General features: G+C 38.1%; 1 protein-coding gene, 1 non-coding gene and 2 pseudogenes across 4 annotated transcripts; 3 read left to right on the top strand and 1 right to left on the bottom strand.

The window, feature by feature from the left end:
* Positions 2824–11328, bottom strand: LOC642249 (ankyrin repeat domain 57 pseudogene; annotated as a pseudogene).
* LOC124905334 (U6 spliceosomal RNA) lies at positions 16890–16995 on the top strand. The gene has a single exon (XR_007068554.1). It is a non-coding gene; the product is annotated as a U6 spliceosomal RNA (small nuclear RNA).
* A 6801-nt stretch (positions 16996–23796) lies between these two features.
* LOC102723382 (ankyrin repeat domain-containing protein 20B-like) lies at positions 23797–46115 on the top strand. Of its 3 annotated transcripts, XM_011546266.3 has the most exons (6): positions 23797–24697; positions 27382–27451; positions 31412–31496; positions 40423–40493; positions 44531–44694; positions 46077–46115. In XM_011546266.3, exons 1-6 carry the CDS (start codon positions 24603–24605, stop codon positions 46090–46092), a joined length of 501 nt encoding a protein of 166 aa, XP_011544568.1. In that variant the 5' UTR covers positions 23797–24602; the 3' UTR covers positions 46093–46115. The 3 variants fall into 3 exon arrangements, 1 of the variants encoding a protein (XP_011544568.1); XR_002958861.2 differs by lacking the exons at positions 40423–40493; positions 44531–44694; positions 46077–46115 and adding exons at positions 26607–26678; positions 28309–28340 and having other exon boundaries at positions 31412–31422; XR_002958860.2 differs by lacking the exons at positions 31412–31496; positions 40423–40493; positions 44531–44694; positions 46077–46115 and adding exons at positions 26607–26678; positions 28309–28444.
* Positions 46116–47884: 1769 nt separating this feature from the next.
* Positions 47885–51937, top strand: LOC102723462 (putative ankyrin repeat domain-containing protein 20A12; annotated as a pseudogene).
* The last annotated feature ends 8424 nt before the right edge of the window (positions 51938–60361 follow it).

The raw sequence follows: 60361 nt of genomic DNA, 5'->3' as shown, positions 1-60361 counted from the left end.
ACACAAGCACATCATGACAAAGAATGCTAGAAGTAGCTGTCCTCAGAAGTAATAATTGAACATTTAAAATATTATTTTCTCAGAAAAGTTAAAGCTTTTAGTGTAAAAAGCATGGTAAATAACATTTTAACTTAATAGTTAACTATATAGCAAATTATAGATTTCAAGCAATTAGTTACCCACATTTCACCAGAACCTTCAGTGAAAGTGTCTACTCTCAACATTGACCAGAATCTTCCTTTTCTGAAATGTCTACTCTTTAGAGTTGCTTTAGCTTTACATATCTGTAAAACCTAAGATTACTCAATGAGAAGTTACAGTTTATTCTGTACTAGATACACATAATATATATAGATTTAGAACAAATGGATGTTTTTCAACTTCAAAAAAAGTATTTTAATTTACATAATGTTAGATTGTTTTTCACCCATGTGTATACATAACAGTGTTTCCCTAATTCACAGGATCCACTTCCATAATTCTAAAGCAAAAATAGAGGCACGCAAACGGATAATAATTCATAGTTTTATGCCTTTTTTAACCTATCTTTAAAGAAATTCAGTTGCCATTTAGACAAAGATGTGATGAACCTGTAACAGATTTCTATGACTTGGAAAATTAAAGGTCTAAAAATCCTAAATGTTGTAGCTCTGGGCAGTTTGCAATCTGTGCATGGGTTCACTCACCCTATAGTCCGTGAACTCCCTTATCCTGCAAGCTGTAGGTACTTTCAGCAAATATGAGACTCAATAAGACTAACGAAGGGCTTTTTTAAATTAGTTCCCCTCACATTTGATTCTAATCTTGCAATGAACAGATTTAATGTACTAGTGAGTTAAATTTTAAAGTAATTATAAAGGCATTTACTCTATCATAAATGAATGAAATGTAAGAATCACACTTAAGTCTTTCATTTTAATGAATGGTATCTTTCATTTATATACAAAGGAATTCATTTGCCAGCAGCATTTAAATATAGAAATAGTCTCATCTTTTCTCTAGTGCCTTTTATAAAGCAGTGCCATTTCTAACTAGGTGTATTTGTTTCCCAGCTATTCAGTAACTACACTATAGGTATCTAATAGATTCAAGAAAAGATTGGAAAATTGAGAAGATTTAGCATTTTAAACATTTGAAAAATGTTGCTACAAAGCATAGATTATGAATGCATTAGTAAAATAAATTGACACCTTATGTGAGAATCATTAAGTTGGTTTAATTATATCGCAGAAGTATGGGCTCACTAATATTTATAACAATAATGTACCTTAACACTGGACCTCCTTGACAGCGGTGTTAGAGATGGTTAGGTAGAACCTATATTACGGAAGTCAGTGTTGCCCATTTCTTTAGTTCAGTGATTAAAATTGAAATTGCTTTTACAAGACAATTGAACTGCTGCTTACAATATAAATAGAATACCAACAGGATTCCTGTTGTATTCACATTATTCTCTAATTGGTACTTTTGCATTTCCACTCTGACCTGACCTTCAGTAGTTCCTTTATTTTTATTTTCAAGCATTTTTGTGAGTATATAATAGGCATATATATTATGGGGTGCATGAGATGTTTTGATACAGGCATGAAACATGAACTAATCACATCACGGAGAGTGGGTATCCAACCCTTTAAGCATGTATCCTTTGTGTTACAATCCAGTTAGATTCTTTTAGTTATTTTTAAATGTACAATTATTGATTAGAGTCCCCCTGTTGTGCTATCAAATAGTATGTCTTATTCATTCCTTCTGCCTATTTTTGTACCCATTACCCGTGCCCTGTCTCCCTCCCCAGCCCCCTAGTACTTACTATGTCCATGAGTTCAATTGTTTTGATTTTTAGATCCCACAAATAAGTGAGAACATTCAATGTCTGTCTTTCCGTGCTTGGTTTATTTCCCTTAACATAATGATATCCAGTTCCTTCCATGTTGTTGCAAATGACTGAATCTCATTCTTTTTTAGGGCTGAATAATACTCCACTGTGTGTATCTACCACATTTTCTTTAATACATTAATCTGTTGATGGACACTTAGGTTGCTTCCAAATCTTAGCTATTGTCAACAGTGGTGCAACAAACATGGGAGTGCAGATAATTTCTTCGATATACTCATTTCTTATTTTGGGGGTATATATCCAACAGTGGGATTGCTGGATCGTGTGGTACCTCCATTTTCAATGTTTAGAGGAACCTTCAAACTGTTCTCCACCGTGGCTGTACCAGTAGTACCTTAAAATGCAAATGCAATTGGTAAAAGAACAAGGCAGCATGTAGTGCTTGCACTTACAAATACTACCAGTTTTGTAAAAATTTGCATTTTTTCTGTCCTTGAAAGAGTAACCACTTAATAAAACAGATAATTAAAAGCGCAATATTCCTTCCTTTGCATGGTATGCAGGAATGGTGAAAGCAAAGAAACAGTCATCCCTTCTCTTCCCCCCACTTCTGGTCTCCCGAAATAGGAACGCCAGGTCAGATAGGTGGAGGAGGGAAATGGGGCACAGATCAAGGTATGATGAACCTCTTAAATAGAAATCTGGCCAGGCTCAGTGGCTCACGCCTGTAATCTCAGCACTTTGGGAGGTCGAGGTGGGCGGATCACGAGGTCAGGAATAGAGACCATCCTGGAGAACACGGTGAAGCCCCGTCTCTACTAAAAATACAAAAAAAATAGCCGTGTGTGGTGGCGGACACCTGTAGTCCCAGCTACTGGGAGGCTGGGGCTGGAGAATGGCATAAACCCGAGGGGCGGAGCTTGCAGTGAGCGGAGATGGCGCCACTGCATTCCAGCCTGGGCGACAGAGCGAGACTCCTTCCCCCCACCGCCAAAAATAAAAAATAAAATAAAATAAACACTTTCCCCAGAATGCTAGCCTGATGGGAACTCCACCCCATCCATTCCAACCTAGTAAGGATAGTTTAGTTGTCTTTTCTGGTCTCACTTCCTTACATCTAGTGTTCTTTTTTTGTTTCTGTTATTAAATTTCAGAAGACAAACCTTAGCATTTTCTAAAAGAAATTATTTTTTACCTAAATACATTGGACTTTGGTCTTAATTTGAAGGAATCGGATAAGTGGCCTTTAAGAGAGCGTTCCTACTCCTTCTCTTCCAGTGGCTGCTCTGAGTCCCTGAAAGAGGGTGTGATGTGAACCATCTGGGTTGTGAAGTGGATTTTGTTGAGCCTGTGTTTTTTAAGTCCATTAGTCCTGCCCGAGGCTGTGCGCCCTGGAATCCTTGGCTTCACCTCTGGACCACCTTCAGCCAAGTCGTGATGGTGGAGAGGGTCCCCCCATCTTCCAGGACGTGTGAGAGTTTGTAGGTGGTGAGATGGAGGAGGCACCTTTTAAATCTTCCAGTACCCACCCCCGCTGCTGGCGGTGCTCTCCCCTTCGTCCTTGTCCAGGACTCCCACCAGGGTCTCGATCTCTTCTGTGATGCTCTGACTCACATACTGGGAGGCCCTTTTCCCAATGTAGTCCCTGATGTCCACATCGGCGTCCTAGGTCCCCACTAGCAGCTTCACCATCTCCAAGGTACATGGCTGCCAAGTGCAGGGCGGTGTAGCCCTGGCCTTGCAGTTCCCAGGCAGCAGAGGCTCGTTGGGGAAGTTGACCAGCATGGCCAGAAGCTCCAGCCTGCGGTGCTAGGCGCCTGAGCAGGCAGGTGAGGCTGTGATGAAGCCCAGAGTGGCCAGAAGGCCGGCTGGCACGGGGGCAACCCCCTAAGCTGTCCACTCTCCATCGGAGGCTGAGAGAAGCCAGCCGTGCTCCCTGGTCCAGCTCACCCAGCCCCGCAGCTCTCCTCCTCCGCGGACGGGAAAGCCAGCGCTGCGCCACCACAGTCACTCGCCTCTGCGGTGTCCTCGGAGGAGAAGCTCCCAGGCTGCTGCCTCCAGGACACAGGTTCCTCTTCAGGGGCGGGGCGCTGCCCCTTCCCAAGTGGCTCAAGTTCTGGCGGAATGGCCTCGGGGCGGTAGCTCCCCAGGAGCTGCCCCTGTCCGCCTCCTGGCAACCGTGGGGCGGGGGCTCCAGGTCCTCGCTGGTCCCAGGTCCCGCGTCTGGGGTAGGGGCTGGTGGTGCCGGCGAGCTCTTCCTGTGTCCCCGCCGCTCAGGGCGGCCCGTGCAGGAGCTGGGCTCCCCCTCGCCCAGCTCGGCCCTGCCTGTGGAGCACCTCGGGGACCGCTGTTTCAGGAAGGGAATGGTGAATGCTGCGCTCCGCTTTCACGTGGACGCGGGACAGGTCCCAGGGGCGCGGCCTCAGGCGGAGGCCCCGCCAGAACCTCTTCCTGAGACGCAGGTACTGGGCGCCATCGGCGGGTTTGGGTTGGTGCAGTGGCCACAGCGTTCACCCGGAGATACATTTAAACAGTTTTATTCTCCTGTTTTTTTTTTTTTCATTCCAGAAACCATTACTACTATGCAACAAAGTAAAAATATCTAGTTTAAAGAATAATTTGATACGGTCAGGTGGGGATGAGTGCACACGTGTGTGTACACACACACGCAGGCTCTTAATGGGATATTTTGGCGGAGCAGAGGGATAAGGCTTTTATTTCGTTGGTGTGTTGAGTTAGAATCGCCCTTCTCACAATTAAATAATTTAAATCAGGAGTTTTGTTAAAGCTAATTTGTAGAACTAGACAACATCTTTTCTCCATATGTTTATACACATATACACATCTCTAATATTTGCATTTATTACTTCATCTAAAAGATCTTGGAAAAAGGGTCCTAAGTCTTTGGCTAGTTAAGGTAAAAATCTACATTTTAAAGTAATAAAAACATTTGCTATGGACAGAGACATGCAGACACTGTGGATGAAGCTGATTGATGTTCCATTGAAGGAAATGACATGGAGTTTTCTAAGGGAAAGCCCAGCATGCTGCAAGGAGAGGGGAGGTCCCGGGAGGGAAATGGAGTCAGCATTAGGATCTAAGTGTCACAGGGGAGTGTGTTCCCAAAAAAGACTGTGACTGTTTCTGTGTCCATCCTGAACTGGTTACCATGAGTGTGTGTGTGTGTGTGTGTGTGTGTGTGTGTGTGTGAATTAAAAGAGGAGTTACATGCTGGGGCATTCCTGGTATCTCAACTGGCATCTTAGCTGCTGGTGATGATGGCTATACAATTTCCTCAGTATTCAATGGTGCGTATTTTGAGTTAACAATCCACCCATTGGCTGAGGCAGGTGGATCATCTGAGGTGAAGAGTTCGACACCAGCTTGGCCAATGTGTGAAACTTTGTCTCTACTAAAAATACAAAAATTAGCCAGGCATGGTTGCAGCACCTGTAATCCCAGCTACTCGGGAGGCCGAGACAGGAGAATTTCTTGAGTCCAGGAGACAGAAGTTGCAGTGAGCTGAGATGGGCCACTGCACTCCAGCTTGGGCAGCAGAGTGAGACTTGGTCTCAAAAAAAAAAAAAAGTTATTGTGACATGCTGTACACATTCACAAATTCAGTGTCTCCCAGAAGTCTGAGATTCTTTTTTTTTTGAGATGGAATTTCACACTTGTTGCCCAGGCTGGAGTGCAATGGTGTGATGTCATCTAACTGCAACCCCTGCTTCGTGGGTTCAAGCGATTCTCCTGTCTCAGCCCAAGTAGCTCCTGCCTCCCAAGTAGCTGGGATTACAGGCATCTGCCACCATGCCCATCTACTTTTTTTATTTTTAGTAGAGTTGGGGTTTCTCCACGTTGGTCAGGCTGGTCTCGAACTCCTGACCTCAGGTGATCCACCCACCTCGGCCTCTCGAAGTGGTGGCCATGAGCCACCATGCGCAGCCAGAAAGTTTTAAGGCTATGATTATTAGACCATCATACACACACAAAGTACTTAAAAAGTTTCAGGAACGCTGTCCCTCATTGGCCTGGTATGACAAAGATAAAAAGAAGTCGGTCGTGAAAATTTCTGAATGTGGTTTAGGACAAGGAACCCCAGTAAGATTCAGAGACAACCTAGAAAATTGAAAGAAAATTTTACTACCCAAATCACCCTTCTATAAAACATAATAGAAGATGTCAAATATGAAAATAAAACTGTCCTCTGGGCCCTCAATTTTCTGTGTTATGGGGAAGGCAGACAGCTACTCAGCAGTTATATCCTATAAGAATGGATAACACTAAAACAACTGACAGCATCAAGTATTGGTTAGAAAGTGGAACTGATTGTCTCAAACATTTTCATTGTAGTTTAAGATGGCACAACCACTTAGGAAAATGTCTCCCCATTTCATACAATGCCAAATATATACTTATTTTATAACCCAGAAAATCCACTCTTAAACTCAAGAAATGTGAAAATATTATTACAGAAAAACGTGTATATCTGATTTGTTCGTAGCAGGTTTATTCATGATAGCCTCAAATCCGAAACTGCTTTTGTGTCTATCAATAGTGGAGTGGATTATAAACAAAACAAGCAAAGGCCTCAAACCTGTGGTATAGTCATAAAATTGAGTATTACAAAATAAAATTAATGAATAATCAATAGGAGCAAAATGATAAGTGTCACAAGCATGTTTAGTGAATGAACATAAAATTATATAATTTATAGTTTCACTTATGTAAATGGTGAAAACAGACAAAACTATCCTTTTGTGGAAAGAATCAAAACCATGGAAGCCTCTGTGTTCAAATACTCACTGGAAATGGGCATGAGAAAACGTGTTTCTGCCAGATCTTCTATATGCCTGATGTACATTCACTGGATGTATTTTGCATATACTATTTTTGCAAATAAAACTGAGATAGACGCAAAATAACTCAAGAGAAAATAGCTAGAAATATGTAGAGTTGGGATAGAAGCCTTGGAAGCTCCCCCCTACCTTGCTCACCTGGCACAGGCCAAGGAAGCCCTGGGACAATGCTGTGAGCGATCTGAGGGCCTTCCAGGGGAGCCCCGCCAGCCCATGCTGGTGCCCGAGCTGAGCTGCCCGCCGCCATCTGAATATGTTGCAAAGACAGTGCTGGCCTGGCAACCGGTGACGCTCCATGCCCCACCCCGACCCCCACTTCTACCCAAGTAGCGGCAACCCCAGAGACAGATGCCTGGGCAGCAGCGGCTAAGTCTGGCAATTGGCCAGGCGGCCAAAGGACAGGAACTGGCCGTTCACCCCATCCCAGTTTCCATGGAGCACTCAACCACCATGGCCCCTGAGCAGACCCTCAGGTTTGCCTGCAAACCTGACGTCATCCAGGGGAGCTCCACCTTCCCGCGCCAGCGCCTCAGCTGCTGCAGAAAGCTGCAAAACTGCAAGTTGCACACAGGCAGAGATGACGGAGCAACCCCTGACCCTCCGTGCCACTCACCCTACCCGCACACACACCTGCCACGTGGACCCTGAGGCCGGTGCCTGGGCGCCCAAGTCAGGCAGTCCGCACAGCAGTGGCACCAGGGTGAAAACCTGCTGCTCAATACCATCCCGGTTACCACAAAGAGCCAGCCCCGGCGGCCCCTGAGTTCTTGGAGGAGGCCAAGTCACAGCAACCCCTCAAGTGGGCGGGTGATGCACTTGACCCTGAGGACATCAGGTACCAGGCCCGCCAGCTCACGCCGGCATGGGAGCCGCAGCTGCAGTCTAGACGTGGTGCACCAGCAGTAAGTGACTGGACACCCCAGACCAGGCCCGCCCCCCAGTAGCGTGGATCCTGAGGCCAGACCCCCAGGGCGGCAGAATCAGGAGACGGGCCCCGCCAGCAGCCGCTCAGTTTCATCCGTGTGGATACAGAGTGTCCAGCACCAGGGCCCAGGATCCAGAGAGATGCCCAAGAGGAGCGGAACTTGAGGCCAGGTGGGCTGTGCGCTCTGCGACCCTGAAGCCATCCAAGGGAAGCTCCGCCATCCCACGCCAGTGCCAGATCTGCAGCTGCAAACCGCGCGTGGGGCACTGGCAGCAGTGAGGGCTGGTGGGGGAAGGAGCAGCCCCTGACTCTGCTTCCATGCCTCTCCAGCTACCTGACACTAGCCACACAGACTCCAGGGCCAGAGCCTCAGCTTGAAGCCGGGCCATCCGCAAAGCCACCCAGGTGGACGCGGAGTGCCCTTGCCAGCACCCTATCTCCCTTCCGAGGAGGAGCGGGGCGGGCTGCAAGGCCAGACAGGCCCTCCTTCTCAGGCCGGGCTGGTGGCGCTCCTGTGATCCTGGGGCCGCCCGGGCGATCCCAAGAGGACCTGCGAGCCCATCGGCGCCCGCCCAGAGCTGCAGCCCCAGCTGCCGGCGCGCACCGCCAGGGAGCGGCTTCCGGGAGCCGGGCAGCAACCGCCGTGCAGGCGCGCACCCAACGGCTTTGCGAGGCTCATTCGTTCTGAGAGGTCGGAGGCTGCGAGTGTCGCTGCTGAAGGCTGTGGTGGACCGGGCTGGATCGCGGACTTTTATTTAAAAATATTGAACTCCCCAAATGTATTTATCCATTCTTTCATTCCATTTATTCATCAAACATAACCTGAGTACCTGTTATGTAGCAGACATATTCTGCTATCTCTCAGGACCCTTCTGTCCTTAAAAACTTCATGTTTACCTGCCCTGCCTGCGCAAGCTAAGAGATTTAAAATAGGAATATTGGGACTTAATCTTCTTGAAACTTTGTCTCCCAACTTTCAAACAAAAGCATTTCTGAAGTTAGAAAATAGTACAAGATAACCTTTAACTGCCATTCAAAAGTTTATCAGTCTTAAATACTAATATTAATCATTGGAAAATCTTATTTGCATATATTCTGTAAGCATAAATATTGAATAAAATGAGCCATATGTATTCATTTGAATCATGAGTTTCCTTTGTCTTCAATTTGTTTGAAAATCAAGGAATTAATGTGTTTAAAAAATTCATTATTATTATTTCAGTGTTCTATCCCCATAGTACCTTTAAGAACTAAAATGTATTTACATGCCAGTTATATGCCTAGAAGTGCCCTAGACCTGCTGACTACACCATATTCTACTTAATGTAAGGTCTCATGGATTGTGAGATGCCCCGCTATTTTATATATCGATAAGATAATTTTTAAGATGCTACCAATTATAGTTATAGTAATATAAGTGACATTCCAATGTCAGAAGTGTTAAAATGTGATCTACTCTTTAAGCCATCCTGCAAAGTAGGTATAATTGTGTCTTTTACCTAATTAAATTGTTTTTGTTAAGTAGTAGTAATAGTAACAATTATAATATCTGGCTGGGTGCAGTGGCTCACACATGTAATACCAGAACTTTGGGAGGCTGAGGTGAGAGGATTGCTTGGTGCCAGGAGTTTGAGACCATCCTGGGCAACAAAGTGAGATTCTTACTCTACAAAAATTTTTAAATAAATAGCTGGGCATGCGGGTGCACATCTGTAGTCCCAGCTACTCAGGAGGCTGGGGATGGAGGATCGCTTGAGCCCAGGAGTTCCAGGCTGCAGTGAGCTATAGTTACATCATTGCACTCCAGCCTGGGCAAAAGAGTGAGACTTTGTCTCAAAAAACAAAAATCTTACAATTATTGAGTTGTTATAGGAACTATTCTAAATACATAGCTTCTCATTTAAGCATCACGATGGTGTCCTATGAGATAGCTACTATTGTCATCTTTCTTAATGAGGAAGTTGAGACACAGAAAGGCTAAGCAATAGTTGGTAAGTTACAGGGTTTAAAGTAGGACTCAAGCCCTGGTTGAACTGAATCCAAAGAGTGAGCTCTTTCTATTCAAATAGGCTGCTGTTTTCATTAAGGCAGTGAGCAATAAGAGCTAGTAAGTATTGTGCTTTCTTCAGCAAAATTAAGTATTTGTTTTGAAGGCAGAGGAAAAACATGCTCTTCAATTTTTACAGTTACATGAATGATTGTATGTTTTGAGATGTTGCACTACAGTTTCCTAAAAAGTCCTCTTACTCTCGTAGAACTGCTCTACATTTGGCCTGTGCCAGTGACCATGTGAAAGTGGTCACTCTCCTGGTTAGCAGAAAATGCCAGATTGATATCTGTGACAAAGAAAATAGAACGCCTTTGATACAGGTATATTAGAGCCAACTCTTTTAGCATGACATGGATTTGATTTGCATACATAAAATTAAAATAAATTGATCTCATTTAAATATAACTAGTTGGTGAAACCTGTGGAATGTGTATTTTGAATTTCTTAGACTTTACAATCTATTTATTGGTCTAATACGGACAGGCTGTCCATTGCCAGGAAGAGGCTTGTGCCGTTATTCTGCTGGAACATGGCACCAATCCAAACCTTAAGGATATCTATGGCAACACTGCTCTCCATTATGCTGTGTATAGTGAGAACACCTCACTGGCAGAAAAACTGCTTTTCCATGGTGCAAATATTGAAGCACTGGACAGGGTATAGATCAATCAACTTTCTTTCCAAAATATTTGTTTTAACATTGACATAGGTAAGGGTCATTTTTTTATATTTGGAAGCTCAACCATTCCCTGAATGCAAATGCAAATTTTTTTGAAATAATTGTCTAAGATTTTATTTTAAATATTCATAATTTTAAAGGAGCATTAAAGGGTACAGCTTTATAAAACGCACTTTGGAAAATATTTCTGAATTTGTTAAAGGTAAAAACTTTTCAACTTCTTTTCTACGCAGGGTTATTCTTTCCTTTTTTCCCCCCTAATTAGTGTAAAACATCACAGGAAAGAACATATGCCCTGGAAGTAGGATTTATCTTAAAACTCAGACAAAACTAAAGCAACTTACAAGAAGTGGACATGTTGCTGCTGCTGATAATTTTCTGAAAAACTGATGTATCATCTCTCAGTGGCACAAGGCTTGAGAGGGAAAAATGAGAAGGGAAAAGGAGAGCAATCAGAAATATGCAGGTCACTTGGAAATTAGGTAATGAGGGAAAATGCCAAGAAGAGTTTTTTTTTTTTCTCTTAGTTTGTTGTTCTTCCAGTTTATGTGTTGAGACAAGGCGTTCCTTAGCTTTGGGTCTAATAATTTTTGGTTTGAAAATGACAGTGAGTTGAAACTTGCCTAGAGATTAATTTTAGGAAGACTTTGAGGAAACCAGATTAGCAGGGAATATGTGGTGATGAAGTGGGAAACACTTCAACAGAAGGTGGAACAAATTATTAACTGACTTATTGCCCATCCTGGCAGAAACAGCCACTTAGATAAGAGTCTAAAGCCTCCTCTCAAACCTAGAATGTCTTGGTGGAAGGTAGGAGATAAGGAGCTTATAAATAGGAAAATCAAGTGGGATTTTGAGTTTACTTGTCTGTGTTCTACCCATACCCAGAAAACTTAACTGGAGCTTTGATAAATGACACTATCTCTTACTCTTTTCTCTTTTTGGCCACATGTCCAACTGATAAAGGGAATTAGCCATGGGGACGAGAGATGAGACTGAAGTGATTGCTGCACTAATTCTCAGAATTGTGCATTACAGTGACCTGAGGACATTTTGTTAAAAATCTACAATTGTAGGCTTTCCCCTGAGGATTTTGATATAATAGATCTAATAAGGCCTGAACATTTTTAACAATGTTTTCTTGAAGCTGGGCACAGTGACATGTTCCTGTAGTCCCAGCTTGAGCCTGAGTTTAAGTTCAGCTTGAGCACCATAGTGAGACTCTTGCCTCTAACAACAATAACAGAAAAAAAAAAAAAAAACTCAAGTTTTGGATACACTCCTGATTAAGAACCCCAGAATAGATACGTGCAACATATAAATTTCTGTATCTCAAAAATGTAAGAAATCTCTAGAAGAATTGGTGTTTGATAGGTGCTACTTCCTTCAAAGTTCTCCTTTTCAGTAATATTAGCCTGACATCTGTTTTTCTCTACATCTGTGACTGGGAAGTGAAAAGAAATATTACTGGTAATATCTCTCAGCTTACAGAATAACACCTTTTCCTTCCCACCGTTAATCCTTCACAAACATTCAGGGAGTCTTTAGCAATTTGCTTATGGGTAATCTTTCAATAAGTAGAGGCTGACCCTTTCATGATTTCATGTCCCTTTGTCACCATGCACGTGATTATGTGTCAACAAATGTTCATTACAAGTTGGGTTTTCTCAATTAGAATAGTAGCAAATCCTAAACTTTTGTTTTAGTTGAAGTTGTATTATGAACTAGCTCAGTATGTTTGTTAAGTTTATAGAGCTTTAGCATACCCAAAATGTCAGTTTTAAACACTGAAGTCCATGGAGTTAATAAAAATACAGATATGAATTCTTTTAATAATTTAGTTTTAGCAGTCCTATGAACCAGTTATCTATTTGGTTAACAATCTTGGAAAATTATATAAAAATATATTTTAAATGAATAAATGTTGGAAAAATTCTTGAAGCAGGTATTATGAGTCTTTTTTGGCAATTTTTATTATATATGAGAGCCTGATTTTTTGGTAAAACCTATGATACTAGAGAAAGAAAATATTTTACATGCAAATACTTGGATTATACACAACCATTTAGTAACACATTAGAAGCGAATATAAAAACACAAGGGCTATTTTCTAATGTGGCACACAGATTTGTTTGTTTGCCTCTATAAGTTGAATCAGCATGTAAAATTTAGAAGACTGGTGTAGAAATCTGGACTTCAGGCTTATTCTAAAAAATCAAATCTGGCATCTCTGAGTTTCTATCACTGTTTGATCTGCTGTGCAGAGGTTACCCCTTTAGAGAAGGTATGTATTCTCCAGTTTGGTACTGTGCCCACCTTAGTACTTCCTTTACTCAGGCAACCCTGCTTTGTCCTTGTAAGTATCTGAGTTTACAACTCCTATGTTATAGTATATTTTGATAAAGATTTCAAGGTTTTTAAGTCAGCATGTATTTGTTATAATATATAGTCTATAGAGTATATAAATCCCTCAGTTATGGAGTTGAATTTTAGAATTTAGAAGTTTTGAAACTCTTTTCTTTATATATACCACAAATAATTATCTGTCCATAAGAATGCCTAGAAGCCTTTTTAGGTTATTCCTGGTTATAGTTGGATAATTTATGAATATTGCAGACATTACATCTTTCTCCTCAGGGCTCTTCCTTAGAAATGCCAGTGACTTACTGGCTTTTATTATGCCAGAAATAATTCATATGGATCAGTATGAGAACTTTTATTGATAAGACATTATGTTTTTATTTCTGATTTATATTTTGTCTAAAATAAAAAATAATTTTAAGTAGCCCTTTAAGTGGAAGCCAATAAAAATGGATTTAAAAAGTAGAGCTGCCCTGAGGTCCTGGGATTACCATTATAATTGAGAATGGTATTTCTTACTGAGCTTTGGTTTTTTAAATATTTGTTCTTAAGTTTTTTAAACCTATTTCTCTTACACAGAACATACTGAGCTTTCTAACAGTAAAGATAAAAATCTGTTCTCTCGTATTAGGGAAAAAACCCATGGACTATTTAATAATAAGGAAAATAAGTGCATTGGAAGCCAATCTCTCTTAATTCAGAGCTCATTTCCATAGTGACCCATTTGGAGCAGGAGTGCCTGACATTGGCATCTGCGATCCTGACAGCATTGATAGAAGTGAATCAAGCAAGTTTGTACCACTCATAAGAAACCTCCACCTGCATTGGGAAGCTCTGGCAACTGTACCCCTAAAACAATTCCTCAAATGTTAATGTTTGCCACAAATAGTATTGTCAAATGGGGATTAGGTAAACTTCAATAGATTTCTTGATTATTGGACATAACATACAGTTTTATAATATTTCTCAAATGCAGATTGTCATGGAGTCTTTCTCTTGGGGTATAATACTTCTGGTAAAGCAAATATTCTTTGGAATATAGTTTAAGAAACACTGCTTTAGTGAGAATAATTTAGATCATTAATTTCTGTAAAAAACTTAAAATGTTTGCTACTATGTCTTCGGGTTTTGGGGCTATAGAGACAAAAGATACAGCCCTTGCCTCAAGAAGCTCTTGGTTTCAGTGGGAAACAGTGAAATGATTACAATGTACCATGCTAAGTGCTGTGAACAAAGCAAGGATTCTTGGGACTGGTAAACTTTTAAAGTGAGTTTTGGCAATGACCACAGTTAATCTGGGGAGACAGAGGAGGGTTGTTGCAAGGCAAAGCCCAGCACATCAGAAAGCACAGAGGAGTGAGAAGGAAGGGGCTGCTTTTCATTTACTTCCTTTCTATATTGTATGTTGAAGTTCAAAACATCCCAGAGAAGATTTTCATTTCAGTTGAGAAATATGTAATTTTGTGAATTATTAATTTTTTTTGTGCTGTTTCATAGGACAATAATACTCCACTTTTATTCACCATAATTTGCAAGAAAGAGAAAATGGTGGAATTTTTATTGAAACCCAAAGCAAGTACACATGCTGTTGATAGGCTGAGATGGTACAGTTGTTCTTTTTTAAAAAATAAAACCTGAGTATTCTAGAGTGGTAACAGTCACTCAAGTCAGAAATATCAATAAGAAGATTAACATAATTATTGGCATATAATGAAAAATATCACCACGAATAATCAGGTAGACCAGCAAATATTTGGACTGAGTAACATAAAGAATAGTATATAGGAGGATTCACCTTCTCTTATAATATAGAGTGTTTGGTATTTATGATCAGATGTTTTTGGTACTGTAATCTTTTATGAGCTAAAGGGTTTTGTATTAGTTTTATTAATTTTTTTTTGAGATGGAGTCTTGCTCTGTTGCCAGGCTGGAGTGCAGTGGTGTGATCTTGGCTCACTGCATCCTCCACCTCCCAGGTTCAAGCGATTCTCCTGCCTCAGCCTTCCTAGTAGCTGGGACTACAGGTGCACGCCACCATGCCCAGTTAATTTTTGTATTTTTAGGAGAGATGGGATTTCACCATGTTGGCCAGGATGGTCTCGATCTCTTGACCTCGTGATCTGCTCTCCTTGGCTTCCCAAAGTGCTGGGATTACAGGCATGAGCCACTGCACCTGACCAGTTTTATTAATTTTTGAAGTGTGGACTTTTCGTTTATGACTACTAGTATTGTCATTATTATTATTATTGTCATTGTTGTTGTTGTTGTTTTCAGCCTGCACATAGCTCTTATCTGACCCCTAGCTGATTGGACTGGGAAAGCAATGGGGAAATCTTCATCTAAGTCTTTGCCTACTTTACATAAGTGACCTCAGCACAGTTCAGTTTCTTGGCCATCAAAGGACTATAAGTTAGCAACTTGTATTATGTCTTACCCCAGTGGGACAAGAGGCTTCCCTGTTGTCCCTTTCTTTTAGTCTTGGTGACAATTTACTAAGATGAACACTTGAGCACCCTAGATGCTTATAGACCCAAGCTAGTACATGCAAATGGTTATTACGTCTACACTGACAGGCGGATATTAAACTGGTAAATAAAGTGTATCAAACTAGCTTTTGATATTAAAGTTCTTGAGTGGAGTTATTTCTTTGTTATTTTAGGTCAGCCCTCATGCTTGCTATACACTATGACTCACCAGGTATTGTCAATATCCTTCTTAAGCAAAATATTGATGTCTTCACTAAAGACATGTGTGGACGAGATGCAGAAGATTATGCTATTTCTCATCATTTGACAAAGTAAGTGTTTATGTTAAAAGGCCAGTTGATACTAAATTGAAGTTTAAAATAATTGCAACTACTCCATCTTACACATTAGGTGACAGTTCATAGTTTGGTTCAGATAGTTTGAAATAGCCATGAGTTAGTCTACCTTTTAGCCAGAAATCAAGCAGAAGTCTAGATTAGTTAGAAGTAGAGTGCAAGATTTTTTCTGGATTTTTGAGAACTTTATCCCTAGGGATCTCAATGTTGTTCATTTTATTCTAAGTATAATCCCCATGCATTGGATAAAAAGAGCCACATCTTTGATTTTTTTCCTTTCCTTTCTTTTTTTTCTTTTTTTTTTTTAGAGACAAGGTCTCACTCTGTTGTCGTGGCCGGTCTTGAACTCCTGAGCTCAAGTAATCCCCCTGCCTTGGCCTCTGAAAGTGCTAGCCACCATGCCTGGTCTAACTTTTCTAATTAGTTATTGAGTCTTTTAATGTCCAATTTAGCAGAAAATCTTGTATTTTCCCCTGGGGCTGTCTCCTGTGTCTTCCTTCTTTGAATTTTCCAAGAAGCTAAGGGATTTCCTAAGTCCAAGGAAGGCAATCTTTCTTTGCAAGTCAGAAGAAGGGGAAAAAAAGGACATTCAAATCATTCTGTTGTTTCCATGGCCTCACTTGCTGTATTATTGCCATTGTCACTGGACCTGCAATCTGATAATGATTGACCTTTGCCACCAGGATGCCTTCACTGATTCAGACCTCTCAGTTTTCATGGTGATTCATATATACAGGTCAAAGCTACAGTGTTTATTAGTTTATGTACTTGTGCTCAGTTATTTTTCCCAGCACCCTGCTCTGGTAGCTAGGCCTCCTAGCTTTATCCACACAAATATTGAGCAAATTGATGCTCATCCTACACTGAAAACCTTATTTGGAGTCCACCTCTTAGCTAGACTTTGCCTAGGCCTTCATGGGATGTTATCCTTTGAGAGCCATGCTTGTCTTTCCTTTAACCAATATTAGTTGGTATTGTTCTCAATAGTCAGGGATGTTCAAATAATGTTGCAGGAAGAGATCAGAGTTCCGCTTCCCTTTTGCTGTCAGATCTGTACCTTGAGGCTTTTTTATATCCTGTGCAGCAGTTTTGGTTAGATACCAGAATGTTCCATGTTCTCTTTCCACTGAGTAGTGGGAACCAGCTTGCAGTTGGTGCCTCAAGTAATGTGTCTCTATATTCATGAAAATCTCCTGGGCTACTTGCAGCTCTTCCTCAAGTTTTCAATATATTTTAAAATTCTACCTCACAGGAAGCCATTCAATAAAATTCTCTGAATCTGAAGTAAGTGAGTTGGATTTGACAGAGCTAAGCCTCATCCATGACTCATGAGTATCCATGTATCAAACAGGGCTTTGTACTTATTTCAACAGCACATATTTTAAATTGGATCAATACAGAGCAGATAAGCATGGTTACTGCCTAGGGATGGCACACAAATTCAGAAAGCATTCCATATTTTGCATAGACCCAGGAAGGCCATTTGACTATTTGTTGAGTAGCTCCGAGGAAGCAGTGTGAGGAAAACCAAAACAGGTGACACGCAATATTGAAACTGTGATTATCACTGTGAAACTATTGATGTACAGTGATCTCTGAAATGGGAACAGAGCTGAGTAATAAGGGGATGTTACATGTTGTTAGTACATGTCTTGGAAATGAGAAAATGTCAACTTGCATTTCCTTCATGGAACTGAAAAACAATCAAGGCAGGGTTTTTTCTTGTCTGTTAGTTGGAGAGGACCATCGATATCCAGCAGCCAAGCACAAATCTGCTGGCTCAGAGTTTGAGGAGGTAGAGAAGGAGTGGTAGTTTTCCAAGCCAGGTTTTGACACCTATTAGTTTTCTGCCCTTGGTGTGATTGATGAGCTCAGTGATGAGCTCATTAAATTTATATGTATATAAATTTAGTAATAAGTTATGAATTAGGTAAAATGCCCTGAATTACAAGCCACAACGAATGCAAGTAATAACCAAAATTAGCACTTAATAACATTTTCTGAAAACTGCAACATTTGAATATTAGAACTTATAGAAAAACACACACCGAGCATTATTTGTGATTCCAAAATGGTTTCAGCAAGAAGGTTCAAGAATAAATTATTTCATTGCTTTATTATTTCTCTGAACATTTAAACATGTAATCTCATTACATCTTCCAAACAACCTAGTGAAGTAAGGTAGCAGAATCCTTATTTTTTAGAAGAAACCATGGAGCCTAAGAGAAGCAACTTGTCTGAAAACAAAATACCTACAGAGCGAAGTATTTTGGTTACAGAGCGAGGACTTACTCTGAGGGCAGGACAATTTGCATGATATCCAGCTAACTAGAGGTAATTTACTCAGCTGTGCTTCCTCCATTTATGAGTACTTCACTTTCTTTTCTTCTTTAATTATAAGCTTAATAAGCTTGTAAGTTTTAAAAATTTGAAGTGTATGGGACATTAAAATTCTGATACTAGGTCTGATACTGCCTAAAATGTTTTTGGAATTTAATATGTTTGGTAAATATTTTTTATTTCAGTATTAAAATAGCAATTTTATTTATTACTTTGGTATATGTAGAATTCAACAACAAATTTTGGAACATAAAAAGAAGATACTTAAAAAGGACAAACGAGGTAAGTCTTCTGAGAGTGAATTTCTTACTTCTCTTGGTGGTCCTACTCTTGATAAGAAAATAAGAAGTAAGACGTAAGATTAAGGTAGTGCCAGTCAAAAAAGACCAGTTTAAAAATATGTATAAATTCAATGTGTATATATGTATATACATATGTAAATTAATTTTTTAAATATAACTTCTTTAGTTTGAAATTCAGATTTATTTAAGAAGGTAGTTATAGCTAATTTATAATCTCAAACATTATGGTCTAAAAACATTCATTTATTTAATTATGATCCCTAAAACCCTACATAATATTTTTGAATAAATAAGAAAAAACATTTTTAAGTTAATATGTTGTATGTTTCCTCTATAGTCACATTATAACAAATTGGACTTGTTATACAAATGGATCTTCTATTTCATTTTTATAGTAAATTGTTTACATTTACTAAACAAATAACTACAGTTGACCCATGAATAATGTGAGGGTAACAATCCTGTGAGGTTGACAATCCGAGTATAACTTTTGATTACTTCACCTTAGCTAGTAATAGCCCACCATTGACTGGAAGCCTTCCTGATAACATAAACAGTTGATGAACACCTATTTTATTTGTGCTGCATTATGATGTACTGTGTTAGTACAATAAAATAAGCTAGAGAAATGAAGCTGTTAGAAAGGAAATCATCAGGAAAAACATATTGACTTTTCATAAAGCATTAGTAGTTCCTGGCAAAGGTCTTTATGATCTTCAGGTTGATTAGGCTGAGGAGGAAGAGGAGAGGTGGATCTTGCTGTCTCTGCATTGCAGAGGCAGAAGAAAATCTGCATATAAGTGAATCCCTGCAGTTGAAACCCTTGCTGTTCAAGGGTGAACTGTATTACATATTGATTTGTGTCACTAAGAAAGTAACTATCTTTAGAACCAGCAACTCAGCAATCCCTTTCTGGTACCATAAATAAATGGCAATAAGAACTGTAGAACTGAACCAGCGGGCACCCATACAAATAGGAGATTATTTTTTTTAAGATAGCTACTGAGCACAGAAGATGGAAAAGCAATTCCTCTGTGAGAAGCACAAGTTATATTACATATTCTTACACAAGCAAAATGATTTCATCTGTCATAGTTTACATGCATACACATACACACACGCACATGTGCACACACGTGTGCACACAGACACAAAGTTAAAAGTCCTGCTGATTCTTAATGACCAAATCCAACTGTTCATAGAGAGCGGTGGATAACACATCCTACTGTTTGGATGCAATTCTTTTGACTTTTTGACTTGTTTTGCCATGAATTGCCTTTAATGGGTTTAAATCATGTTTTTAGTTTTATGAGAAACAAAGAAAAAGATTAGAAGCAAGTAAACAGGAACTCTATGGTCAGTAGTAGATGATAATAGTATATTCAATAATCATATGTTTTTCTCCAGTTATACAATTTACTTGAATGATGCACAATTAATCAATTATTATTATCATAGCAGATGGGGTCTCTCTATGTTGCCTAGGCTAGAATACAGTGTCTGTTCATTGGTGCAATCATAGCTCACTGTAACCTTGAACTCCTGGGCTCAAGCAGTCCTCCTACCTCATACTCCTGAGTAGCTGAGACTACAGTTTTGTGTGGTTACATCTGGCCTGATACACAATTGTTTATTTGTTTATTTATTTTTGATACAGGGTTTCCCTCTGTTTCCAGTACTGGCATGCAGTGCTGCCATCTTGGCTCACTGCAACTTCTGCTTCCTGTACTTAAATGATCCTTTCACCTTTGCCTCCCAAGTAGCTGCGACTACAGGCATGCACTACCACACTTGGCTAATTTTCTTTTTAAGGGTGCTTTTTTGTTTATTTGTTTGTTTAATAGGTGAGGTGTCACTATATTTCCGAGGCTGGTCTGGAACTTCTGGGCTCAAGTGATCCTCCTGCCTCAACCTCCCAAAATGCTCGGATTTACAAGTGTGAGCCACTGCACCTGGCCTGCACAATTATTATAAAAAGGAATGAAGCCCAGTTGAGTTGCAGAAAATTGACCACTTTTTCATTTTTTTTTCTAAAAACATTCATGTTGTAGAACATATTGTCAATCACCCAGATTGTCTATTTTTTGTTCGGTTAAAAGAGGATTGCTCCTTATTTCACATTATTTTCTGACATTATTGTTTCATTTATTCCTTTTATGGTTTTATTCAATTAGATAGATATAGAAATACAAGAATCTCCAAGTCAAATATCAAGGGCAAAAAAGAAAAGAAAAACAGATTAGGGAAAGTTATTCTGTGAAATAACCATCTGATTACAGTTACATATATCATATCAACTTAATACAAATCTTACACAACACATTTGTGTCAAGGTTTCCCAAGACCACCCCAGGTTTGTTGGTTCATTAGAAGGACTCACAGGACTCAGCAAATAGTCATACTCAGATCTTTAATTGATAACAAGAAAGGGGACAAGCAAAATTAGTAGAGGAAAAAGTGCATGTGGTCAATTCTGGAGGAAACGAGCCACAAGCCTCCAGGAGTTCCGTTCTGTGGAGTTCCCTGGATCTGCTTAATTCTCCCAGGCTCACATTTTGACAACATATGTGCAGCGATGTCTACCAGTACCAGAGTCTCATTAGAGACTAAGTGCCCAAGTTTTTCTATGGGGGTTACTCTCCCTCTCATGTACCCAAATTCCAGACTCTTACAAGGAAAGCAGCTGTTCAGAGAAAACACACTGTTTCTATAAACACTTTAGACACAGTGAGCCACTCTTCTCAGGGAATGGTGGAAACCCTCCCAATTCTAATTTCCTAAACACCAGCCAAGGGCCAGCCTTGCATGCAGGCCTTTCTAAGGATGGCAGTCTCTTGCCTGTTATATGAAATCTTTTCTGCACACTTTGTATAGCTCCAACTTAATTTTTGGTGTTGTTTTAAAATTTCATTTTAATAATATAATATTATAAGATAAGGTAACTTGGTACTAATTTCTGTTGTATGATTCATCTTAAGTTGCAGCACTGGTTACTTTTTTGACTTTCGGTGTCGAACAGCTATTTGTACATAAGTTACCATAGCAATGTTAGGTAACTATAATCTGTCCTATTTATCTCATTTACCTTTCAGTAAAATTGTTAAATAAGCAAAATAATTTCTGAGTTAAAATTAGAATGAAAATTGTCTTTTATTTGGATTACATGAATAATCGAATTTTCATATTGTGCTAAAGCCCTGCTTAGAATTATGAAATAAGATAAAATATTCAATCATTTTTATCAATATTTTCTTACCTAAGCATGCAATTACATTTATTATTTTATATATTTTATATACTTCAATTTGAGAAATAATGACCACATGTTGTTACTTTGGTCTTCAATGATCTCTAATTTTTAGGGTCACCGTGTCTTGCTTAAATATATCATAGTAACAGGTTCAGTGAATATCTTTATGTTTTATTTTATTTACTTATTTTTTTTGAGACAGAGTTTTGCTCTTGTTGCCCAGGCTGCAGTGCAATGACACAATCTTGGCTCATTGCAACCTCCACCTCCCAGGTTCAAATGATGCCCCTGCCTCAGCCTACCAGGTACCTGGAACTACAGGTATGCACCATCATGCCCGGCTAATTTTTTGTATTCAGTAGAGATGGGGTTTCACGGTGTTAGTCGGGCTGGTCTCGAACTCCTGACCTCAGGTGATCCACCCACCTTGACCTCTCAAAGTGCTGGGATTACAGACATGAGCCACTGCCCCCAGCCATCTTTTTTATTTATTTATTTTAATTGTTGTTCTGGAGATCCTGGGATGCATAGACAGTGAATATCTTCTTTGTTTTTTGAGATGGAGTCTCACTCTGTCTCCCAGACTGCAGTGCAGTGGTGTGATCTTGGTTAACTGCAACTTCCACCTTCTAGGCTCAAGCTATTCTCCTGCCTCAGCCTCCCGAGTAGCTGAAATTACAGGTGCCAGCCACCATGCCCAGCTAATTTTTGTACTTTTATTAGAGACGAGGTTTTGCCATGTTGGCCAGGCTGGTCTTGAACTCCTGACCTCAGGTGATCCACCCACTTTTGCCTCCCCAAGTGCTGAGATTACAGGCATGAGCCACTGAGCCCAACTGAATATCTTTTTTAAATCAATAACCTTATTTCTTAGAGCAGTTTTAGGTTCACAGCAAAATTGAGAGGAAGGTACAGAGATTTTTCATATACCCCACGCCTCCCACACACGCATAGCCTCCCCCATTATTAGTATTTTCCACCAGAGAGTGGTTCATTTGTTACAACTGATGAACTTACATTGACACGTTATAGTCACTCAAAGTTCATAGTTTACATCAGGCCTCACTCTTGATGCTGTACATTCTGTGAATTTGGACAAATGTATAATGACATGACATGTATCTATTACTGTAATATTATCGACAGAACAGTTTCACTGCCCTAAGAAGTATACTATGCCTGTTCATCTCTCCCTTTCTCCCTAGGAACTCGTGGCAACCATTGATGTTTACTCTGTCTTCATAGTTTTACTTTTTTCAGAAGAGTCATATAGTTGGAATAAGAAGAGTGGATATCTTTTTGAATAGTTAAAAAATTAAAGCTCCATGGCAGTTGATTGTAGTCATTTAAGATGTTCTTTGTCCTTTTGTTTTTCTTTTGCTTCTTTATCATTGTAAAGAATGATGTATTCTGATGAGATTTGATTTACATACTTAGAAAACATGATTTGTATAGATATGTGGCACATAATAGAAAGGGTTGAGGAAAAGGACACCATGCCGTACCACACAGCACAAACTGGAGCATCTTGCTCTGTGAGGTGGGTCCAGATAGACTCTCTAGCAATGGAAGCGGACAAGTGCAAAGGGTTGTATTTTATAAAACTGGAATCACAAAATCTTTCATACTTACCTTCAGTTGGAAATAAGACCAGGCAGTGAATCCTATTAGGTAAATACATAAGTTCCTCACTGATCCTCTTCCTTTGAGGGATGAGGTTGACAACAGCCTGTATTATGATGACATGACTCACCTACAGCTAGATTCTGTCATGGGGGATGACAAGGGAGTTTTTCTTTATGCGAGGTGAAAAAAATTTTTTCTCCTACCAGGGAGAAGGGCAAGCATTAGAACATTCTGGTAGTAAAAAGGCATTGATAGTTTTATTTCTATATATTTTTTCACATCAGATAATACTGCCCGCAGCCTGCCATACCTCCCCAGCGTTTCTTCAGCTTCTCTCTGAATGTGGATAAGCTCTTAAAGGAGTGATCTTTCCAGTGGATCTTTCTGTGGGAGGTAAAATGGCAGGTGAATTTGGCCTTGTTATATGTAGGCCAGAGCAAATAGCTACAACCAAGGAAACCACCCAGCACCTTCCCCAGAAGAGTATTAGCCAGAGTAACAACACACTGATCTCTCTTGAGATCTTCTCCGCTGGTGGCTGGAAAGTCTTTGCAAGGATTCCTGTTTCTGGTCTGAGTCCTATGTTTTGTTGGTTTCTGGTGATATGGTGTTTTATTCTAAACTAAACAGTTTGAACTGAAGAACTAGAGAGGCTGTATTGTGTTATAACAAAATAAGTGCAGTAGCTCCCCCTTAACTGTGGGAGATACATTCCAAGACCCCCAGTGGATGCATGAAACCATGAATAGTACTGAATCACAAGCTGTTTTTCCCTATACATACATATCTATGAGAAAGTTTAATTTATAAATTAAATTAAATCTGATGTTATCTGTAGATAGGGTGTGAGAATTGAATTGTGTCATCAGCAGGAATGATTGCTTGTTTGTTGGTGGGGAAAAACTCTCCACACATTTGGTCACAGAAGCCTTCTTTGTTGATGATTGTTGCTGTGGTGTGACAGCAGAGAAAAACGTGTCAAGTATGTCTTTCTGCGCATATAGTGGATAAGGGGTACTAGTGTATACTCTGTTGTAATGGCCCCTCATATTTTGGTCCAGAAATCATGCTCTTTGACACTGTTGACTCATCACACCTGTTCTGCTAACAATACCATTTTTACTCAATCTCATAGGCTTTGGCTAGGATGACTTGTATACTGCAGTTCACTTGTAGATACCAAATTTTAATAAATTTATTCTTCTTTGCATCTAATAAATACAGAGGGAAGAGTTCTTACTGCATTAATTACCTACCAATACGTATAATGAATGTTAATTCTAATAAGGTCGCAGGCATGCTCCCAAAGGAATGCTTTGTAACAAAGCGTCAGTCTTATGCTTTAAAAAACCAAACCAAACCAAAACAACAACAACAACAACAACAAAAACAGGATCTAAAGCATACACACAAGTGTGCACAATTTTTTTATGAAGGTAGAGTCTTACTATGTTTCCCAAGCTGGTCTCAAACTTCTGGGCTCCTCAAGTGATCCTCCTGCCTCATCCTCCCAAGTAGTTTGGATTAGAGGCATGCATCACTGTGCATTCTTATGATTTTAATATTCTGTACATTTATTATTGATTTAAAATGCATTTTACCTTTTTCTTTAATAGATGTTGGAATTCCTGATGAATCTGCAGTCAGGTAAGATTTCATAGATTTAAAAAATTATGTTAACTAAGAAAATATAGATGGAAGAAACTAATATCTGTTGAGTGTTGTATTCTGGGCTAGACATCCTAATATGTTCTATGCATTTATCATCTCATAAAGCCATCATAACATCTGTGTTCCTATAACCTACTGTTAAATAAACAACTATGGATTAGAGCTGATTAATTGCCTCATGATCCCATAGTTAACAAAGTAGCTGGCCTGCAGTTTGACCATCAGCCTACCTGCCTTCCAAATCCTTTCTCTTGCTCCTCAGCATAGATTGATAGATATCTGTGCAGCCCTTGGATCAAAGTATAGGTCTGAATCAGATCAATCGGATTCATTAATTTGATTAACTTCTAAATTAATGAGAGTTTAAATACCTTGAACTCTCATTTAAGTTTATTGTTAGAATGTGGTTAGTCCTAATAAATTTGACGATTTCAGTGGTAACCAGTATCTTATTTTTACCTTCAAAGGCTCTAGGGCAGATCTGACTTAGCTTTGGCCATAGGACTGTAAGTTTTACCAAAGCAAGTTTAGGCAAGTCTTAGAGACAAATTATTTGACTTCCCAGTTTGGTTTTCCATTTAGGCAAGTATTTCTGCTTACTTCCATAATACATTTTTTACTCTTGTTGCTTTTTCCATGACTTTTATATAACCTTGTCTTCATTTTTTAAAACTTTCTTCTCTGTTTTTCTTGGTGTTTCTTTTGTTCTATTATTTTTTTCAAACTCTGCTGCCTATGTATTCCAAGTTTTTCTATAGACAGAATCAAGAGGACATAGAATTACAGAATTTTAAGGAATCTTAGAATGAATTAAAATACCTTCTAGTATTTTTATCTGCGTTGAACATTCTGGTCAAGTGATTCTCTAGATAGAGAATGTGAGGCTCAAAGAGATTAGGAAGCTTTTTTTTTTAGACATAGGAATTGGCAGAAATGAGATTTGAACTCATGGTAAAGCCCAGTACTCTTGCTTCTTTTTATGTCCTATTGGCGTGTGTTTTAATAATACAAACGGGAGTGAGCCTGTGGATAGAATGAGAATGGAATTAGCTGGTGAACCCAATAGAAGTAGATAAGAATGGAATGAGCAGGGGAAGTCCAAGTTTGAAGATAAACAACACTGGATTGGATAGGAGTACGGACTCTTCTACAAGAGATCAAAGTATTGGGGTTTATGACAAGTTTGATAAAGATAAATTATAAAAATGAAGGACACAAGATGTTGGGAATTATCTACAAAGGCACATTAAAATAGAAGGTTCAAGGGAGCTCTAAAAATTTTGCTGCTTTTTTTTTTTTTTAAATCAAGGACTGACAAACTTGAAGATTTTTACTGAAAGATGCCAAAACATTTTGAGACACTGGGAAGAATGTCTACAGCAGATAGAAATGTGGTGTCATCTACTTCCATCCTGACTTACAAAGGGGTGGCTTAGAGCCCCTGGAGTACTAAGGGGCTGGAAATTGCTGAACTACATAGATGTGTGGCACAGGGCAGGTGTCTCCTCACCTCTGCCTCTTTTCACAGTTCACTGATGTCCTTCCCATGTCCATGTGGGCTGGGTCAGGGGCATGATTAGCTGGCAAATCAGTCATGGAGTTCAGTTGGGTAGTTGGTAGTGTGTATAGCTGGTGGCAGGTGATGGAGACTCCAGTTAGCTTGTTTTTCAGGAGCAGGGATATAGAGAGCTCCTACTCTTGGTCATTTGAGGCCATTCTTTCAGGAATCTGTGCTTTCATACACTGAAGATTTGAAGATTGGAGACTTCTGTGGAACCCTGCAGAAGTAGAATCTGGAAGTGGGTGTCCATAGGAAGAAAGATACTTAGATAGTACTTAGGGAAATAGAGGTACAACTATCATGACTCTGTTTCTTTTCTCGCAGTCTCTCTCCTTGGGTGTCTGAGTGCCTATGAAAATTTTTAAGGGCTTGCTAGTTTATGTGGACCTGAATAAGGTAGGACCTATAGAGTGAAAATAATGGGATTTTATAATTGTTAATATTTTAATCTTTCTGGGAAAAGTATTCTCAATAAGAACATACACCTTTGCTATTTGACTTCTGTACATTTAGCTTTCATACATTTCAAATATTGTGGGGGCTTTCCTGTACCAATTTAGGGTAAAGGAAAGCAATAGGACCTTCCTAAGTTGGATCCATGCTGAGGAATCAAGACTACCATTTTGAAGTGATGTAGATTAGTCTTTTATCCAGAGACAAATCACGGAAAAGAGACAGTGGATCTTTCTACCTTGTTTTAGGTCATCAGTTTTATTCCAGTTTAGGGAACAAAATTTATGTCATCCATTAATTGAATTTTAAGTTCAGCTTCAGGACAGATAATTTGTGAGGGCACATTATTGTCAGGCTCTGCCAATATATTGACTGTCACTATTTGTTATAAACCTCAAGGTTAGTTTTCATTGAATATTTTATAGATTTAGACAGGTGGAGGCAGAAATAGGTAACTAAAATCTATTTTTAGAACAGAGGACATATTTTAATTATATCAAGAATCATAATTTAATATATAGATCACTGACCTTTCCCCAGATTATGTTTTCCTTTTTTTGAGGGGGAAGCTGGATATAAACTGGCAGTTAAAAAAATTGTAAAGAAATCAACTTGCTCATTTTCATTGTGTATTTTTGCTCTCAAGCATTTTGCATGAACTGTGTGTGGATTCATTGCCTACATTGGATGATGAAGACTTGAGTGTTGCTACTAAGGTAAAGTGGTCTCTTGTAAAATTAATCTTCTCACTCTGAGTGTAGTTTTGCATAGTATTTACTTTTCAAATTTAGCAGTGGTTTACCTGTCATTGTTTTATGGTGGTAATGGAAAGCTGGTCAGAGAAAAACATACACATGGCTAGTTGATTAAAAAAATGTGTTTAACTTTGGTAACTAATAAAGATTGGTAAGTACTGTGACAGGGTGGGAGCTGAAAAATAAATGAAGTGGAAAACAAGTAGTCACAGGAAAATCACGTTAGGAAATGCCTTCTCCAATAGAGGAAATACGAAATTTGGTTAAAGTTTATTTGGATAAATACTACTACTTTTACTTTTAAATCATACGTGTGTGACTTTCTTAATATTTATTCCTGTATAAATCTTCAGTGGATCAAATTGTTTGCAGTAATCATGGAATCCTCCTGGTAATTTTTAGTGGCAGAAATGTTCAGCACATAGCATATAGCTTTTGTTCTTGGAAATTTATCATTTTGGTGTCATATAGTTTTTAGGAGAGATTGTTTCTCTACTTATATTATTGGTTCTGTAGTGAGACTAAAAAAGTATTAAAAATTGTAGAAAAATAGCTGAGTTTGGTGGTGTACACCTGTAGTCCCTGCTACTTGGTAGTTTGAGACAGTAAGATTGCTTGAACACAGGAGTTTGAGAACAGCCTGGGCAACATTGTATCTAATTTAAAAATATAAATTGTGGAAATGTAGAAATTTAAATTTATGTTCTCAAGATTTGTATTGCAAAGGTATTTTTATGTGATTTATGAGTTGTCCATGAAGAGTTTATATAAAACACTTCATCTAATTGAATAACATGTATTTTCCTGCAAATAACCAGTTCTAGAAGCAGAGACTCTTAATACCAATATGGTAAGTCTTTATCATCATAATTTTGTCATTGTAGTTTATTTAAAATATTTACTTGGCCAGGCGTGGTGGCTCACACCTGTAATCCCAGCACTTTTGGAGGCCGAGGTGGGTAGATCACCTGAGGTCAGGAGTTCAAGATCAGCCTGGCCAACATGGTGAGACCCTGTCTCTAAAAAAAAAAAAAAAAAAAAAAAAAGCACAAAAATTATCCAGGCATGATAGTGCATGCCTGTAATCCCAGTTGCTCAGGAGGCCAAGGCAGGAGAATCGCTTGAACCCAGGAGGCAAAGATTGCAGTGAGCCAAGATCGCACCATTGCACTGTAGGCTGGGTGACAGAGCAAGACTACATCTTAAAAAATAAAATAAAATAAAATAAAATAACCAGTCAAAGGACTTATATCATATTCTGAAAGTTTGAATGTCAGAAGGTTTTCTATTTAGTTTTTTAAATGATCATTCATTGGAAGCTCCTGCATACCATAAGCTACTGGAGGTCAGTAAACATATTTGTGTGTATCCTGGAGTACCTAGAATACAGTCTTCCATGTAAGAAGCATTTTACTTGTTGTTTTTTGAGATGGGGTTTCACTCTGTCACCCAGGCTGGAGGGCACTGGTGAGATCTTGGCTCACTCCGATCTCCATTTCCTAGGCTCAGGTGATCCTCACACCTCAGCCATCCAAGTAGTTGAAACAATAGAGCTATGTCACCATAGACCTGTGTCACCATGCTGGGCTGAGTTTTGTAGAGATAGGGTTTTGCCTTGTTGCCCAGGCTCTTCTTTAACTGTTGGGCTCAAGTGTTCTGCTCGCCTCAGCCTCTCAAAGTGCTGGGGTTACAGACATGAGACATTCAGCCTTAATAGTTGTTTAATCTGAATAAATAAACAAATGAATTTTTATATAATGGAATGTTATAAGTAATATAATAAACCTAATGTATCTAATCATTAAATATTGTATTTAAAATATTGCTTACATTGTATTATTTTTTAATATTTAAGGGTGTATAAGTTTTGACATGTTATGTTGAGAAATTATGCCATAATTAAAAAGGAAATAAAAGAGAAATAGGTCATCGGTAGCAAAGAGGGTTACAAAATATTTTCTAGTATCATTCAACTGGAATCTTAACATTGAGATTTTAGATTAACATTTCTTAAGCTTTTTATTAGACCCAACTCATGTTCCATTAAATATACCATTTCAAGCCATACATTACTCTTTATTATTATTATTATACTTTAAGTTCTAGGGTACATGTGCACAACGTGCAGGTTTGTTAAATATGTATACATGTGCCATGTTGGTGTGCTGCACCCATTAACTCGTCATTTATATTAGGTATATCTCCTAATGCTATTCCTCCCCTCTCCCCCCACCCCATGACAGACCCTGGTGTGTGATGTTCCCCATCCTGTGTCCAAGTGTTCTCATTGTTCAGTTCCCACCTATGAGTGAGAACATGTGGTGTTTGGTTTTCTGTCCTTGCAACAGTTTGCTCAGAATGATGGTTTCCAGCTTCATCCATGTCCCTACAAAGGACATGAACTCATCATTTTTTATGCTGCATAGTATTCCATGGTGTGTAAGTGCCACATTTTCTTAATCCAGTCTATCATTGATGGGCATATGGGTTGGTTCCAAGTCTTTGCTATTGTGAATAGTGCCACAATAAACATACATGTGCATGTGTCTTTATAGCAGCATGATTTATAATCCTTTGCATATATATCCAGTAATGGGATGGCTGGATCAAATGGTATTTCTAATTCTTGATCCTTGAGGAATCTCCACACTGTCTTCCACAATGGTTGAACTAGTTTACAGTCCCACCAACAGTGTAAAAGTGTTCCTATTTCTCCACATCCTCTCCAGCACCTGTTGTTTCCTGACTTTTTAATGATTGCCATTCTAACTGGTGTGAAATGATATCTCATAGTGGTTTCAATTTGCATTTCTCTGATGGCCAGTGATGATGAGCATTTTTTCATGTGTCTGCCATACATTACTCTTTAGAATTCTGGTGACCAATTCTTTTTCTGGGTGGAAAGTTGATGGAAAGTTCCAGTTTTCTCTCTCTGTTATAATAATGTTCTTTCAGGTAATGGTAGATGACCATATTTAGCTAATTGAATGTCTTATAGTAAGAAACACTATCACAGAAGTACTTACAAAAAACTAATTGCAGCATAAATATTAATTAGTATTATCAGAGTTATGAAAGACCGAAGGCTCTGTTATAGATCTATTTCCCCATGTACTTTATTGTACTTCATGTTTTTCGTTTTCTTTCTTGGCTTAAGCTCATATTTCATTGACTAATTAGGCTTGTTTTTTGTTTGTATCTCTCTTTGTTCTCACATTTTAAATTGAAATTTTTGGGGAGGCAGGGTCTAGCTCTGTTGTCCATGCTGCAGTGTAGTGGCATGATCTTGGCTCACTGCTGTATCCACCTCTCAGGCTCAAGTGATCCTCCCACATCAGCTTCCCAAGCAGCTGGGACTACAGGCACACACCATCATGCCTGACTCCTTTTGGTATTTTTTGTGTAGAGATGTGTCCTCATTATGTTGCCCAGGCTGGTCTCCAACTCCTGAACTCAAGCAATCCACCCACCTTGGCCTTGCAAAGGGCTGAGATTACAGGTGTGAGCCACCGTGCCTGGGCAACATTGAGATTGATTTAAAGAAATTGATTAGGGCTGGGTGTGGTGGTGCACAATGCTTATCTCAACATTTTGGGAGGCAGAAGTGGAAGATTTGCTTGAGCCCAGGAGCTTGAGACCAGCCTGGGAGGTATAATGAGGCCTTGTCTCTACAAAGATAACAATAAAAACATTAGCATGACATGATGGTATGCACCTGTAGTTCCAGCTATTCAGGAAGTTGAGGTGGGAAGATTGCTTGAGGTCAGGAGTTTGAGACCACAGTGAGCCATAATCAGGCCCCTGCATTCTAGCCCTGGGTTGACAGAGTGAGACCCAGTTTCATAAAAAGAGATTGATAAGAAACTCTTGATGCAACTCATTATAATTTTAAATGGAAACTAATTCTTGATATTACCTTAGCAGTGTGTCCCCCAGAAAGTGTCAGAGCCTTTACGTGGACCTTCTCATGAAAACGGAAACAGAATAGTCAATGGAAAAGGAGAAGGTGAGAACCGTATTTTATTTAAAAAGTCATTTGATGGAGACCAGACGCGGTGGCTCACGCCTGTAATTCCAGCACTTTGGGAGCCGGAGGTCGGCGGGTAATGAGGTCAGGAGATCAAGACCATCCTGGCTAACATAGTGAAACCCCATCTCTACTAAAAACACAAAAAAATAGCCGGGCATGGTGGCGGGTGCCTGTAGTCCCAGCAACTCGGGAGGCTGAGGCAGGAGGATGGTGTGAACCTGGGAGGTGGAGCTTGCAGTGAGCGGAGATCGTGCCACTGCACTCCAGCCTGGGTGACAGAGTGAGACTCCATCTCAAAAAAAAAAAAAGTCATTGATGGAATGTTTCTTTTAAAATATGAGCACTAATAGAGTTTAATAGCTAAAGAAAATGTCCTATTAACTGTATCATAAGTAAAAGAGAAATGAAATGGTGATAAGTGGTGTCTCTAACCAAGGGTCAGCAGTTGATTCTATTGGAAGTACCACTAAAGGAGCTGAGTTATGAGTTCCATTTTAACATACTCTAAGACCTGAGGCAAGTCAGGAGAGAGGGAAGAAGAAATGAATAAAAGAGAAAGAAAGAATGAGGAGGGCAGAGTGTACATGGAATAAATAAAAAAAAGTGGATGTATGTAATGGAGGGTAGTAAAGTCAAATTGATCTGTAGAAGAAGGAAGAACAGGGTGTTAGAAATAGGAAGGAAGATAAAGTGAGCTTCCAGTACCAAAATGTGTCATATAATTACAGTAACATTTTCCTTCTCTTGCTGTCATTCTTGCTACTGGGGAGGCATTAAGGATTGAGGTACTTTACCATGCAGACCTGTGTTTTATCTACCATAGATGAACATCACCGTAAATGGTCAGCCATGTATGGCTATAATTTGTTTTTATAGAAAATGAAAAGAATAGTGTTGGGTGATTTATTGGGAAGAAATTAATTAGAGAAGCTTTGCCTGATTAAAAGTTCATTAGAAACATTATGGCTTATAACGTAGTATTAAATTCAGGGACATAATAGGAAAGAAGTTGAGGCTAGGCCAAAAAGGCCAATTAGGGTAAACCAATATGGAAGCACACCAGTGTAGAACAGGGCATTCAAATTGTCATGAATTCGTTGAGGAGCTTCTGGAAAGTGCACATTCTGACTTAGCAGGTATTGGAGTCTGCATTTCTCATGAGCACTCAGGTGATGTTTGTGCTGGTCCTTGGACACAGCTCTGAATAGCAAGGGAATAGCCTTCCTTTAGAGAAATCTGGAAAAAGAACCACTGGAGAGCAATTTAAAAAATAACAGAATCCAGGGAAAGCTTTAATTTCCTTTTATTTCTGAGCATGATTCTAGCCACAAGGGAAGGAAAATGAGATGAAAAAAGAGAGATTACAGGTGTATACTACTGCTGAATACAGATGAAAAAAGTGGTCACAATCATCCATAAAAAGCAGTTAGGAAGGGAAGCATCAGGATGACAGTTCTGATAATCATTTTTTCAAAGGAAGAGGGATGGTGAATGGACACAAAAGGAGGAAAGAAAGACATTTGCTGGGGTCTTGGGAGTTAAAGCCAAGTAAACTTGAGACAACTCACTTCCAGTTGCTTCAGCATATGCCCAGTCTCACAAAAGAGGTTATTGCTGTGGAGAGTACTGGAGACAGGAGGGAGTGCTAGAGTTGGGGTAAACCACAGCAGCTCATTTCACTTGATAACTGTCAGGCCTCAGGGAGAGAAGTTTCACTGACATGAGTGAATAAGATATGATTAAGTTGCATATAGATGCTTTGGCGAAATTTTTTTGAGACAGCCAGTTCTTTGATATGATAGCTGTTTTATAAAAGTCCTTTACAGTGTAAGATAATATACCAAACTTAGTTAATTTTAGAAGTAATCATAAAATTCATTCCATGAAAACCAAAATTATCATTTTCAATAAATACTGCACTGATTTTGAAATATAAATATGTATTAATATCCAGCAAGTCTGTGGTCATTCAATGTTTTCTTTTTTGATAAATAATTTGATATCAGAAGCTTATTCGACATGGTTTATTTGATGTGTTTTATGGACCACCTTGCATGAGTGGATCAAGGAGCTCTAATTCAAGGCCAAATGAGGGGATAGGAGAAATGTAGGTGCTGCAGTAGCCCATGTGATCATGGGAAAAATGAGTACTTTGATTAGCTGTTATTTCATAAGTGTGTATCCTAGCTGATCAATGTAGAACCCTTTCTTTGATGAGAGGTGAATCCCACATTCACCTGAACTGTCATCCCAACTGAGTATTTCCTCAGTGACAAGACAAGGGGAATTTATTTGTGCTGTGCTGGCAGCAATGCCTCTGGTGTGTGGAGTTAAAATACTCTGTACATTCACCATCAGCTTTGACATTGATTCTCTCAGGTTTGATTTGCCCCTCTGTTTAATGGTCCCTTTTCTCCTCATTAGTCCACGTGTTCACGGTTATATCAATGCTTTTCTATTTTAAGTATAGGCATTTGAAACATAATCTCACTACTGAAATGTAAACTGTGCATTTTGGGAATCCTATATTCCTATTTTCCTCATTGTGTTTCTGTCATGTTGCTGTCCTAGGCAATAAAAAGACGAAGCCAAGAAGAACCCTCAAAACCTTAAGTAAATATTTTTATAGCCAGGCCTGAGAATTCAGCTCGACAGTAACACTGCATGAATGTTTGGTTGGTCCTGTCATACTTACATATAATTGATGACATATCCCCTTTGCTTTGTAGGGCCTTCTGCAAAACATCCTTCCTTGAAGATAATTAATTATGTATATTTTTGAATCACTAACTCCATGTTGTATAAAATATATATGATTTATGAATCGTTTTCTTTTAAAACCCATTCAGCCTAGCACTGAAGTGGAAGATCCTGCTGTGAAAGGAGCAGTACAAAGAAAGAAAGTACAGACATTGAGAGCAGGTACATTTGATGGAATACTGGAAATAAAGTACAGTCAATGATTGGATGTACTCATATTATTCTTATTCCTAATTCTATTTGTTCAATATTGAACAGAAGGCATTGACATAAATGTTATTGTTGGTATCCATATTTGAATAAAAACAAATTTAGAAGCATAAAAAAGATTTTAAAAATGTAAGCTTTAAGTCAGATGTTTCTGTTTTAATGTTTTGAATAGCATGAAGTTTTCAGTATAAAATTTTTATACTTGTCAGGGATTCAAAGCAGTGAATTTTGAGACTCTTAAGATATTTCCAGTGAGTTAAGTGCTAGTTGGAGTTCTGATCTTTACCTAGAGGAAAGCTTTACCTATTAAAGTGTCAGTTTCTGTTTTAACTTCAGAGGCTTGCTGCTAGTGTTATTACACTGATGATCTGAAGCTTATCAGATGTTCTAATGAGCAAGACTGTGTGTGTAGGTGTATATATAGATGTGTGTATGCGTGTGCTTGTGGCATCTTTCACTATTACAAATGACGAAAGTAATGATTCATTTATGACTGGTAGACACAGTCTTTTAAAATGGTGATTTTGAGCCTTTTTAGTGTTAAAGTTTTTAAAACATGATTGCATAGAGGCTACCAACATCATAAGTTGGTTGTTTTTCATTTCAATGCCCTTTTGAAATCTTTAACTACATTGTGATGCCCAGAAATAATATGCAGAATTTTTTGTGTCCTAAAATAGTATGTGAGTGGTTATATACTTTATATACCTTTCTGCCACTTTCTTTGGTGTGTTTTGTATTATATTTTCCACTTGTACCCACATTGGTGTGATTATCTCTGGTTTAATTCATTTTACACTGTTCATTGTATTCCCTCATACCACTTTACCACATTTAGTTAGACTCTCCTGTTGCTGATAAATGAAGAAATAAAAAGAAAAATAATGTCAGTTTAAGAGGGCTTTTCTTTAATCAGTTTGTATCTATTAGCATTTACTATATGAGAGTTTAAACCTGAAAAGTTCAGAATACAAGCATGCACCACCATATTTTATTAATGCCCTTAGAACTATGACTCATGAGCCTTTAGCCTATGAAGTTAGGACAATTCATTTCTCTGAAGAAGAATGCTGGGCTGTTCTCAGAAAAGAAAACTGAAAATAGCAAATGATATTGTCTTATTTTACCTCTTGGACATCCTTGAATGAAACTGCTACTAAAGGGATACTCGGATCAAAATTCAGATCTAATGTTTTGAACAGTATAGTTTGTGAATGTCCAGTGATCATGAGCCCTTGATGGGGAAATGACCTTTCGAGTTTCACTTTTGCATTTTTTGCTCGTTTCGTTGACTTGTCTTGAAAGCTTAAATTCAACTATTTTATTTTTACAGAAATCAGGAATATAACTTTTAAAATATATGTCTGTCCTGTCTCACGGTGTTGTGTACTCTTCAGATCTTGTATGAACATAGACTTATATGGGAACAATTAGGTTTTTTGTTTGTTTGTTTTTGTTTTTGAGACAGAGTCTTGCTCTGTCACCAAGGCTGGAGTGCAGTGGCTCAGTCTTGGCTCATTACCACCTCTGCCTCTCAGGTTCAAGCAATTCTCCTGCCTCAGCCCCTCGAGTAGCTGATACTACATGCACGTGCTACCATACCCTGCTAATTTTTCTATTTCTAGTAGAGATGGGGTTTCACCAGGTTGGCCAGGCTGCTCTTGAACTCCTGACCTCAGGTGATCTGCCCACCTCGGCTTGCCAATGTGCTGGGATTACAGGTGGGAGCCACTGTGCCAGCTACAAATAAGATTTTTAAGGCTGTTATATTTTATACAATTCTTTGGTCTATGTGAATTCTGAAGGTATTCATGCATTGAGGGAAGATTATCTCAGTTTAATGAAAGCAGTTTTTAATTTAAAGTATATTCATTAAATTTTTTTTGAAGTTTTTTTCTCTAGTACACAGAAACACACAATAGTATCATGGGTATTTGACCTTAATGTGTTTATGCACAAACTTAGTTATTCAAATATTTTCCTATCCCTGAAGAATCTTAATTACTAATAAACAAATTTCTCATGGAAAACAACATATATAACAGAGATGGTTGAGTGATTGAAAGTAAACTGTAGTAAATACCAGAAGCTTAGAACAAGTTAAGTAAACTTGTCTGAGTTAATAGCAATTACAAGACTTTTAAAATACATTGGACCACGGGGGAGTAGTGCATTTGTGGGGTAGAGGACAACATGGTACTGCTTCAGTGAAGAAAGAACTTTTACACCTTATTACAATTTGTATTATTATTTACATTCTAATAAATAAAAACTTTATTTTCAGATATTTTACATCATGTTTCTACTAGTTGAACCATCAATAGTAAGACTTTTCAAAGATTTGGGAAGTTGTGAGTTGATGATAAATATCTGTATCACCATCAGTGATCAAAAATCAGACAGCAACTACCATAGATTTTGGACATGCGAACTTCATAGTTAAAGAAAGGATTAATCTTGGAGCTGTGTTTCTATCAAGGAATTACACTCTTCATTACCTGTGTGAATCGCAGTTATTAGAGTAGAAAGAGAGCAAAGAAGGGAAAGAAGCATAGAAAATTTTATTCTAGATTACCTCGTTTGGCTTCATGCTACCATAGTTCTGACTTTTAAAGAGTCATTTTGTGGTCAAATATACTTTGTGTTCACTCCCCTTATGCAGCCTACAACCAAACAGAATGGTTCTTAGCAAGGCATTTGTATTCTTCCCTTAAGGAAAGCAACATATAAATAAGAAAGGGAATGAGAAGAAAGAGTGATTTCATTGAGGTTGGTATTTAACATAAATTTGAGTACAGGTACCATGATTATATTTAGAATTTTGTGGCTGGATGGGAAAACCAGCTAGATGTCTATAGATTTCCTACTCAAACACAATGTGCCTTTGTTTTACTTTTACGTCTCTAATTTAGCAATTATTAGGTACAACTGTATGCAGTGTCACTAAAAATACCTCCCAAAACCAAATATTAAATAATGTCTATGGCTTTCTGTTTTATAGTGTTGATTTTCCCAATATTAATGGGAACCACTGAGCATTTGCCTTGTGGTGTCTCCTCAGCTGTATTCACATATTCCATCACCTTTTCTTAATGGATAATCACGCACTATGAGTAAGGGTTTTCAGAAAAGCTGTGTCATTTAAAGATAACACAGGAGCATCAAATTTAATTCTGCTAGGACGCCTGGTCTACTGATTAACTGCAGCTAATATGAGGTCTACTTCACATCCAAGTTAAATTCAGTGCCCTTAATCAGTCATATGATGAGGTCAACAGTAATAAATTATGCAATATTTTTTCACCCACCCCTATAGTTTTAATTTCTTTTTCCCCTTATGTCTGTGTTTAACATTTTGCTTTGCAAAACATGATGATAATCTTCTAGAGTAGTGAGGACAAGCTATAAATCCAAAGTTTCTTACCTATGCAAATGACTTGTTTGCTCTATTTTCTCATGAGCTTGGTAGATCCAGGGAACAGAACTTTTAAAACAAAATCCCCATATGTTGCTGGGTGCGGTGGCTAGTGCCTGTAATCCCAGCACTTTGGGAGGCTGAGGCGGACAGATAACTTGAGGTTGGGAGTTTGAGACCAGCCTGACCAACATGGAGAAACCCATCTCTACTAAAAACACAAAATTAGCTGTTCATGGTGGCACATGCCTGTAATTCCAGCTACTTGGGAGGCTGAGGCAGGAGAATCGCTTGAACCCAGGAGGCAGAGGTTGCCATGAGCTGAGGTCACACCACTGCACTTCAGACTGGGCAGGAAGAGTGAAATTCCATCTCAAAAAACAAAAACAACCACAACCACAACCACAACCACAACAACCACCACAAAACCCAAATGCATTTCCTTGGCACAGTAAAACTGAAACAGAAAAAGGGTAAAGTAAATACAAGTAACTGAAAGAGTTTATGTATATTACTTTACTTCTCATTTGATTGATAAAATTTGTAAAGTAATGAGCAGAGTGTATTTCTCCAGGGACCGAGATATATACATTTATTTATTCAATAGAAATTCATTCTTATAATGGCCACTGATACCTATATCCTAAATATTTCTGAAAACATCTCCTCAGGCCTGCATCATCTTTGCAACATTGCCTTATATTTTATCTTTGTTCATTGATTTATATGCCTCAGAATTTTATGCTCCTCACAGTATTTAGAGTGAATTATCCCTAATGCAAATAGATCCGTGAATCACTCCTGAATACCTAATGTCTAAGCATCTTAAAGGTTTATATAAGGATTTCAGAAACTGACTTCTGGGTTGGGCACGGTGGCTCATGTCTGTGATCCCAGCACTTTGGGAGGCTGAGGCAAGTGGATCATTTGAGATCAGGAGTTCAAGACCAGCCTGGCCAACAAGGTGAAACCCCATCTCTAATAAAATACAAAAATTAGCAGGTGGTAGTGGCACGCGCCTGTAATCTCAGCTACTCAGGAGGCTGAGGTAGGAGAATTACTTGAACCTGGGAGGCCGGGTTGCAGTGAGCTGAGATCATGCCACTGCCCTCCAGTCTGGGAGACAGAGTATAACCTTGTCCCAAAAAAGAAAAGAAAAGGAAACTGATTTCTGCCCAAATCTCCATCTGTATCCCTTTCCCCATCTGCCTTTTTCTCTGGAATTACTGAGCTGCTGGTAATGGCCCCCTCACCATTCCTCTTCTGCAGAGAAATACATACGCTCTTGGAGGCTTCTCTTCCTCTCTTGTTGCTGCCTGGCATGTGCTCACCCTTTCCTGCCCTCTGCCTCGCTTAATCTGGCTAACCTCACTCTCTAAGTCTCAGCTCATGGATGATCTTTAGGAAAGCCATCCCTGACAGCTTCTATTTTCCTTCCTTATTCCCCAGTGCCTAACACTTAGCAGGAACTCAATAAGTAATTATTTAGCAAAATTAAGACTGCTTATACAAAGATGATTCAAAAGATTATCCTCTACAGTCTAGCAGCAAAGGGGTCAACATGTAAAGACATGATGTGCAGGTCAGGTGGTAAAGTGACACTAGAAAAATTGACAAGGTACTAAGGGACCCCAACGAAGCAGACACCTGTGTGTGTGGAGAAAGATACCTAGAATCAAGGAAGATTTCACATAGCATTCTGAGCCTTTTTTTTTTCCTCTTTTTGGAGACAAGTTCTTACTCTATCACCCAGGATTGGAGTGCAATGGCATGATTGAGACTCACTGAAACCTCAGACTCCTGGGCTCGAGGGATCTTCTCATCTAAGCTTCTTGAGTAGCGGGGACAACAGGAACATATCACCATACCTGTCTAATTTTTTGTAGAGTCAAGGTTACCTATGGTTCCCAGGCTGGTCTTAAACCCTTGGCCTTGAGCGATTCTCCCATTTTGGCCTTCCAAAGTGCTGGGATTACAGATGTGAGCTATTATGCCCAGCCTACTTTCTGAGTCTTAAAAGATGAAAATAAATTTTTCAGAATAGCAGGGGAAAACATTTGTGATGTAAAAAATGGGGTGCACACTAATTGAGGTATAAACAACAATAATTTTGCAAATTATTAGTAACTGCCAACTCAATTAGTGTCTTGTTAAAAAGATACTGTTATGAAGTATAATAAAGCATTACGTTGTATATTTTGACTGTATTTCAAATTTCTGTTTTGTTTCCAACAGTTTTGTTGACTTATGTTGGGTGGAACAATTTGTGAGTGACCCTGAGATTTTACATGGCTTGAATCTGGTGATATCTGGTGTCTCCCCAAGTGGTTTGTTGAAGTTTTGGATAATTAGAAGTATTTCTTACAGAAGTAAATATTTCAGTAAACATTGTTTCATTCAAACTCTCAAAATATAAAATACAAAGAAATGTTATTCTCTATTTATTTTTATAAAGATTATAGTCCTTATCTAACTCTTCTTAGTTCATTTGAACTAAATCAATGACTTTGTCAACAGAACAAACCTTACCAGTGGCTTTAGAGGAAGAGCAAGAAAGGTGTGAAAGAAGTGAAAAGAAGCAATCACAGGTATATGAAAATTTAAGTTCTTGTTTAATATTAGGGGTTTTTTTTGCTTTACTAACAAAGCATAGTCCAAATGACATGACCTTTCAGACTATACCTTTAGAATCCAATAGATCATAATTTTATATTTAATTTTTAAAACATCTTAACCAGTTATGAAACTTAAGATATTCTTACTATCTCTAGTAACTATTAGTTATTCTAGTAATTCTTAGTATCTCTAGTAATTCATAGCTGTATTTACCCTTAGAATTGAGGCAAGAAATTTTCAGAATTATCTTGCTGTTTTATTTATATAACCTTACTCATAATACACAAGGTAACATGAAGTATTGGGTCATATTACTGAGGAATATAAATTATGAACAGTTTAACAACAATGGCCACTGAGTTAAACTAGTGTTAAAGGAGTCATCATTGCCAGTGCTTCAAATGTTGCAGTTTTATATTGCTGGTCACCAGTGCCGAGGTTAAAGATTTATTCTGTTTTGTGGTCACCAGTTGACTTCTGTGTCTGTGTTCAGGGAGTGAATGGGGTCATAAAAGTCAATGCAGTTGCCTATTAAGAGAATCCTACCTTGCAGAATGGGACCTTTGGTGTCAGGGTGTGAACAATAACTTTATTTCAACATAAATACATAGTAAACATTACTGAAATTTTAAAAATCCAAACCCTATCACTACTGGAACTTAAAATATATTAGAAGTGGATATAAGCAGAAATTCTATCTAGATACATAACACTATCATAGTATATCATTTGAATTAGAATTTAAAATTTTACTTCTCTTTCTTATTGGTGTTCAGTTTAGCTCTTAATAATTTAGTGTTTGCCTAGTGCTCTAGTTAATCTTCAGAAATAAACATGCACTGTAGGGGCTCACTCTTTCTGGTATGCTGAGGTAAAGTCTTTGTAAGAGAGGAAGCTTTTATAATACTACCTATCATCTTTGAATTCATTTCTGGTAGATTTTACACAAATGCATTAAGTTTAGTCCAAACAGACAGTGAGAGTTCAGCTTGCTGGTTCATGTTTCTGTCCTATGTTAAGCCAAAGCAAATTATTTTTCACTTTTTAGTTACAATCCCATAATTTAAGAGTAGCAACACATAGATTAAGTTTCACAGTTAAATTTTAATTATTTTCTAATATTTCTTTGTTTATACTTGATTAAAGCTAATTTTAAAACATGCACTCTGACAGAAAAGACATCTGAGAAACAAAACAAGCAAATTTGTTTTCCATTTTGCACCTGCCCCCCACCAAAAAAAGTCTCAAGAACCAGAACTGGGTAAGAACAGTGATAAAGGGAATCAATCTATATATTCATGACTTTCTTTAAAATTCATTACAAACAAGTTCAAGCTGAATATTGGTAAAAGTTCTGAAAACTCCAAAATTACTACTTGCCCTGAGGAAGAGCTCCTACATGGTAACTCTAAAGAGGGATGAACAAAAAAGGAGTGCCCTCTAGTCTGATGAATCATGTCCCTGATTGTGAGGAGAAAAATGTATCTGGAGGGTCTAGCTCTGTGGCAGTCCAGGCAGCGCCTGAACAGAGGAAGCCCATGTCAAATGTCTTTTTATTCCATTCACACTCCAGGTCCCTGAAATACACTTACCAGTCATCTTCTAAGCTTCATTTAATTTAAAATAAATCAGACTATAAAAATGATAACAAACCAGACACACAGCTTGTTTCTAACACAGATGATGGAAATTTTTGTTATGATATAGAAACTGAAAAAGTAAGGAACCCAGTAATTATGATTGAAATGAAAGATGATTAAGAGTTTGACATGCAAATGGAAAAATATATAAACCCAAATACCACTAATTGGAAATTAGGCATTGGTCTCAGTCTAGAGATCCAGAAAGCCTTTTTGATTTGTGGTTTACCCACCCCAAAGAAATGAAGCATATGATTCAGATAGAAAGTCACAGTATTTCTGCTGCTACAGATACTTATAAAAACAGAAAACCAACACAGTGCTTATTCCAGAAGCCGCTGTATGACAATCCCAGTGTTAATAACTACAAAACCATGAATCTTGAACTATAAAATGCGGGTTATTCTTTGCCACATAGTGAGAGAACATCAAAAATATAGCTAGAAGACTTACAGCAAGATATTTCAAGGTCACCAAGATATCACATATATACATATGTAACAAACCTGCACATTGTGCACATGTACCAGAACTTAAAGTATAATAATAGTAAAAAGAATGAGGTAGGCATGTTACAAGTAGAGCTCCTGGCTTTGGAGAAACAGAAAGTCCAACTTCAAAAAGACAGAGGTTCACTTGCTGCTTCTTTTTTCTCTTTATCAATTATATGATTTAGTCAAATTTTCTATTCAAGAAAATCTCATGTGTACAGTTACAGCGGGGTTTTCTAAATGTGTAATTATGTGTCAAAGTAGATTAGTCCTGCTATCTAAACAATGGTTCTGGAGAATGTTCTCATAATGTTTCTTCATTAATCAACCTAAGTCTCACTCTCAGTCTTCCAAGTGGCATATGAGCTGGGAAACTAATTCAGCCATATACCACGTGACCTTCTGAATGAGATCAACATAAAGAAATTGCTAAAGAAATAAGCTTTAGATTCTAGATTCTTTTTTCTGTATTCATTTAGAGATGAATTACATTTATTTAATGATAGAATGGGAATACAATGGGAGGAAAGCAATGACTGAGACGAGCCACAAAAACACGTCTAGCCTTGAGAGTTGCTATGAATATTCCCAGCCAAATGAGTCTGTTTAATGTATTTTCATGCATGCAAGTTCATCTGCTTAGCTCAAACTGTTTGAACTTATAGTTCCATCATGGTTATTTCCAATATTTTGAAAACAAATATATACTTCCACATATTTTAAAAAATCACCACTCCAATATTTCTGTTGAATCAGTCCTTACATTATGTTGTTTAATAAAGTATCATAAGTTTTGGCATGTGTGATTTTTATCATGTAAGAAGCATAATTTCTTAGATAAAAATTTATCCTTTGATTCTTTAGTAGAAAGTTGAGTTCTGTACATTGTGTCCTAAAGATAGACAAAATCTAGAGATTTTCTTCTTCAAAGTAAAAGCAGATGAGGCCTTTTTCCACCCTCTGAGGCGTTAAATTGCTTTGCTCAACTTAGACTTTTAATATATCTGACTAATTTGATAAATTTATTTGGTAATTTATGTAATTCAGCAATATGGAATTGTATCATGTTATTTGGTGCCATGAAATGCTAGAGAATGCCACCTCAAGAGCTCTCGATGAAACATTTCATATGTCTTTGTTAGTTTGACTCCCATTTTCAGTAGATAATGGGGCTAAAGTAGATAACTGTACCGTATGTTTTCCACCTATAAACTTTTCTGATAATTGAATGTGAAATCTGGGAAGCATGTCGTTTTCCAGAATTCTGCACTGGAAACACAGCAGTTTCACTCTGCTTCTTGTGTTGTGGCAAACTTTGGTTCCCATAGTTCAGGGAGAACTTTCACTTTTTTGATATCCCAGAATTAAAAAAAAAAGAGATAAAAGGCAGTGGGGAAAAGAATAGCTCAGTGTAGAAAAGGGAAAACTTCTTTACTGTTCCTGAAGCCCTACAAGGTCACATCCTCTTAATCTGGCTATTTCATGTAAAATCCAGGTGGCAATGACAGAAGATATATGTTATGCCTGTGTCTTTTTATTTCTCTGTTTCTGCCAGTCAGATAACATAAATATTTATATCAGATAGCAAAGAGTGGATGGGAATAAAAGCACAAAATGGAGAAGAGTCCTTTTTGAAATTTTGGAAAATTCTTCTATTCACTCAAACAGAAATGAGCAGACTTGACAAAAATTTCAATGATAAAATGATGAGTATCTTATAATTATAATAATTATGTATAATGATAAAATTAAAGTAAGCACAAAATATTTTTATCATTAAAACGGTGATAGTTAACCTGAATCAAGTGAAAAAATCAGGGAAAAACTTCTTTTTATTGAATAAAATAATAATTATTATTCATATTACTTTTGTTAAAGGTCAAAGAAGGAAATAATACAAACAAAAGTGAAAAAATACAACTATCAGAAAATGTATGTCATAGTACATCTGCTGCTGCTGCTGACAGATTAACCCAACAAAGAAATATTGGGAAAACCTATCCTCAGCCTTTTACCAAGAAGCTGAAGGAAGAGCATCATAGGTAAGTAAGCCTATAGCAGTGTTTATTTATTTATTTATTTATTTATTTATTTTTTGAGGTGGAGTTTCTCTCTTCTTGCCCAAGCTGGAGTGCAATGGTGTGTTCTCACCTCACTGCAACCTATGCCTACTGCATTCAAGTGATTCTCCTGACTCAGCCTCCCTAGCAGCTGAGATTACAGGCGTGTACCACCATGCCCAGCTAACTTTTTGTATTTTTAGTAGAAATGAGGTTTCACCATGTTATCCAGGCTGGTCTCGAACTCCTGACCTCAGGCGTTCTGCCCATCTCGGCCTCCCAAAGTGCTGGGTTTACAGGAGTGAGCCACCGTGCCTGGCCACCTATAGCAGTATTTCGCAGCAGACAATTGTCATTGTGCTATAAACTAATTCAAAATTGGACTAATATTCCTTATGATTAACAAGTTTTATATTTTCACCAGAGATATTTAGCCCTGCCTGGTAATCAGAAAAGTGCAAATTAACATAAAATAAGATATATTTTGTAAAGTCATGCTGGTATTGAAAAAGTAATTACTACCATTGGCAAATGTGAGGAAAAAGGCATTCTCATACACTGTTGGTATATGAAATTGGTAAATTATTTCTGAAGGGTAACTTAGTGCTGTGTATCAAAATTTCAAATAACCTGACATCCCTTTAACTCAACAACTCCACTTCTGGGACTAGATTTCACAGGAAAACATAACTTGTGTAAACATACACTTATTAAGGGCATTAATTATATATTACACATAATGAACAATAGCTTAATAAATACATAAAATATATGTAATAAGAAGGTGAATTGGAAGTATTAAGAAAGAATTATAAAAAGTGTGGGGTAACAGATGTTAGACCCTTTAGCCTAGTTTTAGTTGACAATCATCTGCAGATATAGTTTGTGTGAGAGACATCTTACTCTGTAAATCATTTGGAGAGACACCTGCAATATTTCATAAAGATGAAAATTTATTTCTAGTGAACTTATACGCTTGTCAATAAATAGTAACTTTAAAAATTTAGTTGATTGTAAATGACCTTTTCTAATCGGGGAGTAATTATGACTGTGTGATTTGAAAAGGTAATTTTGAAATTCTAACTATACTGAATTATCTCCAGTATCCTTTTTTATAATATATGCTAGAGTGACTAGTAACAAAAACTTCAGCAGAATATTCTTTCCTTACTACTTTTCAAGTATATGCATTCTTTTGAAGATGTTGAAGTGAGAGATTAAATATCTGAGAACTAAAAAGGAAAAATAATTCAGAACACAGAAATTTTATTAGGATGATAAAGAGCATCTGCAGAGGTAGATCACAGGATGAACTCTTTATTTTTTAACAAAATGAGTTTTAAGATAAATGTCTTTATCTGCAGATGCATCTTAAGATAAGAAAATAAAGAAAAAACAAATGTTAATATGCTGTACAAAAAAATAGAGAAGAATTAGAAAGGAAAGAGAAACAACATAAGAAAGAAGTTGAAGCAAAGCAACTTGAACCAACTGTTCAATCACTAGAGATGAAAACAAAGACTGCAAGAAATACTCCAAATCAGATAAATCAATCTTTGGTAAAAATTCTATATTTTAAACTATTGTATGAAAGTTTCTTCTAATATTCTCTTGATTTAATATATAATATTTAGGTCTAAAACAAACCAGAAATGTTATCTCATTTTTAAAAAATGAATGATGCCACTTACAGGTACAATTATTAATATTTATTATAAATCTTGGCATCCACATAAGATATTATTTTATAACAAAGAGCTTTTGAAAACAATAATATGCCATAGTATATACTTAGTGATAACCTATTGATAAAGATTCTGTTCCCAGTAAAATTGTTCCTTGTACTTTCCCCTATTTCATATTGATTACTGTACCTAATATTATAAAGAGGAAACAAATTATTGCAATCACAAATAATCTCATGATATTCTAAGAAGAGCTCTATAAATTTTATCTTATTTACCATTGGTGTTTTGAAATAAAAGTTTTCTTCCATATGGATATATTTACACCACAGAAGTAACTGTGATATGTCAGAGAACTAGAAGTAGAGTCAGAAGTCCTGGGGAAAATCCTGTAGCTTGCTTATATTTTTAACATTTCTTTTTCAAAATTGTGATAACTAGATGAGTTCATCAATGAATGTATATAGGAGTGACTAGTATAATGTCTAGATTTATGATTTAGTAAATGTAATTCTTACGACTGAATATAAAAGTGTTAAAAGAGTCAAATTGAAATAGAATGTTATCAGCAAAACAGAACTGTAATAACTCTGGGAAATTTTATCTGTCCAAATACGTGTGAACCAAGGTTCTTACTATAGGGTGTTGTATGGGTTAGATATCAAAGTGTAAATGCAATTTTTTGATATATTTTAATTTAGTCAAATTTGTTAATGCTTTAATTTATGCTTTTCAGTTTGTTGTAATTCAAGGAAAGGCTTTTCCAATTCTGAAATTCTTAAAAATTCTCTGGTTTGTGTGTGTGTGTGTGTGTGTGTGTGTGTGTGTGTGTGTTTACTTTTATAAATTCATTGACTTTAAATAAATTTCTGAACTTTTTGGAATTTATGCTCTATAAGGTTCAAAGTGTTGCTTCAACTTTGTCTCCAGTTGGATATCCACTTACAGTAACCTTTTTAGTGTATGGATGTGCAGGTTATTCTTTAACTTCAGAGGTAATCACGATATTTTATTGAGTACTAGCTAAAACTTTCTTTAGTTTTATTTAGGATTTTCATAATCATGAAGAAATGAAAGATCTGATGGATTAAAATTGCATTTTGAATACAGATATTGCTATATTCAGACAGGAAATGTGCACAATGAAAAATGACAACCTGGAAAAAGAAAATAAATAACTTAAGGAAGTTAAAATTGTTAAAGAAACAAATGCTGTCCTTGAAAAGTATATAAAACTCAATGAGGAATTGATAACAATAACAGCATTCCGGTATCAACAAGAGCTTAATGATCTCAAAGCTGAGAATACAAGGCTCAGTTCCGGACTGTTGAAGGAAGAAGAAAGCAACAAAAGACTGGAAGCTGAAACTGAATCTTATCAGTCTAGACTGGCTGCTTCTATAAGTAAACACAGTGAAAGTGTGAAAACAGAAAGAAACCTAAAACTTGCTTTAGAGAGAACTCAAGATGTTTCCGTACAAGTAAAAATGAGTTCTGATATTTCCGAAGTAGAAGATAAGAATGAGTTTCTTACTGAACAACTTTCTAAACCACAAATTAAATTCAATACCTTAAAAGATAAGTTCCGTAAGACAAGAGATACTCTCAGAAAAAAGTTATTGGCTTTAGAAACTGTACATAACAACCTAAGCCAAACACAGCAGCAAATAAAGGAAATGAAAGAGATGTATGAAAATGCAGAAGCTAAAGAGAATAATTCCACTGGAAAGTGGAGCTGTGTAGAAGAGAGAATATGTCAACTCCAACATGAAAATCCGTGCATTGAACAGCAACTAGATGATGTTCATCAGAAAGAGTATCATAAAGAGATAATAACTAATATCCAAAGAAGCTTTATTGAGAGTGGAAAGACCTCATGCTAGAAGAGAAAAATAAGAAGGTAATGAATGAATGTGATCATTTAAAAGAAAGTCTCTTTCAATATGAGAGAGAGAAAGCAGAAAGAGTAGTAAGTATCAAGGAAGATAAATATTTTCAAACTTCTAGAAAGAAAATTTAAACATTTGGTTCTGGATACATGTTGAACTTAGTTGAATATAAAAATCAATAGATAAAAAGTGTGTTTACCATACTGTATAATTCCATGTACGTGAAGCATCCAGAAAAGATAAACGTATAGGGACAAAAAGTAGATTAATATTTGCAAAGGGCTGGGACTAGAAGCTGGTAGTGACTGCTAATGGGCATGAGGGATCTTGCAGTGATGGAAATGCTGTAAAGTTGGATTGTAGAGATGGCTGCACAACTCAGTAAATGGACTAAAAATCTTTTAACTTTAAGTTAAAACAGATACATTCTATAGTATGTAAATTATATTTCAACAAAGCTGTTTTAATAAAAAAAGGAAAAATGTGTTTACTATATCAGCTTAGAAACATGCCTCATTTCTAGGAAATAAAAGGTAGAGATGAGAGATGATTTACTTTGAGAAAAGACATTGTGTCACCTATGAAATTTTATTAGGCACAGAGTCATATTTTAAGATAGATAGTTCTGTACTGCTGAAATAATTTTAATGACTTTATGTTGCCACATGTTAAGACCATAATGTAGGTATAAATGGAAATGTTTACACCTGAAATGAGTATTTTCAAATTAAAATTTAATTAAGTGATTTCCTTCGACACTTAATTCTAGACTTCCCAGATGAACTGAAGTGTATTGCTGTGTCTTGTAATACCTTGCTTTAAGTAGCTTTTTATGTGTTTTTTTTTTTGGTATATCTTTGTTATTATTCATATTAATTTTAAAAATCTGAAAATACTTCAAATTACATATTTTTATGACTACGTAATGTTGTAAAGGCACCTACATGTCATAAAATCATAATTTAGAATGAATGTAATAATTAACAAAACTATGTTTGATTTAGTTTTGCCACTGGTATTTATAGTTTACTTTGACTATTTATATTAATAATTAGCTCATAATTTTTATTTCAAGGCTCAATGACTATCATTGGAATATAATTTTGTTCAGTACAAAGATACTTGTAGCTGCCTGTGATTTATGAGTAAGGCATTAGATCCCCATTTTCAGACTGAGGGGTGGCAGGCTTCACGTACAGTGGGAATGGAGTAATTACAGGAAGGAGTTGTAGGAGCTTTGAAGTCAGAGAGGGAGGTAGAGGACTGTTTACCTAGGGCCTCAAAGGCCATTGGAATTTCACTTTTATCCTGAGATAGGAATCTGTTGGAAGGATTTGAAAAGGTGATTGAATATGTTAGTCACTTTGAGGTTGAGTTGAGCTTCTAAGATGATTGAATGGTGGGATGAACCTGTTGTGTAAGTAAGAGAATACCAATTTGGCAGGGAGTTAAATATTATTAACATAATTTAATAATAAGGCAATTTATAAAATCAGTAACAAAAATATTTTCTCAGGTGGTTGTGAGACAACTTCAACAAGAAGCGGCTGACAGCCTAAAAAAATTAACTACGTTAGAGTCTCCACTGGAAGGTATGTCACATTATCACATTAATTTGGATGAGACACAGGCCCCAAAGAAGAAATTATTTCAAGTGAAAAGTCAAGTGTGTATGGAATTTAACATGTCAACTCTTATTCTGTAGCTAGTTGAGTTTATATAACGTGTTTTAGGATACTAATTTTGGCAGAAGCTTGATTTTTTAGTTTCATTACAATGAATTATTTACATTTTACTATCTTTATAATGTACTTATTTTTTTATATTGTGACTTTCATTCTACCATTTTGAAAAACCATTACATACCTTTTCTGTTACAATATGTACCCTTGGAAAAGTGGAGAATTATATATCATTCCTCATAGAAAACTGACTTTTTTCCTGTAAAAACAGTATTTTTAAGTAATTTTTGTATTGTTCTGATGAGGCAGGCCAGATTAAATCAGAGGAGAATATTTCATGGAAAGTTCCAGAAAGTTGTCTTATTTCTTCACTTTCGTGAATGGACACAGAATCTGTGTCTATTTATTTCACAGACTGCAGGTTAACTTGTACAGAAAGGCCATTATACTATTCTTTGAAATGTGCATGTTTTAGGTTAATTTACAAACTATTTGAAAATTTAGGCATTTTCTTTATCTTTAATTTAAAATATACTATAAAACTCTAAAAATATTTAGATTTGATATAGCATGTAAGTCAAAAATTGAGAGTTGAGAAAATTATCTTGATCCTGCCTTTGGATTTTAAAAACAGTTTCACTGAGATATCATTCACATTTGAGAGAGTTCAACCATTTAAAATGTACAACTGAGTATCTATTAGTATATTCACAGCATTTTCATCACCCTGAAAAGCAACCCCACATCTCCTAGGCATGACTGCAGCCTTCCTCCATGTCCCTCCACCTACCCCTGTTGTAGGCAACCACCATCTATCTACTTTTGTCTCCATATATTTACCTGTTCTGTATATTTCGTATACATAGCGTTATACAATATGTAGTCCTTTGTGACTGGCTTTTTCACTTAGCATAATGCTTTCAGAATTCATGCATGTTTTAGCACACATGAGTAGTTTATTTCTTCTTATAGTTAAATGATGTACTATTCCATGGCTATACTGGTTTTCCATTCATTCATCAGTTGATGGACCTTTAAGTTAGTTTCCACTTTTTAGCTATTATGAACAATGCTGCTGCGAACATTCACTTACAGGTTATTATGTGGACACGGGTTTTTATTTCCCTGCCATTGGACTTTATCCTCAGAGTTAATTGGGCAGATTTCAGCACTTGTCTTGCTCATGCTATCCTTTCTGCCTTCTCAGTTTCTGTTCATCTAGCCTCATTCACTCAGACGTGGCAGACAATTTATTGTTTTCATGAAGCTTTCTCTGACTGTTCTCTCGTTGACCTTATGTGTTAGCAATCGTTGTCTAGTCTGTGCAGAAAAACTTAGTCCTTAATTTTACATGGCTTTTATTTTTTTATGGAAGATAATTTTCTCTCATTATAAATTTGCTTAATGGGGGAATAGTATATAATATGTATGTCACCTATCCTTGCATACATTGAAAATATTTTAGCTTAGAAGTTTGTAGCATAGAATTCAATACTTCTTTATACCATACCAATTATTTCTTCTTTGAGACCTTGACACAGTAAGGTTTATATTCTAAGTGTATTTTTAGCAATTAAATATCAAAGCCAACCCAATTAGTCTAATACAGGAGACTCGTTCAATCACATGTTTATGTTTTTCTCTCTATGAAAAAGAATCTAAATTGGCCTTTTTTCACTATGCAGCAGAACTGTGTTTCTGGACCTCTACCAGTTTGTCAGCTGAGCAGTTCTGGCTGCAGCTTGTCTGTTGATGGATAGCACAGCCCCTCTATCTGAGTGCTCAGCAGAGTGCTTGTGAAGGCAGCACCACAGCAACAGTTGCTCAGAGCGAACGGATTCAGGAGCCTCAATTTAGCAATAGAGTCCAGGGTTTTCAGCTCAGTGTCTTTAGCCTGTCTCTGCTGGTCATGTCAGTTATGTTCTATTCAATCCAGGAGGTGCTGTTTACGTTGTAGTACATATATAGTCATTGCCTAATGAGTCATACAGAGAGAAAAGTAAGTTATAAATTATGTCCCCCATTTGCTGCAACTCTCAGTGGTAAGAATGATTCAGTGCAGCTATAGGAGAATACTTCCATTGGCATGCCACCTGCCTAACTTACACAATTTTGTTAAGATATGCAATAAAATTATTATGCTAATAGCAAATATTTTATGTAGCTCACTATGTTCCACGTAGTCTTCTAAGTGCTTCATGTTAGTCCCAAGTTAAACACCTGGTTTTGGAAGGCTGAGGCAGGAGGATCGCTTGAGCCCAGGAGTTTGAAACCAGCCAGAGCAATATGGTGAGACCCGGTCTCTAAAAAAAAAAAAAAAAAAAAATTAAACACTTAGCTGAGGCATGGTGATGCATGCCTATAGTCCCAGCTACATTGGGAGGCTGTGGTAGGAGGGTCGTTTGAGCTTGGAATATTGAGGCTGTAGTGAACGGTGATCAAGCCACTGCACTCCAGGCTGGGTAACAGAGGGAGACTCTGTCTCATAAATAAAACATTTTCTATAGATTCCCATAGAAGTGAGTTAGACATCAGTCATAGAATTATTAGCCACTTTGATGTCTACCTTGGGAGTAAAACATATAATAAGGGGCAGCTTTAAACCATCTCAATCAATAGCCTCCAACTTCTTGAGAAGGTTCTTATTTCATGAACTTCTAAACAAGAGACTACCTGGATTAAGACATTTGGTGGACACCATTTTGAGATGAAGAATATTGAGTGAGAAGAAGGGAGATCTCTACTTACTGAAGCTTCCCAATGACATAGTTAAGTGTCCCCCAAAAGAAACTTTAGAACAAGACTTTCATCATGCCACATCTCTATGGAAAAGGAATTTCTTTAAAAGAAAATAAAGGCAAACAATTGATAATCTGATTCTCATGGGAAAGTTTTCATTATAAAAGAAAAAGAGTGCTGGGTGCCGTGGCTCACTTCTGTAATCCCAACACTTTTGGAGGCTGAGGTGGGTGGATTACCTGAGGTCAGCAGTTCAAAAACAGCCTGGACAACATAGTGAAAACCTGTCTCTACTGAAAATACAAAAATTAACCAGGTGTGTTGGTGTGCACCTGTAGTCCCAGCTACTTGGGAGGCCGAGGCAGGAGAATCACTTGAACCCAGGAGGTGGAAGTTGCAGTAAGCCAAGATGGTGCCACTGCACTCCAGCCTGGATGACACAGTGTGACTCCATCTCAAAAAAAAAAAAAAAGAAAAAAAGAAAAACAAAAAAGGGACAAAGTATACTGGTCCAAAAAAGAAGAAAGCAAGAAAAAAAGGACAAAGTATACTGGTTAGTATCATAACAGTGAGATAGTCCCCCTTTGAGATTAGACAATAACAGTATACTCAAAGTAACATTAATGAGAACCAACATAAAATAGACAAGATTCACTATCTACAAAAGTAATCTGCACCAATTAGCAATGTATGAGCATGTGGTTGAGAATATTGTCTATAATATGTGTACTAGAAGGAAGAGACCTCAAGAAAATGGTCAGAGCTGGAAATGTAGATTTGGGAATCTAGGTCAAAGTTTTGAGATTTAAGGAGTCCTGAGAGAATTTAAAAAGAGAATTAGCCAACAGGCATGGTGGGCCACACCTGTAATCCCAGCACTTTGGGAGGCCAAGGCAGGCAGATCATGAGGTCAGGAGTTCAAGACCAGTCTGACCAGCATAGTGAAACCCTGTCTCTACTAAAAATACAAAAAATTAGCTGGACATGGTAGCACATGCCTGTAATCCTAGCTACTAGGGAGGCTGAGGCAGGAGAATCGCTTGAACCCAGGAGGTGGAGGTTGCGGTGAGCCAAGATCATGCCACTGCACTCCAACCTGGGTGACAGTGGGAGACTCCATCTCAAAACAAAAAACAAAAACAAAACAAAAAACCAGAAAAGGACAGGGCTGAAGAACACAGGTCGCTACATTTAGAAAGGAGGCTGGGTCAGAGGAATAGAAAGGGATAGGCCTGAAGAACACAGGTCGCTGCATTTAGAAAGGAGGCGGGGTCAGAGGAATAGAAAGGGATAGGGCTGAAGAACACAGGTCGCTGCATTTAGAAAGGAGGCGGGGTCAGAGGAATAGAAAGGGACGGGGCTGAAGAACACAGGTCGCTGCATTTAGAAAGGAGGCGGGGTCAGAGGAATAGAAAGGGATGGGCCTGAAGAACACAGGTCGCTGCATTTAGAAAGGAGGCGGGGTCAGAGGAATAGAAAGGGATAGGCCTGAAGAACACAGGTCGCTGCATTTAGAAAGGAGGCGGGGTCAGAGGAATAGAAAGGGATAGGGCTGAAGAACACAGGTCGCTGCATTTAGAAAGGAGGCGGGGTCAGAGGAATAGAAAGGGATAGGCCTGAAGAACACAGGTCGCTGCATTTAGAAAGGAGGCGGGGTCAGAGGAATAGAAAGGGATAGGCCTGAAGAACAGAGGTCGCTGCATTTAGAAAGGAGGCGGGGTCAGAGGAATAGAAAGGGATAGGCCTGAAGAACAGAGGTCGCTGCATTTAGAAAGGAGGCGGGGTCAGAGGAATAGAAAGGGATAGGGCTGAAGAACACAGGTCGCTGCATTTAGAAAGGAGGCGGGGTCAGAGGAATAGAAAGGGACAGGGCTGAAGAACACAGGTCGCTGCATTTAGAAAGGAGGCGGGGTCAGAGGAATAGAAAGGGATAGGACTGAAGAACACAGGTCGCTGCATTTAGAAAGGAGGCGGGGTCAGAGGAATAGAAAGGGACAGGGCTGAAGAACACAGGTCGCTGCATTTAGAAAGGAGGCGGGGTCAGAGGAATAGAAAGGGATAGGGCTGAAGAACACAGGTCGCTGCATTTAGAAAGGAGGCGGGGTCAGAGGAATAGAAAGGGACAGGGCTGAAGAACACAGGTCGCTGCATTTAGAAAGGAGGCAGGGTCAGAGGAATAGAAAGGGACGGGGCTGAAGAACACAGGTCGCTGCATTTAGAAAGGAGGCGGGGTCAGAGGAATAGAAAGGGATAGGGCTGAAGAACACAGGTCGCTGCATTTAGAAAGGAGGCGGGGTCAGAGGAATAGAAAGGGATAGGACTGAAGAACACAGGTCGCTGCATTTAGAAAGGAGGCGGGGTCAGAGGAATAGAAAGGGACAGGGCTGAAGAACACAGGTCGCTGCATTTAGAAAGGAGGCGGGGTTAGAAGAATAGAAAGGGATAGGCCTGAAGAACACAGGTCGCTGCATTTAGAAAGGAGGCGGGGTCAGAGGAATAGAAAGGGATAGGCCTGAAGAACAGAGGTCGCTGCATTTAGAAAGGAGGCGGGGTCAGAGGAATAGAAAGGGATAGGGCTGAAGAACACAGGTCGCTGCATTTAGAAAGGAGGCGGGGTCAGAGGAATAGAAAGGGACGGGGCTGAAGAACACAGGTCGCTGCATTTAGAAAGGAGGCGGGGTTAGAGGAATAGAAAGGGATAGGCCTGAAGAACACAGGTCGCTGCATTTAGAAAGGAGGCGGGGTCAGAGGAATAGAAAGGGATAGGCCTGAAGAACACAGGTCGCTGCATTTAGAAAGGAGGCGGGGTCAGAGGAATAGAAAGGGATAGGCCTGAAGAACACAGGTCGCTGCATTTAGAAAGGAGGCGGGGTCAGAGGAATAGAAAGGGATAGGCCTGAAGAACACAGGTCGCTGCATTTAGAAAGGAGGCGGGGTCAGAGGAATAGAAAGGGATAGGCCTGAAGAACACAGGTCGCTGCATTTAGAAAGGAGGCGGGGTCAGAGGAATAGAAAGGGATAGGCCTGAAGAACAGAGGTCGCTGCATTTAGAAAGGAGGCGGGGTCAGAGGAATAGAAAGGGATAGGGCTGAAGAACACAGGTCGCTGCATTTAGAAAGGAGGCGGGGTCAGAGGAATAGAAAGGGACAGGGCTGAAGAACACAGGTCGCTGCATTTAGAAAGGAGGCGGGGTTAGAGGAATAGAAAGGGATAGACCTGAAGAACACAGGTCGCTGCATTTAGAAAGGAGGCGGGGTCAGAGTAATAGAAAGGGATAGGCCTGAAGAACAGAGGTCGCTGCATTTAGAAAGGAGGCGGGGTCAGAGGAATAGAAAGGGATAGGGCTGAAGAACACAGGTCGCTGCATTTAGAAAGGAGGCGGGGTCAGAGGAATAGAAAGGGACGGGGCTGAAGAACACAGGTCGCTGCATTTAGAAAGGAGGCGGGGTTAGAGGAATAGAAAGGGATAGGCCTGAAGAACACAGGTCGCTGCATTTAGAAAGGAGGCGGGGTCAGAGGAATAGAAAGGGATAGGCCTGAAGAACACAGGTCGCTGCATTTAGAAAGGAGGCGGGGTCAGAGGAATAGAAAGGGATAGGCCTGAAGAACACAGGTCGCTGCATTTAGAAAGGAGGCGGGGTCAGAGGAATAGAAAGGGATAGGCCTGAAGAACACAGGTCGCTGCATTTAGAAAGGAGGCGTGGTCAGAGGAATAGAAAGGGATAGGCCTGAAGAACAGAGGTCGCTGCATTTAGAAAGGAGGCGGGGTCAGAGGAATAGAAAGGGATAGGCCTGAAGAACACAGGTCGCTGCATTTAGAAAGGAGGCGGGGTCAGAGGAATAGAAAGGGATAGGGCTGAAGAACACAGGTCGCTGCATTTAGAAAGGAGGCGGGGTCAGAGGAATAGAAAGGGATAGGGCTGAAGAACACAGGTCGCTGCATTTAGAAAGGAGGCGGGGTCAGAGGAATAGAAAGGGACAGGGCTGAAGAACACAGGTCGCTGCATTTAGAAAGGAGGCGGGGTCAGAGGAATAGAAAGGGATAGGGCTGAAGAACACAGGTCGCTGCATTTAGAAAGGAGGCGGGGTCAGAGGAATAGAAAGGGACAGGGCTGAAGAACAGAGGTCGCTGCATTTAGAAAGGAGGCGGGGTCAGAGGAATAGAAAGGGATAGGGCTGAAGAACACAGGTCGCTGCATTTAGAAAGGAGGCGGGGTCAGAGGAATAGAAAGGGACAGGGCTGAAGAACACAGGTCGCTGCATTTAGAAAGGAGGCGGGGTCAGAGGAGCAGAGGGAGCATTTGGTCACTGCTCTGGTGAGTACAGCAGAATAAAGTCCTTCATGACCCTTGGACTTTTTTATTGGGATTATTAAAAATCAGATTTCAGTATAAAAAACACCATAATTGATGAAAAATAGATTTCTGAATGAGACCATGTGCCATAGAGTCCAATGGAAGGGGAGAAACAGGATAATAGAAAAGCCACAAAAAGTAGACAAAAGTTGTTTTATTATAGGAAAAATATACTTTATTTAAAGAGAAATGGTTAAGAGAAAGGGAAAAACTGAAACCTATGGGTGAATACTTAGAATGACAGTATTAACTCAACCTGAAGACAGATGAGGATGAAAAATGTAATGGGAACTAGATAAGAGTTTTTTAAAAATTGTCTTAGTAAGATGTAATTTAAGAAAACTTGGAATATCTTAAACTATTAAAGACAATATTTCTAGAGCATCTTTAAAAACTAAAATGTAAATATAACTACTCTTTTTTTTTAACTAACCCTTAGTATTTTGTGTGTAAAAACCCTCATTTGTAACAAACATTGTTGGCAGTTTAAATTTCAGAAAAGATAACGATGAAAATTTGAAACACTTATTGCAGTTTTAAGAAAAGTGACTATTTTTGAAATCTGCCCTTATTGGCATCAGGTTTACCAAATGCACTTTATACACCTGCCTAAATACATATTACTCATCCACTTATGAGAAATAATATTTTTGAGATAAAAGAGGGACTCTAGATTTTACAAAAATAATTTTAAACACTTTTTTAAGCCTGAAGAAAAAAATGAAGAATTAAGAAAACTTTTTGAGTTAATATCATCACTGGAGTACAATGTGGATCGAATAGGAAAGAAAAGTCATGATTTAGAAGAAGAAGCAACTGGGCATGGATGGTTTTCATATTGTAGAACATGTTAACCACTTATTAATTGATTTAACTCTAATTTTACTTGACTAAAACCTAGATACAAATTCATTTTAAGTTTGCATTTTCATAATTAAATGAATTCTATTTTAAAATGTATTTCAGAAACTCACAGCACAACTTTTTAGACATGTGTGTCATGGGGGCGGGAGTCAGCTGAGCTGCTGGGGCAAGGTGAAATTTTTTTTGAATGCCAAAATATTTTTTTTTTCTTTTTGAGAAAGAGTCTGGCTCTGTTTCCCAGGCTGGAGTGCAATGGCACGGTCTTGGCTCACTGCAACCTATGCCTCCAAGCAATTTTCCTGCCTCAGCCTCCTGAGTAGCTGGCATTACAGGCATGTGCCACCACGCCCAGCTAATTTTTGTATTTTTAGTAGAGATGGGGTTTTGCCAAGTTGATCAGGCTGGTCTTGAATTCCTGACCTCGTGATCTGCTGCCTCGGCCTCCCAAAGTGACGTGAGCCACCATGCCCGGCCACTTATTCTTTCATGATTTTGAAAACAATGACCAAGCCTTGGACATATAATGTCCAGTGCACTCTTCATTATCTAGTTTGAATTTTTATTTCTGAAGATATGTTTTGCTGTCTGTGGTCATTTTTTCTTCCTTTTGTAGTATCCTCTGCTGCATTCAAATTTCTTAAAGAAGACTTGTTTGTGTCATTCTTTAACATCAAATTTATCTTGATATGTAGCTTATATTTTGTTTCTGCTTCTTCTTTCTTTTAGATATAAAACATATCATGGAAATTTACTCATTGTAGATGAGTACCTCTGTTGTATACATGAAGTATACATGTTATTAAACTTGTTTACATAAATAAATTTCATATATATAAATATATGTATAACTTGAATAAAAAGTAAAATGAACATTTATGTTTTGATCACAGATTTTTTTTAAAACAACGGAATCTGTCTTTGAAGCCTTGAACACAGCTACTTTTCTATTTATTTACTGAGCACTTAATTTGGTTTTCTGATTCGAATCAACATTTTTCTGTCATTGCCTTTCTCTACATGGTTTTGTGTCTCTTTAATTTTGTTGACATTATGTCAGCAAAGATGTCTAGATCTCTTCTTCAAAGTCTTTAAATCGTCACACATCTCTCCGCCCCTTTCCTTTTTTCTAAAACTGCCTGTTTCCTTTTTCTCCTCAACTCAGATATTAAAGATGTTTTCTTCTCTTTTTCTACATTGAAAGATCTCCTTGATGCTTTTTGTGTGTACTTTTTTTTCTCTGATAGACTGTGGTCAATGCATATCAAAATGTATTTTTTGTCTTTTTCAAACGTATGTGTTTTACTTTTTTAACTTGGTTACTTATCTCTGGGTTATGGCTTATATTTAGTAATAGGTTATTTTACCTAGCATACCAACATGGATATGAGTAGTTTATTTACAAAAAGTGTACAGTTAGGCCAGGTGTGGTGGCTCACACCTGTAATCCCAGCACTTTGGGAGAGCAATGTGGGTGGATCATTTGAGGTCAAGAGTTCAAGACCAGTCTGACCAGTGAAACCTCATCTCTACTTAAAATACAAAATGAGCCAGACGTAGTGGTACACACCTGTAATCCCAGCCACTTGGGAAGCTGAGACAGGTGAATCACTTGAATTCAGGAGGCAGAGGTTGCAGCGAGCTGAGATCACTCCATTGCACTTTGGCCTGGGCAACAAGAATGAAATTCCATCCAAAACAAAACAAAACAAAACAAAAACACTGTATGTTTATAATATCACTTTACCTGCCATATATGACATAAAATTGTTCTTCATATTATTTATCTAAGATTATAATTTCATATAGAATGCTTTTAAACTATGTTCAGTTGAAACTGAAAGGAACATAGTTTATAGATTTGTTTCCTTGATATGCCATAACATATATTTAAACAATTATTAAATATTTACTCTTAAAAATACTTGACTTACTAATTCTGTACATTTCTGCAGATATAAACGCCTCCTGGAAATGACAATAAATATGTGAAATGTATTTGGAAATGAAGACGTTGGTTGCCATGGAGACTTAAAAACAGATCAACTGAAAATGGATATTCTGATTAAGAAGCTAAAACAGAAGGTAATTTTAAAAAAATTATATTATCTTAAGGTCTAGATTACGTGTGTGAGATGTGCGGGTTTGTTATATAGGTAAACATGTGCCATGGTGGTTTGCTGCACCTATCAATCCATCACCTAGATATTAAGCCCTGAAGGCATTAGTTATTGATGTTGATGCTCTCCCTCCTGACCCCAACAGGCCCCAGTGTTTTTTGTTCCCCTCCCCGAGTCCATGTGTTCTTATAGTTCAGCTCCCACTTATAAGTGAGAAGATGCAGTGTTTGGTTTTTTCTTCCTGCAGTAGTTTGCTGAAGATATCAGCTTCGGGTTCATCCATATCCTTGCAAAGAGCACGATCTCATTCATTTTTAT

This window comes from Homo sapiens, unplaced genomic scaffold, assembly GCF_000001405.40.
Source record: "Homo sapiens unplaced genomic scaffold, GRCh38.p14 Primary Assembly HSCHRUN_RANDOM_CTG21".
Lineage (NCBI taxonomy): Eukaryota > Metazoa > Chordata > Mammalia > Primates > Hominidae > Homo > Homo sapiens.
Note: the sequence above shows the minus strand (reverse complement) of the source record. Positions and strands in the feature narration are given on the sequence as shown.

Coding starts and splice junctions, on each gene's coding strand:
- LOC102723382 (XM_011546266.3), top strand. CDS start 24,603: ATGATTTTAATATTCTGTACATTTATTATTGATTTAAAATGCATTTTA. Junction 27,452..31,411: donor ACTTGAGTGTTGCTACTAAG/GTAAAGTGGTCT, acceptor ATATTACCTTAG/CAGTGTGTCCCCCAGAAAGT. Junction 31,497..40,422: donor AGTCAATGGAAAAGGAGAAG/GTGAGAACCGTA, acceptor CTTTGTCAACAG/AACAAACCTTACCAGTGGCT.